Raw genomic sequence first — 72,089 nt, forward strand, 5'->3', positions numbered from 1 at the left:
TCCACTTTCTATTTTATTTATTTTTCAGACACTTAAAGCATTGATTTAGTGAACACACTATATTTACTTCTATATTTAATTACTTATATTTAAATTATTCCATGCAAAATGACAAAAAGAAGATAAGAGGAAAAAGCTATAAAATAAATAGGGACCCATCCCTATAAAAAAAAATAAACAAAACAAACACACACAAAAACTGCTCTCCAGTCACTCAGAAAGAAATTCTTAGAAGTGGAAACTACTGCAAACCCCTACCCCAACTCAATCAAAACATCCCATCCGGAAAAGAACGACTTGTTTCTTTTTTCTATTGGAAATGGGCGGTAAACTGAGTTCATTTTGGCCATGTTTTCTTAGCTGACTCTGGGCTACAATCAAGCCATTTTCGGACACATTCCCATGTAGGTACCAGGGGTGCTCTGGAGGAAGCTGTCGACGCCTGTTCAACTAATTTAGGTTTTCTTTGTCTAATTACTGTGGAGCTTAGGGAAAAGGAGCCCGGCTCAAGGCAGTAAACTGACACTCCGTCTCTGTGTGTGGTATCCAGGCAGGGTTTGATGGAAAAAGCCTGCTTCCACTCAACTTCAGGTCACTGTCTGGGGCCAGACCCAGCCCAACCCCCAGCCTCCCCCTCCCACCCTTCCCACTCTTCTTTTCTACAGCCCCACTGGCACACTCAGCCAGGAGCAGTCCCCCAGGCACTTTAGGGGCACAGATAGCTAATGCCAGCCCCAAGAGGCCTGGTTTGGTTCTGTTCCACCCAAGGCTCTTTGCTGCCCACCATTCACAGGATCTCAGCACAACTCCCCCTTCTCCTGACCCGACATCTCCCCAGGTTTCCCAGCACTCAGGTTTGCACCTTGGTCCTTTCAGAGTGGAGGCAGAGGTGTGCCCAGCCCTGCCTCCCATGTGGTCCTCTGCAGTATCCCCCCCTCCTGACCGCCCCGTCAGCCCTTGTGTGGCCGGCCAGCTCCCAGGCCCGCTGCTCTCCACCTCCTATGTCCAGTCCCTGTTCCCGGTCAGACTATATTTCCTTGCACGTGCAGTCCAATAACTAACTGTCCAGTCTCACTGGAAGTAATTCCTCCCAGGGCACAACTTCTCTCCCAGGCAGACTCTTACTCAGAGAGGAATTAGCCACACTGTGGTGGTGTATTCGCCCAGAAAACATACCTTCCCCATAATTGTGTTGGTGGACAGCTTGAGATTGAGGATGTAAATCTAGTTGCAGTAACACACCCCGTTCTGGACGGAATATAAATACATCTATCTCACTTATCTCACTCAGCACCAGCCTTCTTTTTGCATTTTTTACAAAGCATCAAGTGAAAAACACAAAGGAAGTGCAAACAAATGCAAAATAAGTCCTATTCGACCAGACTTCCAGCTTCTCTAAAGTTTTCTCTATCTAAACCCCTCTTCTCAAAGTTCAGCAAATGCTCATGATTGCCCCAAGCCATAACCCTGGGGTGCTAGGGCGCCCTGGCTCCTCCCCCCGTCCTCTACTAACAATTGTGGAGCCTGCAGGTCCTGTCTGAAAGAGAGAGGACTGGCACGTTACCTTTGGGCGTCTGGCACCCTGGCGTGCTGAGTGCTGCAATGTCTAAATGAAGTTGACAGATGGTGTCAGTGCGGGCACCGGAAGAAGACAGCTAAGAAGGCTCCCAGCGGCGGGCGGCGGCACCAGTGGCAGCACCACTCGGCCTGGGACAGGCAAGGAGGAAGAGGAGGAGGAGGAGCAGGAGGGGGGAGAGTAAGGAGAAAGGGGAGGGAAGATGGGGAGAAGGAGGAGAAGGGGGAGGAGGAAGGAGAGGAGCGATAGGTCCAATCCACTGAGGTCAGCTAGTGTCTGGGATAAGCGGCCAGGGTGCTGTAAGGGGCAAAAGGAATATTTCTTAAAGCCATAGGTGGTCGAGGTTTGCTTGGGGTGGGGGTCATCCTAGCAAAAAGGGGAATAGTCTATGATCGCCTCCTTTTAAGGAAGGTGGGTGGGGAGAGGGAAAGAGGCCCTGAGAGGAATTGAAAGACCGAGGGGGACCCTGTAGGACGAGGAAGGAGATAAGAGAGGAGCCCTGCCGCCAGGTTGGGAGTAGGGGGCAGGTTGAAGGCCCTGGAGGAGCGTGCCCTCCCCGAGGCGGCGGCGCGAGGAGGGGACAGGGCGGGGTAGGGGTGGAGGGAGGGAGGGAGGGAGGGAGGGAGGAAGGGCGGCCGTGGGGAGCGGCGGGAGGGAGGAAGTCTAAGAGACAGAGCGAGGAGCGCTCCTGAAGGGAGGCATCGGGCTCGTCCCCCAGGTCCCCGCCACAGTCCCTGCTCGCGGGCTCAGCTGTCCGGCGCCCGGCCACTTCGGCTCTGCAGCCCGGCTGGCCCTTGCTTAAGGCAGGAGCGCGAGGCTCGCGGGAGTGATGCGCCGGGCGTTGCCTCCAGCCCGCCGCCGCCGCCGCCGCTTCCAGAAGCCCCAGCTGAGCTGAGGGAGTCGACACCGAAGCGCTGGCTCGGAGCGGTCACGGCTACAGCCCGGGTGGCGGGCTAGGGCGCTCGCCGGGCTTCTGGGCCAACCCCGCTCCGGCGCCTCCGCTCCCGGCCCCGGGCCCGCCCTCGCGGCCCGGCCTCTCTCCGGGGTCCCAGATGACCACCGAGGGCGGGCCGCCGCCGCCCCCACCGCGCCCGCCGCCCGCTCCGCTCCGCCGCGCGTGCAGCCCGGCTCCCGGCGCGCTCCAGGCCGCCTTGATGAGCCCGCCGTCCGCAGCCGCCACCCCGGAGACCACCTCGACGTCGTCCTCCTCGTCCGCCTCCTGCTCCTCCTCCTCTTCTTCCTCCTCCTCCAACCGCGCCAGCGCCTCCGCGGTTGCCTGCAAGAGCGCGGGCGGCGGCGGCGGCGGCGGCGGTAGCGGCGGCGTGGGCGCCGGGAGCGGGGTCTCCAAGAAGGCGAGCTCCGGGCTGCGGCGGCCGGAGAAGCCGCCCTACTCGTACATAGCGCTCATCGTCATGGCCATCCAGAGCTCGCCCAGCAAGCGCCTGACGCTCAGCGAGATCTACCAGTTCCTGCAGGCGCGCTTCCCCTTCTTCCGCGGCGCCTACCAGGGCTGGAAGAACTCCGTGCGCCACAACCTCTCGCTCAACGAGTGCTTCATCAAGCTGCCCAAGGGCCTGGGGCGGCCCGGCAAGGGGCACTACTGGACCATCGACCCCGCCAGTGAGTTCATGTTCGAGGAGGGTTCGTTCCGCCGCCGGCCGCGCGGCTTCAGGAGGAAGTGCCAGGCGCTCAAGCCCATGTACCACCGCGTGGTGAGTGGCTTGGGCTTCGGGGCCTCGCTGCTGCCCCAGAGTTTCGACTTCCAGGCACCCCCGTCAGCGCCGCTCGGCTGCCACGGACAAGGCGGTTACGGCGGCCTTGACATGATGCCCGGGGGCTACGACGCTAGCGCGGGTGCGCCGGGCCACGCACACCCGCACCACCACCACCACCACCACGTCCCGCACATGTCACCCAACCCGGGCTCCACCTACATGGCCAGCTGCCCCGTGCCCGCCGGGCCTGGGGGTGTAGGCACGGCCGGGGGCAGCGGCGGCGGTGGGGACTACGGCCCGGACAGCAGCAGCAGCCCTGTGCCTTCGTCCCCTGCCCTGGCGAGCGCCATCGAGTGCCACTCGCCCTACACGAGCCCAGGGGCGCATTGGGGCTCTCCCGGCGCCTCGCCTTACCTCAAGCAGCCTGCCGCTCTGACGCCCAGCAGCAACCCCGCGGCCTCCGCAGGCTTGCACTCCAGCATGTCCTCCTACTCGCTGGAGCAGAGCTACCTGCACCAGAACGCCCGCGAAGAGCTGTCAGGTAACGGATTGCGCCCGTTGGGGGCGTCGCCTCTAGGCCTCCAGGCTCCAAGGCTACTGCAACTTGCAGCGGATCTCGGCAGCCTAGGGGGTCTGAAGGCGCTGGGAGAAGCTGATGCTGGGGGAAGCTGGCACTTTATTCATGGAGGGAAGAGGATTAGGTTCATACCGTCCTCCCCCATACCCTTAGCCCAGAGGTGGGCCTCTCGAATTTACATTCCTAGGAGGATGGTGCAAAGTCGCCAGCCTAGGGTCTCTGGTGACCTTATGGACTGCAGGTCTCAAGTCTCAAGCCTGACTTAGCTTAGAGAGAAAGCATGTGGTTTTGGGGGACTTTGGCCAAGGAGCTGTAGCTGCTTCCTCGTGTCATTTGTAAATTTTGTTTGGTTGTAATTTGCCCAAAAGAAAATATCAGAAGGACAGTTCTGTATTCTGAGGGTGTAGGTTGAGAGGAGCTGCACCTGAGAAGGTGTTGAGAGGAAGAGAAGGGCTGAGAGGAAAGCAGTGGGATGCCAGGATCTTTCACAGGCTGTTAAGTCTCCTGCCTCCCCACACAGATCTTGACCCACCTTCGTGACACTTAAGTCTGTCTTAGGTCAGCAGGACCTGAGGTCCACATTATGACTCCCTTGAGAAATGCCTGCCTCTTGGACAACACTTGTGTTGCTGGTGTAAATTGTGTTGGTCAAGGAATATGAAAATTTATTGACTTGCCAAAATGGTCAGTGGGAGGGGACAGATAGGATGGAGAAGAACTTTAAATATTTAGCCAGGTTTATCAAGAAAGTGGAGATGAACTCTCTCTTTTTTAAAAAAAAATATATATTATTGATTTTTTTACAGAGAGGAAGGGAGAGGGATAGAGAGCTAGAAACATCGATCAGCTGCCTCCTGCACACTCCCCACTGGGGATGTGCCCGCAACCAAGGCACATGCCCTTGACCGGAATCGAACCTGGGACCCTTCAGTCCGCAGGCCCACGCTCTATCCACTGAGCCAAACCGGTTATGCCGAACTCTCTTATATTAACCTCCTCTGGGGCACCCCAGCTGCAGATTAAAATCCGGCTGGGCTGCCCATCAACTGGTGCTCTGGCTTACATTTGCCTCCCCACCCCCAATTAGAAAATGGAAGGAAGGATAATGCATACATTATATGTTCGTGAATCGTGTGCCCTAAGAGCATGAGGGGAGAAGGGAAGCCCAGAAATGGGCAAAACATGTTGATTCCCTGAATGGTGAAATTTCCCAAATAGGCCTTTTAAATGCGGGTCTCAGAGGTTAACTAAACAAAGACAGTCTCGGCAGGACCACACCGGAGAGGATTTTAGCCTGACTTAACCCACTGAAAGCAGAGTCTTGTTCAATTTTATGGGAATTTCTGCAAGTAACCAATACAGACAACCCTCCCCTCTTATTTTTTTAATCCCCGAGGACTGGCTGTCAATCACCGCCCACCCCAGGCGGAGCCCAGTTGTCCACTGGAGTCCTGGCAGGGCCTGCCCAACGTGAACTCAGGCTCTGAGGCCTCGCAGCCGCGGTGAAGAAGTACCTTAAATATCAAAAACAAGAAAACACTCAGGAAAGAGACTTCTGATTCTTCTGAGTGGCCGTCCTCTCCCCACCCCACACTCAGGGGGCACGCAGACGCCCCCCAAAATGCGGGGGCCGGGAAACACAACTCTTTGTCTTGGAGAGAACGGAGCAAGCGGGCCTCGCCTCCCCGGGGAGCCTCGAATGACCTCTGGAAATGCCTAGGAGGCCATGGCTCGGCCCAAGCCAGAACGGGACTCTCTGCGCCTTCCTCCCGGGCCCTCTGGCTCCCGTACCTCTGAACTATTACCCGCTGCCCCAGTGCTTGTTGGCATCTCGCAGGCGGCGGTGCGCGTCGGCCTGCGGGTTGGGAATGTGCCGCCTTCCCGACCGGGGCCTACTGAGAGTCTGAAGCCCAAGCCAAGAGAGAAGCAGCGGGGAGGTCAAGAAGGGCTGAGGCTGTGGGACCCAGGCGCACCCCAACCCCAGCGATCGCGTGCGCGCGCGCGCGCGCACACACAGCATGATCTCTCCCCAGCACTCCCACGCGGTGCGCGCCTTCCCACTCGGGATAGGGCGGCCAAGGCCCTGGTGGTGCTCAGAGAGGCTCTGCACCCTTCGGTAAATCCTTTGAGCCTTTCAGAAAGGAGCCAGGGCTTTTATCATACTTCCCGTCACCTGAAAGCGCTGGCCGCGGTCTTTCGTGGAGGTGTGAGCGCTCGCTCAGGGGTCCAGCGACTTCGCCCTGGCGCTGCTCCGCGCTCTCACTTGCTGGGCGAGCGCACCTGTGTGCAGAGCCACGCGCGCACGTCGGGGACGCGTGGTTGCTGCTTTGAGAGCACTACAGCGCATGTTTGGCAACATTAGGTGTCACCCGGCAATAGCGTAGGCCGAGTGGCCAGCTATCTAGCAACCTGACTTCTCGATAGAGCTGGGATGCAGCCAGGCCCAGGCGATGCGAGCAGGGCACAAGCGCAGCAGCCGACAGTTCTGATTTTCACGCACTCAAAAACGGAATCAGGTCTGGCACCAATGTGCACCTTATGGTTCCCACACCGCACGGGTTACTAGAAAGACTCAGGCCAACAGGCTTAACCCAACCTGGCCCGGAGACAGGCTCTGTACGGGAGGAGCCCAGGTCCCAGCTCGAGACAGACACCCCTGGCCCATTGCGCCCAGGGCTCGCACACAAGGAGAAAGCAAAAGCAAAGGGCAGTGGCTGGTTGGCGCCCAGTGGCTCCGGTTCTTGGACGAGGAGCAGCCCCGGGGAAGAGGAGTGCGGGCCTTCTCCATTCTCTCTGAGGGCCTCCCTGCACTGCCAGACTCCCCGCGGGTAGCAGGATCTCCAGCTGAGCTCTTGTGGGAGGGCTTTATCTGCTCCGTCGAGTGTTGGCCTTCTAGAGGAAGTGTAAGGCATTCAGGACCTAGGAAGACGAAGATGTATGCTATCTTTCCCCAGCCTGTCTCTAGTGCTGGGGTTGTTTTCTGTCCCTCCTTAAGGCACAGGAAATATCCCTGCTGTGGCCTGCTTTTCTGACCCCGCCAGTTAGTTGGGAAACAAAATGTGAGGGGGACACTAGTGTTTCTGGTGTGGGGGGTTGGGTTCTGGAAGAAGCCCTGTGCTCAGAGACCTGGAACAAGAGACTGGGTGGGATTGTCCCAGTGTCCCTGCTCCTCTGTGAGGACTAATAGGGGAATTTAGGCACAGAACCTGTGTAGCCCTGGCCGGTGTGGCTCAGTTGTTTAGAGCACCCTCCCATGCACTGAAAGGTTGCCAGCACATACCGAGCTGTAGCTTGCAGTTGGACGCCCATACGGAGGCAACTGATGGATAGAGATGCCTCTCTCTCTCTCTCTCTCTCTCTCTCTCTCTCTCTCTCTCTCTCTCTCCCCCCATCCCCTCTCTCTAAAATCAGTAAAACATATCATCAGACGAGGATTTTTAAAAAAAGAGCCTGTTTTACAGGGGGAACAGGCACTCTGTGGCTCTGTATTTGTGGTTACATCAAAACAAAATTTAATGATTCCAGAATTGTCCTATGACCTATCGTTTAAAACTCTGAGAAACTGCCAGAGCTAGGTTTCCTCTACCAGGTTTATAGCAATAGACCTTAATAAGATTCCAGTTAAGTTACCAATTAAGTTAAAATTTGAAAGTTAACAGGCTCCATCCTCACCTGGGCAAATTTGTTTCTGAAGAGAGTTTTTATTTTCTTCCTTCTTTCAGTGGGACTGCCTCGGTACCAGCATCACTCTACCCCAGTGTGTGACAGAAAAGATTTCGTCCTCAACTTCAACGGCATTTCTTCTTTTCATCCCTCTGCTAGTGGGCCATACTATCACCACCACCATCACCAGAGCGTCTGTCAGGATATTAAACCCTGTGTCATGTGAATGGAGGGAGACAGGCTATGCCAAGGCCACTTTCTCCTTTGGGGGGAGGGAGGGCGTGAACTGAGGTGGACTCACATAAAGTGCACCCCATAGCTGTAAGTAGCACACCATTCACTTAGAATCCCCAGGCCTGTGTGTTCACTGACACTGATCTACCATTGGTAGAAGGACAAGCCCTGGCATGGTAATGTCCTAAATGTGTGCAGGCTCCACCGAGGGGAAGAGCTGAGAGCTCAACTTCTTAGCGAAGATGGTAAAAAGTTACCACATGAAAAACATAAGCATTTAACTCTGGGATCTTCGTTGCCTTCAGTAATCAGGGTCTGAAAAATGCAGACAAGTTGTCTGTGTGTTTTTCTTTGTCTATAAAAATGTATGTGCTTTTCAAAAAGGCAGTGCTAAACGCAAGATTTCAAGAAAGCTGCATCTCATTGCCTACCTAAGGAAGGAGTTCTGTTTTGCCAAACACTACCTTTGGATAGAAATGCCAAAGAACAGTATTAAGAAAGTATTTAGAAACAATGTGTGTAGTTTAAGAACAGGGTTTTCAGTATTGTGACAATACAACGTTTTTTACAAGGTTATTTTCTACCACGGTATTTTAAAGATATTTTTATCTCATGTATACTCACACTTGTATTTTAAAAGGAGGATATATTTGCACTTATGTATACTTTTACAGTTTTCCAAACTATTTTGATGTAAAATGTTTTCAATAAAATGTATGTAACAAATAGTTATTTTAGGGAACTATTTCCTCCGAGGCATCCTCAAATAGCCAGGTTGTCTCCACCAGCCAGCAATGCAACTCTACACTTCTCCCCCCAAGTTGTGTAATTGACATGGTGTGGGGTCTGCGCCTTGAGTAACACAGGCCAGATTCTGATTGTGGGTCTTCTCAGAAGAGAAGGAGAAGAAGGAACATTTTCTGTTCTTTCTTTCTTTCTTTCTTTCTTTCTTTCTTTCCTTCACCCTCGCTCTTTCTGACTAAACAAAAACCAGAAGTTGAAAGGAACTTAAAAGAAAACCAGGCAAGATAATGAAAGGCAAGAATTTGTTGGATTTGAAGCAATGAAGTGCCCTTTTTGTTCTCTTTGCTGTGCTCAGGGAGAGTTTGCCTTTTGCTCTTTCCTCTTACCTACTAGCATGGAGTGACAGGCCAGGCTGAGCAGCCAACAAGGATTAGGTGCCAAAAAACAGGACCTGCTTCCCCTTTGCAAGTCAAAGGTTGGAGTGGATGCGGATCCCATTTTGTTAGCAGTTGGTAGTCAGATCCTGAAGAGTCCAGAGGGGGAAGGCTGTGGGCAGAACCCAGCATCCTGGTTTCTTTTATTTCCTTGGAGAGGAACAGAACCCTCACAAGATGTTCTGTACCAGCTCTCTGTCTCCACCCTCTAATTCAGAGCCCTGCTCACCCTGCTTAGCTTTGGCACCCACTAACCTATGCACTTCTCTCCTTTGTGCCCTATACTGCCTCCTTCCTTTTCAGGAGGGATTTGATGTTTTCTCTTAGGGACCCCCTCACAGCCCTTGTTACTTTCTTACTCAGCCTCCCCGTGCTAGCGGCACGGCTGGTAAAGCTATGAATGACAAAGAGAGAAAACGGGTCCGCTCAGTAGGAGGACTTGTTCTTACCCAGCCCACCTCATCTGGTCTGACCAGCCCTTCAAATTCCGGGCCGTGGCGAGGGTAGATCTAAGAAGGGTAGAGATTCTCTCCCACAGTCACAGTCACGCTTTGGGTTTCCTCTCCTACTCGGGGCTGGGTTTTTGTTTTGTTTTTGCTTTCGTTTTTGAAAACTCTCCTTTGTCCCTGGTTCTCTAAAAGGTCTTTCTCCCAAACAATTACCAGGCATTTAATACCACTCAGTAGATATCTGCACACAGGTTTTTGTATTCCAAGTGAATTTCAGGCCAAGGAGTCTCCCTAGTCAAACTCTTGTCTTAAAAAGTCTTAACTACCTTCCTAATCCTTATGCTTTCTTTCTGTATTTCACAAAATTAAGCAGTGATTTAAGCTTTTTTTGTGTGTCTCCATTATCATATTTGCAGTTAAATAGGGCTTTTTTTTTTTCTTTTATACTGAGCTACTCAGGGCCTGCTATAAATTATGAAGTCAGTTTCAGAGTTTGCTCCGACCACAGTGCTGTGTTTACATTCCTTCCGAGGCTGCCGGCATGGTCGTAATTTATATCCTAAACACTTGAACGTAACTTGTTTATACAGAGAATGACAGGACCTCAAAGACAAAAACGCTGCGTCTCTCAGAGTGACCGCATTGGAAAGGCCAGCGCGCCCCCTAGTGGCGTTAAGAGACATACAGCTCCTTTCCCCCTTTTTCCCTGCTTCAGGGTTCTTTCAAGATGCCCCAGACCTATTTTGTGGTGCTTTTCCCATATCCCTATGATGTGGGGATGTTGATCCTACTTACAGATCTGCACTAGGTCGTGGCTATCAGGGGTTTCGGTTTGTTTCATATGGTTTTCCCAACATCACATATAAGAACTTTGCATCTGACATCGCAGGCATAAAGGAGGTCTTCACTCTAAATCAGGGGTTCTTAAACAGGATGTGCATCAGAATCACTTGCAGGGCTTGTTAAACACAGGATGCCGGGCCCACCCCTGTTTCCCATTCAGTCTGTATAGGACAGAGCTCGCGTTAGTATTCCTAATAAGCTCCAAGGGGACGCTGATGGTGGTCCAGGGACCACACTTTGAAAACCACAGGTCTAGAAAGGCAGTTTGAATTAAAAATATTTCCAGGTTCAAATGGGTGGGTGTTAAGGCTTATCTATTAATTAGTTAGGCAAAGATCTAAAAAGGTTTTTCTAAAATAGCTTACCCACCCAAATATCCCTGTGATTGATTATTGGCCCCTAGGGAAAAGCAAGGCCTAATTTTGAACCCTGAACCAGAAAACAGAACCTCTCTGTCTTTATTCAAATCAATGAAGCCTCTTATTTTATTCTAGTAAACTCTGCAAAGAAAAGTCAGATGGGCTCTAGCTGGTTTGGCTCATTGGTTGGCGCGTGGGCAAGGGCAGGTACCTCAGTTGCAGGCTCCATCCCTTGCCCTGGGTGCCTGCAGGAGGCAACCAATCGATGTGTCCCTCTCACATCCATGTTTCTCCCTCACTGTTTCTCCCCCTCACTCCCACTCTCTCTAAAAATCAATGGAAAAAATATCATTGGGTGAGGATTAAAAAACAAAAGGAAAGAAAAATCAGATGTAATCATTGAAGTCTGCCTGCCTCAGTTGAGCAGTAAGTCAAGGTACTTAGACCCAGCAATGTCAGAATCCTCCAGACAAAGGAGGTGGTGATTACAGCAGGCAGGAAGAGAAATTCCTTCATTGGTTATAAAATCTTTTGAGGGTAGAACAGAAAGAAGCCAAAGAAAGGGGGCTGCAGTCTCACAGTCTCAGTGTATACAGATAATGATCCTTAGATACAAATCGGTAAGGCAGAATCATGGTGGGTGGGGGAGAAAAGAGAGAAACAGAGGGAGAGATACGGATGGGGGGGCAGCAGGAGGAAAGAGGGAGAGAGAAGGACAGGTTAACAAAGAAAGATAAAGAAGAGGGAGGGAGGGAGGAACTAGGGGAGAAAGGGAAGGAGGAATGGAAGAGAGAGGAGAGCGGTAGGAAGAGAAGGGGAGGGAGTAAGGGACACAGGGAGACAGAGAGAGAGACCTAGAGGGGAGGAATCCAAACAGTATCTCGAGGGTTGTTGTCCCAACGTTAGCAAAGCAGCCTTCGAAGCTGGGCTGCTGTCCTCTGAGGCCACAGTTATCTCTCCGAGTCTCCAACGCCAGGCACTGGTTGAAAGGCGCACGTACTTTTGTTTTACTTGGCTTCTGCTTGGATTCTGGGGAAGTAAGAGGATTCTCTAGCTGTGCATGCTCAAAGTTTCTGAACTGCTGCAGCAACTTCTAGAAAATTTAGGGAGAATAAGAGTTAACATTTTAGAAAGTGGAAGTCTGATTTTGGGGGAAAATCTTCAGGCCCATAGTATATGCTACTGTGCTGTATAAACAGAATTAGTACTTTCTTCCTGTAAGACAAATTCTCTTCTTTATTCATTTATATCTAATTACTTTGTATCAAGGTGATTAATTCAAAACAGGCACCAACTTATTTAGAATGGAAATATATTTTAATATATTTTATCAGAACGGAAATACATTTTTCCAAACCTGCTTCTGTGAAACACTATCTGAGCAGGAAAAACACTGCAGACGTAGACACTGGGCCAGGGACAGCCACAGCATAGTTGTCTAGATCATCTGGGAAAAAGAAAAGTCCTGGAAGTCCTTTTGGAGTTCAGAGCGCCCCGAGTCCACAGCAATCCGACTAATAAATATTCAGCTTCCAGTTCCCAGGGGACCTGTCCATCCCAGGCCTGAGTCACCAGTCCTCTTGGCATAAGTTTGTGCAAGAGACCAGAGGATGTCTGAGGAGCAGCTGGGAGGCCAGTGCCCTCAACAGTGTTCCTTCCGGAAGGGCTCCATCCTGCCCGTACAGCCTGGGAGCGGCTGTCTCACAGATAAGAAGACACCCAAGGGGCCTTGGCCAGAGCCCAGCAGGGACTTCACTCCCCAGAAAGTGCACACCACCTCCCAGGACTTTGAATTTGACTGAGTGTGAGCCCCAGGACATGTGGAATGGAAGACCTTTTCCTCTCTCCCCTGGTGATCACTAGGGTACCCTTTCATCTCTTGCTCCCCAAAGCAAGCTCTCATCTACAGAGAAAGTTTAGTTTATCTCCCACTCCACCCTCTTATTTATACCCCCACCCCACACTGGGGTCTCTAGCCACTGTCATTTGCACTTTATCCAGGACCTCCCCACTCCCATTACTTAAGCCCTTCCCAAGTGTCCCTCCCGTGGCCTGTGAAGCCATTATTGTCATGCTTACATTGCTTCCTCATGGAGGAGATGGAGGTGAGGCCCAGGGAAAGCCCCCGGCAGAGGCCTGGTGAGGCAGTGGTGCATGTCCCCTTGCTCGAGTGGCTAGGTTTTGTTTCCTTCAGCTACAAAGACTCCAGAGCCGGCATGTGGGGAAGCCCCAGCTGCAGCCAGCCTGTGCTCTTCTGGGCAAAGCCTCTGAGGTGGCTCCCCAGTCCCCTGTGGGAGGCCATGTTGTTCCTGAAACTGATCAGACAACGCCCTGCACCCAGGATCACACCTCCTGGAGAGAAGTAAGATGGGGTGGGGGGGAAGCTATTTCCCTTTGGAGCTGGGGAAGACTGCGTGGTTCCCATAGTATTACGAACATTAAGAAGCAGCTGTGTGTGGTTCCCTGTGCATCAGGCACTCTGCTAACTTGCACGCAAGATCTGTCAGTTCTTCAAATAGTCTTATAAGGTTCACAGTGCTAACGCCACTTCCTAGATGAGCAAACTTGTTCACCCCTACACAGCCAGTAACGGAGAGGGTTGAAACCCTAACCCGAACCCACTGGACTTCACACATCTGAATGGAGTGGTCAGGAGAGGATGGGGTGGCAACTGGAGTGGGAAAGGCTTTGCTGAAAGGTTAGGCATGCCATGCCCAACGTGCCAGGGCATCCATGCCATCCACCCTGGCGATGCATGTGATGCACACAGCATGTATGAGGGCATCCACCCAGGGGCCCATAAATCACCCAAGGCCCAGTCTACACCACTGAAACCTCCCTGCAGGCCTGGAGGAGACAAGGTCTGCAGGCGCCTCAAGAGGGGCCAGTGCTTGCTAGGACTGCCGTTTTCCTGGATGTCCATGTGCCTCCGAAGCCAGGCCTTCTCCCAGGATGATGCTCCTGCTGATCTTGCAGGACTATTTCTCAGACCAGGCAGAGGCTGAGTCACTGGGGGATTTTTAATTTGGAAAACAAGATTACAAAAGAAAAAGAGAAACCACAATTCTATTAAAAATCACATGTAGAACAGGCTGCAGTTACAACTTTCATTTTCCTTCCCCACGTTCAGTGCTGACATTAGATGAGGCTTTGCAGAATTTCCGAGCAGGTTCTGCGGGCAGGAGTGGGAGGTTTGGTTCTGGGATTTCTATTTCCTGTACCAGCAAAGCCCAGGTGAAATGTTAAATCTGACTGAACCACTGGGGCAGGAAAGAGCATGAAGAGGCTTTTTAGAATAAATTAGGGTACAAGGATGCTCTCGAAGAAATGGGAATTAAATATCTAAGCAAGTGTGCCCCAGTGAAAAAGAACTGGTAAGAGAAATTGAAATTTTCAAGGCCACCCCAGCTTTTTTTTTTTTTTTTTTTACTGTGGAGAAAGGGTGGGAGACCTCAACCCTCTTTGGACTGTGGCTGGAAGCCCACCCTGCGTTCCTGCCCCTGCAGTTTTGAAACACAGCCTGCAGTCTCAGGGCAGATGCTCAGCAAGGGGCGGCGACGGCCTTTGTTGGCCTGTCTTCCTGCCAGTCCTCCTCCTAGCCCGCTGCCTCTGTCACTGCTTGTTTGATATTTTCAAATCCGGCTGAGGCAGATGATGGGGCCACAGGAGGAGAATCCTTCAGGGCGTCTTGTTTGGTTTGGAAATATTTAAATGTCTGCTGCATTTCCTCCGAGAGGGGAGAAGTCAGGGCCTGTGGGAGAGCCCTGCCCTCCAGCCACAGCCCTGCAGGGACCTGGCTCCTCTATCCCTGCACTAGGGCCCAATCCCCAAGGCTCCCCCCTCGGCACCATGAGAAACTCAAGACCAACCCAGACATTCCCCATGACCTGTTTACAGTCCAGTGACTCAGCTTGTCACTCTGTTTAAGCCACTGCAGCAATTGTCCATGATCACAGAAACCTGCTCAGCTCCTGGGAAGATCGTCAGGCATTATTAACCTCCACTGAGGGACCCGTGTTTTCCATGGATTTCAGTGCAAGTGGCCACCACAGACGAACACAGCCTTTAAGAATGAAGAGCGTGTCATTAGGACATTAACTCCTCTGCTTTGTGATATATGAAGCAGCAAATGGCTACACAGATTGATTAAATTCTTCAGCTTCCCTTTGGCACATAAGCACCCCCTAAAGCTCTTGAACCTCCCTGCACTCTCCAGGCAGCTGTGACCCTCACCACGCTACAGCCTGTGACCAGGTGGACTTACAGCAAAATGCACACCTCCCCTTGGGGTCCCAGGCACCTGATGTTGGCAGATCTGTATACTCACACCCACCTTCAGAGCGCAGCCAGACTGACAGAGGAACGTGGGAAAGTGGGATATGATACTGATTAACTGATACGGAGTGGGCTTTGCTAAGTCAAAATATTGATTGATGTGAGAGCTTGTGGTCCAAGGAGATTTGACTCTGTAAACACATGGCTCACCATCGTAGCTTCCTGCATCAGGCATAGCCCTGCCTCTTCTGAGAAAAAGCCTGGCTTTACAGGTTGTCAGGAGTTTTCTGAGGCCTGCCCTGGACAGGTGAGAAAATGGAACACTTTTCCCTTCATGCCTCTCTATATGAGAGAAAAACTCACCATGTTATAATTCTCTGTGCAGACAGCTGACACAGGCTGTGGCTGATCATCCAAGTGTATGGAATTGCCCCTTATGAACAAGTCAGGGTCACTACACTGAGGTTTTTGCCAGAGATTATAACCTTAATCTCTATTGTTCAAATCTTAGCAAAAGCTATTTTGTTTTCTTTTTAAAGATTTTAAATTGATTTTTAGAGAGAGAGAAAGGGAGAGGGGGAGATAGAGAAACATTGATGAAAGAGATACATCAATCAATTGCCTCCTGCATGGCCCCTACCAGGGATCAAGCCTGCAACTCATGCATGTGCCCTGACTAGGAATAGAACTGGCAACTTCTCAGTGCACAGGATGACACTCAGCACAACTGAGCTGCACCAATCAGGGCAGCAAAAGCTAGTTTAAAAACATAACATTTATAAGAGATTACCCAGCAACATGCAGTCCATCCATTCTACATTCCATCCTTAGCTCACCAGCCCATCAGCCCACCAGAAAGCTAAGAACTTGGGAAAGAATTTTTCACACATACAGAGTTGTCCCTCTGTGTCATATTTGGGCATTAGCCTGAAGCCCACACTGAGGGACCTTACAGGGAACAGCTATTCCATTCTCACTAGCATGTTTACTGGAGAAGGGTTGTTAACAATATGTCCTGCTCCATCGTGGCATCCTATAAGTACCAATTTAAGCACCGGTTCTAACCAAGGGCTCTGAGTCACATAAGTGATGGTCACGGCTCACTCTTAGCTTTGGCCACAGGAAAGTTTCCGAACTCAAGCCCACCCTCACTCCTCCATAACCATAGAGCTCTGTTTGGTGTTACTTTTGCATTCTGGCTCTACCCTTCTTTCCTCACCCGGCTTCTTCTCTGCAGTTAAATGCAGGGTGGGGGCAAAAAAAGGTTTACAGTTGTGAGTACATGAATCACAGTTTATTCTTATATTATTATTTATTAAATATTGTGTTATTTTCCATATAAACAACTATAAACCCCCACCCTGAATATGTTTGCAAGCTGCCTCGTCCTTTCTTTTTCCCCCTCCTTATCTTAGAAAGCTTATGTTTTAATTTTTAGTTTTCTAATTTGCTATTTTGTTTTAAATTTTGTTACATTTTCATGAACACACGCACATCAGAGATGTGCAGCAGGTCCACTAGTGCAGAGGTTGAAAACTGAGCCCCCTGCACAGTCTCCCCTCAAAAGCGACCGCTGCCTTCCTTCTCTCGTCTCTCAGGGACAGCCGACACACACAGGCCTCTAGTCTTTATTATAATTTTGATATGTACTAAGACCAAGTAAAGATTTCCCAGTTGATTGTTTCCTTTTTATTCTTCTGTACTTACTTATGAGGTCTTAGAGGTCTTGCTGAAGAGAGCTATGGATTTTCTTAAAAACACACATATTCACATGGAAATTGTGTTTTTTAGTATGTAGAAATTGATCAAAAATTTTCTTCTGCCTGAACTGCTACTCAAACAAGATAAAAAATCTGGAAAGAAAAAGAGGAGCCTGAAGCAAAGGAATTCAAACAGTCCTTGTAGCCTACTGCAATGGAAGGCAGATCTGCCCGTCTAAAAGCAATCCCATCCACTGCTGAAAAGTTGGAGAGGTTTCCAGCACCAGCGAAGGAAGGATAAGGATGTCTGTAGCCTGATGTGTTCCTTTGGGCTGCAGGCCTCAGCCTGGGGACTCAGTAGAACACATCAGTGATCTGGGCAGCCTCTTGTCTGTGTGTTCGAGGGGAATGCATTACCGGAGGGAAACTGCAAGTCATTGATTTGGGGCTTCAAACATGATCTTGTGGCTTTGGGATTTTTTACAAGAATCATAAAAATAAATACACTTTCTTTATCTATAGAGTCAGAAACCATTGAATTGTATTATACAACTAGAGGCCTGGTGCACAAATTCGTGCATGGGTGGTTGGCCAATTAGGGTGTCGGGGGGACCAATTGAGGGCAGGGCCAGCAGGGGAAGGGGCCGTGGGCAGTTGGCTAGCCAGCCCTGCCCCCTGGTCGAACTCCCAGTTGAACTCCCGGTCGAGGGGACAATTTGCATATTAGCCTTTTATTATATAGGATGGAAATCTCAGGAGCAGAGCATGTGGGTGGGTGCTAAGACAAGCCTGGGCCTGGGCTGATGACAGGTGCTGGGCCTGGCCTCTGAGTCCTCACATTACCATTCAGGTGAGGTCAGTCCTCACTCTCTGAGTTTATAACAAATCTGCCCAGTTCTGAGGAGAGAGGAGTTTCAGGTGTCCTTGTCTGGATAGCCCAGTAGCCAAGGTTGACTGCTTACAGGTGGAGACAGGACACTGTTGTTCCACTGTTGTGCTTGAACCCCAAACAGATCCTTCTGTGTAGGAGCTAACAGGCGTGCCCAGAGGGCAGTTATGAGAAGAACCCAAGCACTAAGATATAGCAGCCAGTTCACACATATTATCTCACTTAGTCCTCAGTGAGCCTTAGGAGTTAGGTCTTCTATTATTTTAATAAAAGGGAAAGAGGCTAGGACTGAAGCAGTGATTCAACCCGAGGCAATAGGGCAGCTTAACAAAGACACAGGAGAGGAAGCAGGCTCTCGGCTTTGATTTTGAAAGTGTGGCCATTGCCCTTCAGAGGTCCAATGAGGAAACACAGTTTTGCGATCTTGGAAGACAAAATCTGAACCATTCTGGTAAAATAACAAGACCTTAAAGCATGGGCAGCAGTAGTTCTCAACCAGGGACAATTTTGCCCCCGGGGACAGAGGGCAATCTTTGAAGACAGTTTTGCTTGTCACACTGCAGGGCAGGATGCTCACTATGGCAGCTAGTGGATAGGCTTCAGGTTCCGGGAAACGTCCCACAGTGTGCAGGCAGCCCCATAGCAAGGACTTACTTACCCAGGATTTCATACAGTTGACAGAGATTAAGAAACTCTGGTCTATTGGCATAAAAATGTCAAACTTTATAACGGTTTCAACACTTTTTAAGAAGTCTTATAAATCATTAAAAAGAGCATGCTTCTCTCTACAGTCACCTTGTATTCGCCAAGTTAAACTTTCTGTGTCTTTTGGTGACTAGTGTACTCCTGTTAGCTGCTATCATGGGAGATCATATTACCCAAGTAAGAGTATTCACAATACAATCTACCTGAAGAAATATTCCTTGTTTTGCCACAGATCTACACTCCAAGATGAAGGAGAAGCTTCGAATGAATATGGATAACTCCAGGCCGGGTCTGTACTGCACAGGAAGAGAGAGGATGGGATACCTATCAAGGCAGCAGGGCACTTCTTGTGCACAAAGCATATTGACTTTGAAAACATCTAATAAATGATAGCAATTGTTAGGGACTCTTAATAAAATGATTCTCCCAGAGTTCCCTGGATTTATCACGGATTTTAACATCACTTCTTGATGGCAGCTACTTTATCATAATTCCACACCTCTCAGACGCAGATGTAGTTTGGGCTGAACAAACCCCAGGGGACTCACGAGGGGTCCCAGCACAGTGATGGCTCATCCTCCCCCAGATGAAGAAGGAGATGTGTGTAACAGGGCTGCCCGCTTCTTTACTCCAGAGCATTCTTACATCTGGCAATACTAGAAACCACAAGTCAAACACAGAATAACTCAACTAGCTAACAAAGGAATGAGCAAGAGAGTCTCTGGCAATCTAAATTGTTATCATTTCATTTCTCTTCTTATTTTCCATTTTCCATTTGAAAGTTTTCACTAATTCTGGAAGTACCATTTGACTAAGAAGAATATGCACAGATTAATTATGAAACATATAACAAGTTCCTCAAAAGCTATTGCTTTTATTCATTGTTATAAAAATATTTTTGAAATAACATTAATTAAAATTTGCAAAAAAGAAAACAAATCACTTATAATACAACACTTTCAGGAATTTAAACAATAAACACAAAAGAAGTGAGAAGGGCAGAGTGAGTCTGCACCTGGAGTAGGCATGGCCTATGGACGCCCTTAGCTGCAGGCAGTGTGGACCCATAGGATATGTTGATTTTCCCAAACCCAGATTATTATGTAAAATCTCCCAATTTTTAAATATTGTCTCATACTTTTTAAGGTACTATGATGGCTAAATAAAACACATCTATAGGTTAAATCCAAATGACAGCCAACCAGTTAGAAAACTTTGGTATATAAATTTGCATCCAAATATGAGTGAAGAGAAGACATTGGTATGAGTTTATATATTTTTATAATTTTATAATCAGAACACATTGGAAGAAATAGTTGCAATAATATTAATGGGTTTTAGGCCTCTGAACTTATTAAAATGCTATTGAAATAATAATGTAGTTAAAGAAAATATATTGGTTGAACTCATTATACATTTGATCAGAAAAACATGTCTTAAACATAGTTGCATGCATGTAATTCAGAATTCTTCTTTACCAAGAGAAATCTATGGATAACATAAGTGCAAATCAACTGAGGGTGAAATTGAGAAGATTCTTGGACAATCAGTGAAGTCACTGACAGCAGACACAACTGCAAGGACCATTTTTGAAGGATAATTATATTCTTAAGAATAAGAAAAATGTGCCTTTTCAATGCTAAAACTAAAGGAATTAAGTTGTGACTCATATCATAAGTGAAAATAACTGTGGAGTGTTGTACGCCCACTTCTGCAAAGAGATTTCCACCTTTACAGTAAGAGGAAAGGTTGACCATTTCAAGCACAGATATCAGAGCATATATGCCATAACTTGGAGTTATGAGTTTATTTATTCATAACTCAAGGGCTAATGTCTATCCATTCATTACTCTTTGAGCATCCTAGACCTTAGGAATATAGAGGTCAACAAAACTAACATAGGCCCCACCCTCATAGAGTACATGGCCTGGTGGAGGATACATAACATAAATACAAGTATCCAACTCTATAGATATAAAAAGCCAGCAACCAGAACACCATAACGACCAGAACAACTGGTCACTATAACACCCACTGTGGCCAGTGAACCGGCCTGATGGGGGACGGGGGGGGCAGCTGCTGGCCAACCTCCTACAGCCAATCCCTCAGGCCAGCCCCACCCTGTTGGGTCCCCACCCTGATCAGCTCGCAGCCCCCTACCCCCAGCCCACCCCACCCCTGGTTGCCCCCCTACCACAATAGGGGATAGGGCAGCTGGCTAACCTCCTGCAGCCCCTCCCTGCACCTGGCCCCACCCAAAATTGCCACCCCCCACCTTGATCAGGGACAGGGCCGGCAGGCCAACCACTTGCAGCCTCTCCCCCGAGCCAGCCTCATCCTTGATGGGCTCTCACCACCCAATTGGCAGACAGCCCCTCCCCCTAGCAAGCTCCACCCCTGATCAGCCACCCCACTCTGATCAGGGACAGGGCTGGCCAGCCAACCACTCATGGCCCCTCCCCCAGACCCCTGACCTCCGATTGCCACCCCCATTGTGGAGGCAGGGTTGTAGGCCAATTGCCCGTGGCCCCTCCCCCCAGTCGGCCCAGCCCCAATCGGGGTGGGTCAGCAGGTCAACCTCCCATTTCCTCTTCCCGACAGGCCCAGCCCCGATCCACCTGATTGGGGCCAGGCCCGACAGATTCCCCCACCCATGCACGAATTCGTGCACTGGGCCTCCAGTGTCTATATAATTGTAAAAAAGTGATAAGCACAATGAAGATGTTAATTGGCCTATGAAAATACTGTGGGTTCTGTCTGCCATAAGCAATTTGAAAATACGTGGGGGAAAATCAAGACAACTGACTATTGGGCTATGATTAGCATCCAATTCATGGCCCAGATTCTTGCCTGAAGCAGTTAAAGGCATACTAGGTGTACCAGTTAATGCGGATTTTATAATCAAAGAAAACATGATAATTTCAAGAGAAACATTAAAAGTGCTTTATTCAAAGTAATGTCCATCGCTAGCTACACATTTCCCCCATCTTTCAGGTAATTTGTGGATATTGTCCCACTAGAACTTTTTCTTGTTTTGAGGCAAAATATTCGGAGACCCAACTTTCCACTTCTTTGTACCTTTTGAAGTGCTGTTCAGAAAGTGCGTATGTCATCCATCGATCAGAACAAGTGCTAATCTGAAGGAGTAAGGTCTGGTGAATACAGCGGGTGGGTTCATACTTCCCAGGCAAGATCTTTTAACGTGTCCTTAACTGGCTTTGAAGTGTGTGATGGTGCATTATCATGAAGCAAAATTACTTTGCTGTGTCTTCTGGCCCATTCTGGTCATTTCACGATCAAAGCGTGGTTCAAATTGATTATTTGTTGTCAGTAGTGATCAGTATTAATGGTTTCACCTGGTTTTAGAAGCTCATAATACACCACACCTTCCTGATCCCACCAAATGCAGAGCATTGTCTTCTTTCCGAAGCGATTTGGCTTTGCAGTCGATGTTCATGGTTGACCTGGATCAACCCATGATTTTGTGCATTTGGGATTCTCAAAATAAATCCACTTTTAAGCACCAGTCACAACTCAATGCAAAAAATGACTTTCTTTCATGCCGTTGAAGCAACATTTTACTGATGAGTTTTCAGTTTTCCATTTGTTTTTCGTTCAGTTGATGTGGCACCCACTTTCCTTCCTTTAAAATCTTTCCCATTGCCTGTAAATGATCAGAAATTGTTTTCTGAGCAACACTTAATCTTTCTGCAAGTTGTTTTTGAGTTTGATATGCATCTTCATCCAATAATGCTTGTAATTGTTGGTCTTCAAACTTTTTTAGTTGACCTGGATGTTCTTTGTCTTTCACATCAAAATCATCACTTTTAAAGTGTTTAAACCAGCATTCACAAGTATCTTGAGATGGAGCATGTTCACCATTAGCTTCCCAAAGTATATGATAACTTTTTCTTCAAAATAAAGTAATGAATTAAAACTTCCCACAAATGATTTTTTTTTGGCATGAAATTTGACATTTTTTAAGCATAAAAATCTCTATGATGTTAACACCTTCAGAAAATTTGACATATGAAGTTCTGAAGCTTGTTGTCAATACAACAAAATAGCATACATACCAAATCGCATATATATCAACATATGTGTAACTCCATCTATTGAAAAAACCCCACATTATTAACTGGTACACCTAGTAAATGTTCTTTAGGAGGAAAACCTTGACAGTATAAAGGTGAAAGTATTATAGGAATATTTAGATGCTGTAATTAAAAGCAAGTATACAGTTTGAAAGGAGTAACTCATTACCACATTAAGACACAGTTAAGATGCCCTAATCCAGCAGTTCTCAACCTGTGGGTCGCGACCCCTTAGGCGGTCAAATGACCCTTTCACAGGGGTCGCCTAAGACCATCCTGCATATTAGATATTTACATAACGATTCATAACAGTAGCAACATTACAGTTATGAAGTAGCAATGAAAATAATTTTATGGTTGGGCCACAACATGAGGAACTGTATTTAAAGGGCCAGAAGGTTGAGAACCACTGAATCAGACCATATCAGGGACAGTCATTTCTCATAGCAGTGACCTTGCACATCAAGGGTGAGGAGGCAGAGCCATGGTAAACCCAAACATAGACTAGTATTTCATAATAGACTGCTAGTTCCTGAGGGAGACTGTGAGATCATCCCCCACCCTCAATCTGAGAAGACCTCCATCAACCCCTAGACGATTTATTAAGTACCTGCTCTTCCGAGGCAATTTTAGCTTGAGCTTATGATCTACCATCACCACAAATGATTTGCTATTGAGAACACATAGACAAGCTTAACTGTAAGACAGGAGCATCAGCAAATGGAGGTTTATTTTTTCTGCTGTGCAAGCTTTGAATAAGGACTTGTCAGTGAGGGGCTATCAGTGTCCTATGGCTAACTCCTATTGTGTTGGAGAACTGAATGCCAAGTTTTCTCTGTCATTTTTTTTTCCATCTTCTTTATGAACAGAGAGGAGTGAACAGAAATGAGAATCAGGCTGTGTGGTTTTCACAGGCAACACCAGTCTTTTTTATTTTATTTTATTTTATTTTATTTTATTATTTTATTTTATTCTATTCTATTCTATTCTATTCTATTCTATTCTATTCATAAAGTCATTATATTTCATTTCCAAAGCAGAGATAAGAGGTGACCACAAGTTAATCCACTCATGAGCTGGAACCCCAAATCTCTAGCTCCAGCCAGCGGGGCAGCAGACAGGGCTGGGGACCCGGACCAGCACGAGTGGGGCCCCTCCTCTCTGAGATGGTCTGGCATCAGGATGTGCCTGAGAGCCTGCACAGTCTGGGCCTTGAGAGATGTGGGGGTCATGGGGCCAGGACTCATAGTTGCTGGGTTCATCCTCATCGTCCTCAAAGCAGCTGTTGGCTTCCACCTCGATCTCATCATCCTCCTTGTGGTTTGAAGTCTGAGCCCAGCTGGGCGGGGCCATGGTCTCCAGGAAGCACTCTGCCAGGGTGGGCACCTGCGTGCGGACAATGTGCGCTCCCGGCCCAGCCTTTGCTCTTTCCACTTCTTGTAATCAGGGAGGCGTCCACTGTCACTCATCTTAAACAGTGTTTCCTCCTTAGCTGTTGTACTGCCAATCACAGCAAGGCCCTGGCAAGGCTGCCAGAAAGTGTGCAAATAACACGTCTTGAGACAGACAATCCAACCCACGGAGCAGAGAGGAATGTGAAGCACGGTCAGCTGCTGTCACAGATTCTCACACAGGTTGTAAACGTCCGCAGTGTGCAGGTCCCTTCCATACAGCTGGGGAGAGGTGATATGCGGTGGTGGCAAAACGGGTGAGTTGAAGACCAAAGACTTGAGCGTATCTATTTGTTCATCAGTAAAAATGGGAATGAAACAGGCTGTTGTGAAGATTAAATAAGAGAATTTGATAAAAGTTCATTTACTCTGTTAATTCAGATAATTCGTAGTAAATGCTCAATACATTTAAGTCATGATTATGATTTCCTGTTCACCTTCACTGGCTACTTCTGTCTGGGTCTGTCATTGAAAGCAAAGGAGAGAGTGGGCCACGTCGTCTCACAACTTCTTCCTGGCCCTGAACCTCTGTAACCAGAGGACAAAAACCCATTTCAGGGGCTTTCAGAACAGAAATCTCCTCTGAAATTAGCGGGCCCAACTAAGGATCTCAAGTAACAGAACAGAATGGGGGAGTGTTTCAAACTGTGTTTGATGCCAAGGTTTGGTACAACTCCCAGATTCACGGGATCACAAGTGTTTTGGCTGATGCAAGTGACAGAAAACGTCTACTTTCACCTGGCAAGAAAAATGAGTAATTCACAAGTTGTTACATTTATATATATAATTTTATGTTTATACTAATCACCATTATTGAATACTTATATGTGCTAGATATCATAGTAGGTGTTTTTATATACATTTAAAAAAATTCTTTTTCCAAATAAATCGGTCAGGTAGATTTTTATGGATAAGGAAAAACAAGGCTCAGAATGGGCAAGTAATTTGCCCAAGGACACAGAGCTCTTATTTCCATGCTCATTGGTGCAGCCTGGAATTGCACCCAAGCTTATGAGGCTCAAAACCCACTCTCTTTTCATCATGCTAAGTATTCCAAGTATCTGTTGATTGTTTTTACAGGAGGAACTTTTAATAATGTGCATAAAACAACAACACCCTGACTGACCACTTTCATCAGCCCATACCAGGGAGTCCATGTGAGTGAGGGGTCAGGCACTGCATGAGCTACCCAGTCTGCTCAGACCAGGCACAGAGAGGCAGCCAGGGGTCAGCAGGGACACCCCGTGTTTCGGGGAGTCACTGTCCATAGTGGTAAACAGGAAGGCAGTTGATGCTGATTGTACAGTGAAGAAAAGCCACTCTCAAATTTCTACCGCATGTGGCTTCTCATAGCTGGAAAAACCAAGCCTGCCAGTGTCATCTACCACCAAAGAGAAAGGAGCCCCGAGGCCCTGGAAGATGGACCACCCATGAGAAGTCTAATCAGGATCAGGCTTCCCAGCACTGGAGAGGACAGGGTGCACCAAGATGAGACAGTCATCACCGTGAAATGCCTCCCAAGCCTCCCCTCTAAGCAGAAGTCCAAGTCAATCGCTCTAGCGGGGAGAGGGCTATAGGGTCATTTGACCAGGTCCTACCGCTGCAGCCTTCAGGGAACCTCTATGCGAGGCACGGAGCATGGTGTCTTTCTCCTCTTTACTCAAAATCCAGCTTTCCTTCCAAAATGCCCAGCCTACAGCTCTGCACTGTAACTTATCCTCCCAGCCCAGAGTCATATACGAACAGCTAAACAACCCTTACAGAGCAGCTGTTCCATAGCTGGCATGGCTGCCACCCAGAGGTGGGTGTGATCAGCTGGTTTTTACAGATGAACTAAGTGAGGTTCAGAGCAGTAGCTAAGCTGCCATGGCCACAGAGCAAGTAAGTGCTGGAACTGGGCTTCCAGGCTGTGACTGTGGGGCACACCTTGCTGTCTCACCTTTACACCAAGAGAGAATAGATGCAGACAAAAGCTAAACAATAACAAAGGACAATTCAAAAGCAAAGACATGCCCAGGGCTTGGCCCAGTGCTTCTCTGAAATTTCTGTGGTTCTGGGCTTCCAGCACCAGCTGATGGCACTTGGGGAACCCATTTCAAGGGTTTGTTTTGCAGAAAAGGAACATTCCTGTTGCTCTTTCTTATCTCCATTGATACTGCGGACAGCCTTCTGGGGTTTCCTCTACTATTGCCCACCCTGTCAGTATCCAAGCAACATCCTCAGGTGCCCTAGGTCCTCTGCACCAGGCCTCTAGTATTGAATAAGAGCAGGGAAAGTGAACATCCTTTCTTGTTCCCAATCTTAAGAGAAATGCTTTTACTAGTAGTTTTTGTCCACTGAGTATGATGTTGGTTGTGGGTTTGTCCTATATGCCCTTTATTACATTGAGGTATGTTCCCTCTATTCCCACTTTGCTGAGAGTCTTTATCATAAATGAATGCTGGATTTTATAAAATGTTTTTTTCAGCATTTATTGATATGACCATGTGATGTTTATCCTTCATTTTGTATAGGTGCTATATCACACTTACTGATTTGTGGATAATGTAACAACCTTGCATCCCCATAATAAATTCCACTTGATCCTGCTATATGATCTTTTTAATGTATTGCCAGATGCAATTTTCTAATATTTTCTTGAGGATTTTAGCATCTATGCTCATCAGGGATATTGGCCTACATTTAGGTTCTTTTTAGTGTCTTTATCTGGTTTTGGAATAAGGATAATGCTGGCCTACTAAAATGACAGTGGGCATCTTCTCTCCTCTTGAATTTTTTGGAATAGTTTAATAAGGATAGGTGTTAGTTCTTCCTTGATTGGTAAAACTCACCTGGAAGCCATCTGGTCCAGGACTTTTGTTTGTTGGGAGTTTTTTAAATTACTGCTTCAGTTTCATCTTTTGCAGTCTGTTTATTCAGTTTCTGGTTCTTCTTGATTCAGTTTTGAAAGATCGTATGTTTCTAGGAATGCATCCATTTCATTCATATTATAAAATTTGTTGGCATATAGTTGTTTGTAATATTTTGTTACAATCCTTTGTATTTCTTTGGTGTCACTTCTCTTTTATTTCTGATTTAATTTATTTGGGTTTTCTCTTTTATTTTCTTGAGGAATCTGGTTTAAGTTTTTTCAGTGTTGTTTATCTTTTCAAGTAATCAGCTCGTCAACCAAAGGACTTGTATGCATGCATATTAGCATAACCAATGGACACAGACACTGGGGCCATGGGGGCTTGCCAGGGGTGGGAATGACCGGGAAAATGGAGACATATGTAAACTTTAGACAATAAAGAAAGAAGAATCAGCTTGTGATTTCATTGATTCTTTTTCTTTTTAAATCTTATTGGTCTACACATTGCATTTGGGAGATATATCTCTTTTTTTTAACATATTTTATTGATTTTTTACAGAGAGGAAGAGAGAGAGATAGAGAGTTAGAAACATCGATGAGAGAGAAACATCGATCAGCTGCCTCCTGCACATCCCCCACTGGGGAAGTGCCCACAACCCAGGTACATGCCTTTGACCAGAATCGAACCCAGGACCTTTCAGTTTGCAGGCCGACGCTCTATCCACTGAGCCAAACCGGTTTCGGCATGGGAGATATATCTCTTTTTTAAAATATAATTTTATTGATTTCAGAGAGAAGAATAAGAAAGCAATAGAGATAGAAACATCAGTGATGAAAAATAATAATTGATCGGCTGCCTCGGAGAGGAAGGCAGAGGGAGTGAAAGATAGAAGCATCAATGATGAGAGAGAATCATTGATCGGCTGCCTTCTGCATGCCCCACACTGGGGATTAAGCCCACAATTCGAGCATGTGCCCTGACCGGGGACTGAACCATGACCTCCTGGTTCATAGGTCAACACTCAACCACTGAGCCATGCTGGCCAGGCTGATTTACAGTTTTATATATATGGTCAGAGAAGATGCTTAATATGATTTCAATCTTCTTAAATTTATTGAGACTTGTTTTGTGTTTAACATATAGCCTATCCTAGAAAATGTTCCATGCACACTTGAAAAGAATGTATATTCTGCTGATTTGGGGTGAAATACTCTGTCAGTTGAATCCATCTGATCTAGTCTATCATTTAAGGCCACTGTTTCCTTGTTGATTTTCTGCCTGCAAGATTTATCCATAGATATCAGTGGGGTCTTAAAATCCCCTACTATGAAAGTTTTACTGTTGATCTCTCTCTTTATGTCCATCAATATTTGCTTTATATATTTAGGTGCCCCTATGTAGAGTGCACAAATATTTACAAGGGTTATATCCTCACGTTGGATTGCTCCCTATATTATTATGTATTGTTCTTCTTTGTCCCTTATTATAGTCTTTGTTTTAAAGTCTATTTTGTCTGATACAAGTATTGCTACTCCAGCTTTTTTATTTTTTCATTTCTATTTTCATGAAATATCTTTTCCCATCCCTTTACTTTCAGTCTGTGTGTATTCTCATTCTGAGGTGGGTCTCTTATATACAGCATATATGTGAGTCTTGTGTTTTTATCTATTTAGCTATTCTATGTCTTTTGATTGGAGTATTTAAGTCATATAATTTAAAGTGATTATTGCAAGAGACAGATTCTTTATTCTATGTTCTATTTTTCTTTTCTCTTTCTTAAAAATGACATCGTTTCTTCTTCTTTTAAAAAAAATCCTCACATGAAGATATGTTTTCATTGATTTGAGAGAGAAAGGAAAGGATGGGCGGGGGGGGGGGGAGAGAGAGAGAGAGAGAGAGAGAGAGAGAGAGAGAGAGAGAGAGAGACTGATTGAGGAAAACATTAATCAGTTGCCTCCTGCATGCACCCTGACTAGGAATCAAACCCACAACTTTTTAGTGTATTGGATGATGCTCCAACCAACTAAACCACATTGGTGGCCAGGGCCTTAAAAAAGACCTTCAACATTTCTTCTAAAACTAGTTTAATGGTAATGAGCTCCTTTAGCTTTTTCTTGTCTGGGAAGCTTTTTATTTCTCCTTCAATTTTAAATTATAGCCCTGCTGGGAAAAATACTCTTGGTTTTAGATCATTGCTTTTCATCACTTTGAATATTTCATGCCAATCCCTCCTGGCATGAAGTGTTTTTGTTGAGAAATCAGCTGACAGTCTTATGGGCACTCCCTTGTAGGCAACTAACTGTCTTTCTCTTGGTGCTTTTAAGAGTCTCTCTTTGTCTTTAACCTTTGTTGATTTAATTATGAGGTGTCTTGGTGTGGGTCTCTTTGGATTCATTTTTTGGGGGACTCTCTGTACTTCCTGGACAGTGTGTATTTTTTCACCAGGATAGGGAAGTTTTCAGTCATTATTTCTTCAAATAGGTTTTAAAACCTTTGCTGTTTCTTTTATCTTTTTGGTACCCCTATGATGTGGAGTATATTATGCTTCATGATATCCCAAAGATCCTTTAAACCAGTGGTTCTCAACCTGTGGGTCGCGACCCCTTTGGGGGTCGAACGACCCTTTCACAGGGGTCGCCTAAGACCATCGGAAAACACATATTTAATTACATATTGTTTTTATGATTAATCACTATGCTTTAATTATGTTCAATTTGTAACAATGAAATTGGGGCTCACCACAACATGAGGAACTGTATTAAAGGGTCACAGCATTAAGAACGTTGAGAAACACTGTTTTAAACTATTCTCATTAAAAAAAAAAATTCTTTCTCCTGTTTGCTTCTATTATTGGGTATTTTCTTTACTTGTCTTCCAACTTGCTGATTTGATCCTCTGCCTCATCCAACATACTGTTTATTCCTTCCAGTGTATTCTTCATTTAAGATATGACTGGTTATTTTTTATGGTTTCTATGTTGGTTTTCATTCTGTTACAGGTCTCACTAAATTCCTTAAGCATCCTTATAGCCTATTTTTTTGAATTCTGTATCTGATAAATTGCATATCTACATTTTATTTAGCTCTTTTTCTGGAGATTTCTTTTATTCTTTCATTTGCTGGCAAGTTTCTTTGTCTCCCCATCAGGCTGCATCTTTGTGTTTGTGTCTATGTATTTGGTAGATATGCTATGACTCCCAGTTTTGGTTGAGTGGTTTTATGTAGTAGGTGTTCTGTGAGACCCAGTGGCACAGCTTCCTTGATCATCCAGTGGGGTGCTCTTGGTATTTCCCTTGTATGGGATACATGGGCCCTCCAGTTGTAGTTGAGTCTCGATCGCTATTGGCTCATTTGCGGGCTGACCCTCAGGTTGGCTGACAGTGAGGATCAACCTTAACCACAGTGCAGATGCTGACTATACTAAATAGAATTCACTTCAGCAATGTCTGGTTCCTGCTAAGACCTTCCTATGAATATGCTGCTTGTGAAGCTAACTGGATCCTGCTTTGTTGTTGTCCCAAGCTGGCCACTGAATGTGTTAGTTCTGGGATCTCTTGGGAGGGACTCTGGTGCAGGCCAATGTCAGACATTGCCTATTACTGGCCCTGGGCAACTTGTATGGAGCTACAAGGCAATCCACAGTTTGTGGCTACTTCTGCTGGGCTCTGAGCTGGAAGGACAAACCTGCACACTAGGGCTGGCTTTTACCAGCACCAAGCCCAGGGGCAAGTCAGCAAAAGTTCCACGTCATACCAAGATCTGCCTTCACCTACCTTCACCTGCTAGCTGACTGTTAGGCTCAGGCACTAAAAGAGCCTCAGTCACTGAAAGGTGGTACTCAAGTTGCATGAAGTAGGTTGTTAGTGAGTCACCAGGTAGGGGAGATTAGTGTTCACCAAATTAACACACACTCAAACTCTGTGCCAGTACTAGGTATGTAGTCACTAAGCAAAAGTCCCAAGGTATACCAAGTCTAGCTGAACCCCTCTATGTGCCCCCTCTATGTGCCTACAGGTGGGGCAGGGTCTCATAGAGTCATCAGAGTGAGCCCAGCAGAGTTTATTAGGCCCAAACCGACCAAGATTTGGCCATATGAAGGGGAGGGAGGTTCAGCACTGGCTGGACAAACGAGGGTAAATGGCCCCTGTGCTAGAACCACACACCTCAGTCTGTCCAAGATTCTGACATGAAGCTGGGGCTAGTGGATCACCCATGAGAGAGAGGTGCTGGTCAGGCTTGGGAAAAGGTGAAAAGAGTGTCCCCTCTAGAACCGCACTAAGTCTATTCCAAATTCTGCACAGACCTCTGCAGGATGGAGCCACCAGGAGTCAGTAGGGTGGAGCCTGGAGAATAGGGCCAGCAGATCTCCTGTGAGGGGGAGGTGTCAGTCAGATTCATGGAAAAGTGAATGAATGGCTCCCAACACAAAGGTACACAACTCAGTCACCAAACCCCCTGAATCTGCCCAGACCTCTACACCTTAGCCTAGGCAGCTGACTCCTTAGCAAGGCTCAATCTCCACAGGGTGGGGTGAAAGTGAGCCTAGAAGGTGAAGCTATTGCATTCCCCCAGGCTGGTGCCATATGGAGGGCAGTGTGCCACCCAAGAAAGACATGTGGCATGAGAGAGGGACTCACCATCAATATCCTGGGTATTGTCCCTTCAGGTTTGTCCCCAGAACCACAACCCCAGTCTCTCCTTATGTGATTCTAGCCCATTCTGCCCTCCCTTTTCTTGATCCCAGGGTGAGTGGTTATGAATGATATTTTGTGCATTGGGCCTTTAATGGTGCCTCAAGCTGACTCCCATTTCTCTGTGGTAAACAGAATCTGTGTTGATTTTCATAGCCATATTTTATGTGGGTATCTCTTCCCAGTTCTGGTACTCTTAGCTGGGGAGTCTAGCTTGAGGTTGAGACCCCACACTTCTCAGAGGGAACCGCCACAGCTGAGATATCCCTCTAGACTAGAGCCTCAGCTGTTACCCATGGGAGTGCAGCAGCCCTTTTTTTGGTCTCTGCCTTGTTTACCAGTCTCGGTGTGGCTTCTTCTTTAAATCCTTGGTTATAAGACTTCTCTTAAGCTGGTCTTCAATTGTTTATTATGGTTGCTTGTTCTATATTTTAGTTGTAATTCTAGGTTTGTCCTCACCATTCCACCCCAATAGCCCCAACCCAACCTTAGGCAACCACTAATATGCTTTTTGTCTGTATGGATCTATCTGTTCTGGACCATCTCATGTAAATGGGATCATACACTATATGGGGTGTTGATTTTTGGGGGTGGTGTAGGGAGCGGCTATAGGGTTAAGCCTCAGACTGACCTGTTGGCAAAGCCACAAACAAGTCCCAACTTAGAGGGCACAGACCTCTTAGCATAATTAAGCTTAACCTTATGAAGCACCCTAGATCTTACCTGGGTAGCTAATGGGCTATGGGAGGTGCAGCAAGCTCTGCCAAAACAAGTGAAACTCACAAGAACATTGTAACTATGGTGAGCACTACCTTGTTTACCTCTGGTTATAAAATAAAGGCTCAGCTTGCCATCTGGATCTCTCTCTGTGGCCTCAGCCAGGCACAGGAATATCCACCTAGACCCAGCTTATTCTCTTTGTCTGTCTTTTCTACATCCTTCCCCGCACCCCCCCGCACCCCGCCTCCCCGTCCCGCCCCCCCCCAGTCTCAGGCTTACCAAACCCTTGGCAGAGCTGGCCCGGCACACGTGGCACCCAACGCAGAGCCTGAGTTCGGGGGAACTGCAGTTGTCAGGTGAAAGGATGCTCCAGTGAAGTATGTGCAGAAAGTAAAAAGGAAGGTAAGGAGCAAAGTTTAGTAATAACTAGGTGTTAAATATGGGAAATTCAGGATTGCAGGAAAAGAATTATACGTATCTATGCTTAAGGCTATGCTCCAAGCACGGGGCTGTTCTGTGAGGTATCAACAGCTTTTTGATGTGTTGGATTTTGTAAGTAAAACCTGCTCATGGTTTCCTGAGGAAGAAAAGGTAAATGCAGAGGCATGGGAGAAGGTAGGAAAACAACTTAGAGATCGTTATGTAGTTGAAAGTCCAGGGAAAATTCCTCTCTCTACTTTCAGTCTGTGGTCCCTGATTCGGGACTGCCTAGAGCCCACTCCTGAAAGGGAATGAATTAATGTGGCAGGGGAACTAAGATGGATAGTGGAAGGTTACCAGAGGCTTATTATTGTCACAAAGGTTTGTCTCTCACCTGAAGACTACTTATTATGGAAGTATTATATGCTTGTTTGTGCTGACATTGGACCAGCCTATGTTCAAGGAGCAGTATTAGCTGCCCCATTAAAGGAGAGGTTACTCGCTGGTCAGAGAAAAAGGAAGGGGACTGCTTTAACTGTGGCCAACTAGGGCATTTTGCTATAATCCATTGCCCCTTAGGCAGGGAAACTTCAAGCAGGGGCCAGCCCCAGCCCTACCAAACAGTAGGGGCCTTATCCTTAACCTCACTGCAGCCTTTCCAACTGGCTCAGTAAACCTTCATCATGCCACCTTGGGAAGCGCAGGATTGGCAAGTTCTTCCTGAGGTGATAGATCAGGACTCAGGCAATAGTGGAAAGCACCAATCCTACTTAAAATGCAACTATAACATCAAAAAAAGGAGGGAAAAGGATTTTATGTGTTAAATTTTTTTGAATTACGATGCAGAGGGTTGTACAGTGGCCGAAAGGCATTGGGCTTCCTGTACAATAGCCTCTGCTGGGTTAGCCCAGTGGAAGGATGCACAAACCAGACAAGAGTTTTACCAGATTTAGTAATGATATGGGGAAGAGGTTGTGTTTTGTATCTTTCCAGAAGGAGCAGTGCGGCGAATTTGGGTACCAGAGAGTTACATGCGTCACCACAATGGACCCAGAGAAGCTCCTTGTCCCTTCGTTCAAAAGACTGAGAGTTGCCCCAATAACAGCAATATAATGAAGGCTATGCAAGAGATTGTGGTGCCAACGTGGGGTCATCTGAAGAAGTTAACGACTGAAGAAAAGCAAGATGTGGAAGCTACTCCCTCAATCATGTATCTGGCTATGCTAGCATTGGTTAGCTGCCAGTCTTCTGCAAAGTCTTGCACAGCCAGGTCTGAGGACTTTGAGTAAATCAGCAAAAGAAACTCATTTAGTAGAAAAATGTTACTGTGATTTGATTTCTTTCTTACTGCTGTGTTGCATTGGCACTGTTTTGTTATTCTTACTAGTTTTAAAATGTAAACATATTGGTATTGTTTTGTTTTAATAGCCAGAGTTTTGTTCTTTATCTTCAAGTTTTAAAATAACATGTCTGTAGTTTGGGTTTTGCATTGGCATTGTTTTGTTATTGTTTTAATAGCCAGAGTTTTGTTCTTGATGCTTAAGTTTTACTTTCATTATAGTAGCTTAAAAATAAAAAAGGGTGAGATGTAGGGAGAAGCTATAGGGTTAAGCCTCAGACTGACCTGTTGGCAAAGCCACAAACAAGTCCCAGCTTAGAGGGCACGGCCCTCTTAGCATAATTAGACTTGACCTTATGAAGCTCCCTAGATCTTATCTGGGTAGCTAATGGGCTGTGGGAGGTGCAGCAAGCTCTTCCAAAACAAGTGAAACTCACAAGAACATTGTAACTATGGTGACCACTACCTTGTTTACCTCTGGCTATAAAATAAAGGCTCAGCTTGCCATCTGGATCTCTCTCTGTGGCCTCAGCCAGGCACAGGAATATCCACCTAGACCCAGCTTATTCTCTTTGTCTGTCTTTTCTACATCCTTCACTGCCCCCCGCTCAGGCTCACCGAACCCTTGTCTGAGCTGGCCTGGCACAGGATGGGTTTTTTTTTTTTTTGGCGGGGGGGGGGGAGGAGGTTTATCTTAGAATTTATTAAGAAAGTTGTCAACATGAAAAGGAGGGAGCCCTTGTTTTAAAAAATAACGTCTACAGGAAAACAGCCAACAAGACACAGAGTGATGTTATGCTTCCCTACATCAGAAAGCAGCTGGAAAGGCAGCCTGTGAGATTCATGCTAACCAGGAAAGCTCTACACCTCCTCTGAATTCCTGAATTCTACACTTCATTATACAAAAGGTCACTTGGAATGTGTATCAAAATCCTCCATCAAAAACATTTTTTTTCAAACCTGAGGCCCCTTAAAGAGGTGCATTTTGATGGCCTCATAGTGTAGAATCTGTGCCAACCATGGTTCCTCCAGGAGGAAAGCAGCGTCCAACTACATGGGGTGTCCACACTCAGGCCATAAATCATAGAAGCCACCCCTGTGAAAGCTGTAGGAGTGGACTGAGCCAGAGGGGGCACTGAGCAATGGCAAAAAGGCATAAGGTTCCAAGGCAATCATTTGAATTTCGGTTAATTTAGTGTTTTCCTTTACGTGTGAAATCAAGGACAATTGATTGAACTTATCTTAGAATGAACATTCTGGAATAAGAATGGAAGACTCATATCACAGAACTGCTGTTTTCATGTTTAGTAACTTAAAAACATCAGCAGCTTATATAAGCATCTCTTCCAGTAGATCACTGAGTCTATAACAACTGGGAATTCACCAAGAAGGAAGGGCTGCATAGACTAGAAACCTCAGTGAGACTCACTACAGAGTTTAGCTGCTTCTTTTTGCGGTCAGCTAATAATACTGTTCTAGTTCATGAAATTAGCATCTCATGATAAGTATTTTTACTGTGAAGACTACATGTTTACAGACACAAAGGCATTTTCAAATCCAGTAAGTGGTGATTGCAGGATGTAAACAGAGTTACGAGCTAGAAGTTTCTCAAGACTCCTCCTCCCATCCTCTTTTATTTCAGAGATTCTATCTATAGATTTAAGGATTTCAGCAACAAGGTTGAACGTTTGGGCTCCAGAAACCAGCTGCTTGATGGAGGAGTGCCTGTTGTTCATGAACATGCTCAGGTTCTGCAAGGCCAAGTCCCTGTTCTGCTTCACCACCATCATGCTGGTGCCCTGGCCCAAGCAGGGCTGTTCTTGGGCTTGAAGTTTCAGACCTGTGCCAGGAGCGAGCTTATGTTTTGTTTGTTTCATGACATGACTTTCTACCTTTACTGCACATTTGGTTATCAGCTCCAGGTTCTGCTCCACCTGCTGAACCACGGATTCCAGGTTGTGATAGTCACTCTCCTCCTTGATCATTTTTGCTTCTAATTTCCACTAAAACATCCTTACCATTTAGGTTTGCATCTCAGAGGAGCTCTGTACCTCCATCAACTTTCTTCTAAGTTTCAAATTCTCATCTTTCAGTGCTTACTAACTTATCTGCAGCATCCAAAGGTGCCTGTCCCCCAAAAAACTATCTATGGACTGCAAAGTCTACGCTGGCGCTCGCCACTGGAGAGACTCCAGAATCAGTCACTCAGTGTCCATGGGAGCAGGGCTCGGCCTGCCAACTCTGATGGGCTGGAGAAGAAGGAGATGTATGTGCTGTAGGGCAACACACTGGCTGAGACCCTTAAGGAATGGGTCTGCTCCACAGCATGTAGGCCCTATCCCACCCATCCTCATCCTCGTGCTCGTCCTCCTCCAGGAGGTCTCTAGCCCCTACTGGGTCTTCCAAAAATGACTGCTGGTATTCCAGGCTGAAGCCCAAGGGTGTGAGGTCAGGGAGCTACAGTTGAGGCCCAGTGAGTGCCTTGTGGCTTCCTTTGAATGAAGTCTGCTGTGTTGGCCATGTCTTCTTTCCTTTTTTTAAAAAAAATAATTTTAATGTTTTTCTTTAACTCCTATATCCAAAATATTGGCATTTCAAAATGTAACCAATGTAAAAATTATCAATGAGATATTTTACAATTTTGCACTAAATTTTTTAAAATTCTTCATTGTTTAAAGTATTACATAAGTCTTCTTTTTCCCACATTGACCTCTCCCCAGCTGCTCCCACTCCCAGCACATGCTCTCACCCCCTTACTGTCTATGTCCATTGATTATGCTCATATGCATGCATACAAGTCCTCTAGTTGATCTCTTACCCCCTCACTCCCCACCTTCCTTAATATGTTGGACAGTCTGTTCGATGCTTCTATGACTCTGGTTCTATTTTTGTTCATCAGTTTATGTTGTTCATTATGGTCCACAAATGAGTGAGATCAAATGATATTTATCTTTCACTGATTGATTTATTTTGCTTATCAAAATGCTCTCCAGTTCCATCCATGCTGTTGCAAATGGTAAGAATTCCTTCTTTTTTACAACAGTGCAGTATTCCATTGTGTGCTGTACCACAGTTTTCTAATCCACTCATCTGCTGATGGGCACTTCTGCTGTTTCCAAATCTTAGCTATGGTAAATTGTGCTCCTATGAACAAAGGGGTGCATATATGCTTTATGATTGGTGTTTCAGTTTTCTAGGGATATATTCCTAAAAGTGGGATTACTGGGTCAAATGAAAGTTCCATTTTTAATTTTCTGAGGAAACGCCATAATGTTTTTCACAGTGGCTGTACCAGTCTGCATTCCCACCAGCAGTGCAAGAGGGTTCTTTTTTTGGCGCATCCTCTTCAGCACTTGCCCTTTGTTGATTTGTTGATGATAGCCATTCTGACAGGTGTGAGATGATACCTCATTTTTTTTTGATTTGCATCTCTAGGATGATTAGTGACTTTGAGTATGTTTTCATATGTCTCTTGGCCTTCTGTATGTCCACTTTCAAAAAGTGTCTGTTTAGGTCCTTTGACCATTTTTTCATTGGATTGTTTATCTTCCTTTTGTGAAGTTGTATGAGTTCCCTATAAATTTTGGAGATTAAATCCTTATCAGAGATAACATTGGCAAATACGTTCTCTCATGCAGTGGGCTTCCTTATTGTTTCGTTGCTGGTTTCTTTTGCTGTGCAGAAGATTTTATTTTGATGTAGTCCCCTTTGTTTATTTTCTGCTTAGTTTCCATTGCCTCAGGAGCTGTATTAGTAAAGACATTGCTATGACAAATGTCTGATATTTTGCTGCCTATGGAGTCTTGTAGGATTTTTATGGTTTCCTGTCTTACATTTAAGACCTTTATCCATTTTGAGTTTATTTTTGTGTATGGTGTAAGTTGGTGGTGTAGTTTCATTTTTTTTTTTCATGTACCTGTCCAATTTTCCCAGCACCATTTATTGAAGAGGCTGTCTTGACTCCATTGTATGCTCTTGCCTCTTTTGTCAAATATTAATTGAGCATAATGGCTTGGGTCGATTTCTGGGTTCTCTGTTCTGTTCCATTGGTCTATATTTCTGTTCTTGTGCCACTACCAGGCAGTTTTGAGAACAGTGGCTTTGTAGTATAGCTTGGTATCTGGTATTGTGATCCCTCCAACTTTGTTCGTCTTTCTCAAGATTGCTGCAGCTATTCAGAGTCTTCTTTTTTATTTATTCCAGATGAATTTTTGGAGAGTTTGTTCTAGGTCTTTGAAATATGCTGTTGGTATTTTAATGGGGATTGCATTGAATCTATAGATTGCTTTGGGTAGTACTGACATTTTAAGGATGTTGATTCTACCAATCCATGAACACGGTATAATCTTCCATTTTTTTAAGTCTTCCTCTATCTCTTTTTTCAGAGTCCTATAATTTCTGAGTACAGGTCCTTTACCTCCTTGGTTAAATTTATTCCTAGGTATCTTTTTTTTTTTTTAATATATTTTATTGATTTTTTACAGAGAGGAAGGGAGAGAGATAGAGAGTTAGAAACATCGATGAGAGAGAAACATCGATCAGCCGCCTCCTGCACATCTCCTACTGGGGATGTGCCCGCAACCCAGGTACATGCCCTTGACCGGAATCGAACCTGGGACCCTTCGGTCCGCAGGCCGATGCTCTATCCACTGAGCCAAACCGGTTTTGGCTATTCCTAGGTATCTTAATTTCTTTGTTGCAATGGCAAGTGGGATTTTTGTTGTTGTTGTTGTTGTTTTTGTTTTAGTTTCTCTTTCTGTGAGTTCATTATTGGTGTATAAAAAAGCCATACATTTCTGGGTGTTAATTTTGTATCCTGTTACATTATAGAATTCATCTACTAATTCTAGTAATTTTTTGATGGAGTATTTAGGATTTTCTATGTACAATATTATGTCATCTGCGAATAATGACAATTTTCTTCTTCTTTACCAATGTGTATGCCTTTTATTTCTTCTTCTTGTATGATCACTATGGCTAGCACTTTTAGGACTATGTCCAAAAGGAGTGGTGAGAGTGGGCATCCCTGTTTTGTTCCTGTTCTTAGGGAAAATGGTTTTAGTTTTTGCCCACTGAGTATGATGTTGGCTGTAGGTTTGTCATATAAGGCTTTTATTATGTTGAGGTATGGTCCCTGTATTCCCACTTTGCAGAGAGTTTTTATCAGGAAAGAGTGTTAGATTTTGTCAAATGCCTTTTCTGCATCAATTGATATGATTATGTGATTTTTGTCTCTCAGTTTGTTTATGTGATGTATCTCATTTATTGACTTATGAATATTGAACCAGCCTTGCATCCATGGAATAAATCCCACCTGGTCATGGTGTATGATCTTTCTAATGTAATGCTGGATCCGATTTGCTAGGCTTCTGTTGAGAATTTTAGCATCTATGTTCATTAGGGATATTGGCCTGTAATTCTCTTTCTTTGTGGTGTCTTTATCTAGCTTTGGGATTAGGGTAATGCTGGCTTCATAGAAAGAGCTTGTAAGTGTGTTTTCCTCTTGAATTTTTTGGAATATTCTGAGAAGGATAGGTTTTAGTTCTTCTTTGAATGTTTGGTAAAACTCCCCTGTGAAGCCAACTGGTCCAGGGCTTTTGTTTGCTGGAAGTTTTTTGATTACTGTTTCAATTTCATCAGTAGTTATCAGCCTATTCAGGTTTTTTTATTCTTCCTGATTGAGTTTTGGAAGCTTGCATTTTTCTAAGAATATGTCCATTTTGTCTAGGTTGTCCAGTTTGTTGGAGTAGAGTTGTTCATAGAATTTTTATTTTTATTTTTATTTTTTACAATCCTTGGTATGTCTGTGGGGTCGGTTGTTACTTCAAGTCTTTCATTTCTGGTTTTGTTTATTTGGGTCCTCTCTATTTGTTTCTTGGTGAGCCTGGCTAGAGGTTCATCAATCTTGTTTACTTTTTCAAAGAACAAGCTCTTGGTTTCATTGATCTTTTGTATTGTTTTTTTGGTCTCTATGTCATTTATTTCCACTCTGATCTTTATTATTTCCTTCCTTCTGCTTACTCTGGGCTTTTCTTGTTGCTCTCTTTCTAACTCTTTAAATTGCAGAGTTAGATAATTTATTACCATTTTTTTCTTTGTTTTATGAGGTAGGCCTGTAGGGCTATGAACTTCCTTCTCAAGACTGCTTTCATTGTGTCTCATAGATTTTGGATTATTATGTTTTCATTGTCATTTGTTTTCAGAATGCTTTTAGTTTCTTCTTTGATCTCTTTGGTAACTCAATCATTGTTTAATAGCATGCTATCCCTCCAAGTGCTTGATTTTTTAATTGTTTTGATTGTAGTTGATTTCTAATATTATGCCCTTGTGGTCTGAGAAGATGCTTGATATGATTTCAATCTTCTTGAATTTGGAGAGACTTTGCTTATGATCCAAATATCTGGTCTATTTTTTAAAATGTCCCATGTGCACTTAAGAAGAATGTATATTTTATAGCTTTGGGGTAAAATGTTCTGAATATGTCAATTAAGTCCACCTGATCTAGGATTGCTATTTCTCTATTGATTTTTTGTCCAGAAGATTTATCCAGTAATGTCAGTGGTGTATTAAATTCCCCTAATATGATTATATTGTTGTCAGTCTCTCCCTTGATTTCTTCCAGAAGTTTTTTTATAGATTTGGGTGTCCTTGTTTGGGGTGCATATATGTTTACCAGAGTTATATCTTCTTGTTGTATTGATACCTTTAGTATTATGAAGTCACCTTCTTTATCTCTTGTTATGGCCTTCACTTTGAGCTCCATTTTGTCTGATATAAATATTGCTACCCCAGCTTTTTTTTTTTTTTTCCATTTGCCTGAAAGATATTTTTCCAGCCCTTCACTCTCAGTCTGTGACCCACTTTTGTTCTTAGGTGGGTCTCCTACAGATAGCATATATACACTGAGTGGCCAGATTATTAGGACTACCTGACGTTTGTAGGCAAATTAGCTATAATTTCGCGCTGAAGTTGCTAGAGCGACAGACCATTATAAATAGGGAAGCAGCTTGTTTACCATGATAGTAGAAGTGATTTTTTTCTGAAGATATGGGTAAACAATTTTATTTAACAGCATTTGAACATGGGATATATATATATTGAGTGGCCAGATTATTATGACCATCTGACGTTTGTAGGCAAATTAGCTGTACACTGCATCGTATGGGATATGGAAGCCAAAGGCCTGTTCGAACACCTTTGCTGTCTGCAGTTACCAAGATAAAACATCTCCAATTTGCACAGGAATAAAAGGATTAGATAGTCAAGCATTGGAAAAAGGTCATGGGGTCCGATGAATCACGTTTCCAGTTGCATCATGCAGATGGCGGAGTGAGAATTTCGTGGAAACAGCATGAAAGCATGCACCCCACATGCATGAGTATAACTCTTCAAGCTGGTGGGGGCAGTGTTATGGTTTAGGGCATGCTTTCCTGGCATGGTTTGGGCCCTTTAATTCATGTGGAACAACGTCTGAAAGCACAACATACCTAAGTATCATTGCTGATAAAATTCTTCCTATCATGTTGATGGCATATCCCAATGGAGATGGCTTCTTCCAACAAGACAATGCACCATACCACGGAGATCATATTGTGCAGGAGTGGTTTCAAGAACATGAGGGAGACTTTACCTTGCTTAGGTGGCCCCCACAATCACCAGATCTCAATCCAATTGAGCATGTGTGAGACGAAGTTAAAAGAGCCATCAGGCAGCTGGTTCCACAACCATCAAATCTCACAGAATTGGACAGTGCTATTCAACAGGCATGGTGTCAGATTCCTTGCATAACCTTTCAACATCTCATGGAGTCAATGCCAAGAATTGCCACAGTATTGAAGGGAAAAGGTGGCCCAACGAAGTACTGATGGGGTGGTCATAATAATCGGACCTGTCTGCTAATTAACTAATTCAGTATTCTGCTTCTTCTAGTCAACTGTTGAAACCTTCCATATTGTGTTTTTTTTTTAATTATAGCTATATCACTCTATATTTCCTCTTGATGCTTATATAAGTTGTTGATTGTCTCATCTATCCAGTTTATGAACTGTGTGACCCTTATTCTGGATTCTTTTTCTGACAAATAGCATGCCTCCATTTCATTTAGTTCCTTTTCTGGAGATTTCTCCTTTTCTTTTCTTTGGGGGTTGTTTCTTTGTGTCTCCATTTTTTATTTTCACTGAAGGATCTAGGTGTTGAGTCATACTGGTCCTGTGACTGCAGATGTGAGCTTGGCGGCCAGTCACACGGTCAACAGGTCCGGTGTAGATGTGTCAGGCTTGGAGGCAATTTGTGTGGTCGAGACACCTGGAGTTGCTGCGGGAGGTACCTGGGGTTGCTGTGTGGGGCTCAGTTGCTCATGTTCGGTTGCAGCATCAAGGGTTGTTGTGTCAGGCTTAGTGGTGGCTAGAATGGTTGTGGCATCTGGGGTTGCTGCATAAGGCTTGGCTCCCAGGGATGATGCTGGCTGTTCATGTGTGGATGCAGCACCTTGAGTTATTGTGTAAGGCTTGGCTGTTCTCTTGCATGGTCTCAGAGCCCATTGTTGCTATGTAAGGTTTGGCTGTTCATGAGGTCACAGTTACCAGGGATAAAGCATCTTGCTGGCGGGAGGGGAGTGCACTCCAGAACTCACAGGAGCCTGAAGCTGGGGAGGCTGGAGTCTCCACGTACGTAGGTCCACAGCCAAGGCAGCAGGTCCCTGACTGGAGGAGCTGTAGGGTCCTGGGTGGTGTCCGAGGGCACCCTAGGTGGAGGTGAGGCTGGGCTCCCAGTCATAACAGTTCTCCCCTTCAAGATGGCGTGGCCTCTGCGGCAGAACTGGCCATCCCTGGAGAGATTGCAGTGGTAGCAGAGGCTGCCTGGCTAGGGGAGCCTGGTCCAGTAGCCCCCAAAAGTTATGCAGAATCTAACAATCACACACACACACACACACACACACACACACACACACACCACAACCACACAGTCTCTTTTTGCTCCCTCACTCACTCACTCACACTCTCTTCCTCACTGCCATCCTACCAGCCATGATCTTCCTTCTCTCTCAGTGTCCTCTTTCAACAGGCTGAGGTTCTTGGTTTTCAGAAACTCTTTAAAGGAGAGTGGATTTGCCTCTTCGAGATCAGCAAGTTTATCATTTCCAAAATGTGTCTCCTAGGCTCCTGATGAACCTTGCTTAGTACACTTCCCCTTTCCTTAGACAAAATTGTTCAGAATGAGGAGGCTGTGGGCCTGGGACAGGGAGGAGATGCCAGGCAGTGTACATATAGCTCGACAGACATCCAGGCTGGCCTTGCGAAGCACCGGTCCTCCCTAGCCTGGCAGCAGTGGCTCCAGAGCTCCTGCTCAGCCCTGGCTGCAGTCCAGCTCACCACCCCCATCCTATATGAGCTTTTATGTTTATACTAGAGGCCTGGTGCATGAAATTCATGCACAGGTAGGGTCCTTAGGCCTGGCTGGCAATCAGGACTAATCTGTGGGGCAACTGGTGAAGTGATCAGGGGAGCCCCCACTGGCACTCACTTTGGGAAGCCTGGCCCCACCCCCCGCCACCGCCACTGGTTGCCTCTCTCTGTGGAGCGACTGGCTGGGTGATCAGGGGGGTCCCTGCTGGTACCCACTTTGGCTGGCCTGGGGTGTCTGGGCTGGGGGAAGCTCTTGCATTGAGGGTATGCCCCCTGGTGGTCAGTGCACATAAAAGTAACTGGTAGTTCTGCTGTTCTGTCAATTTGCATATTAAGCTTTTGTTATATAGGATTCTTTCTTTCAGGATGCACGCATGTTGCAGTGCATTTAAGTTCTTTATTTCATTACTAGAGGCCCGGCACATGAAATTCATGTGTTGGTACAGTCCCTAGGTCTGGCCTGTGATCAGAACCATCTTCCCCAGCTGCCTGCAGCTGGCCCCACTCCCCCCTGCCACCCACCTCTGGTTCCCTGTTCACCATTGGGTGATCAGTGCCTGACGGCCAGAGGAAGGGACTGAGATGTCAACTGTTCCCGCCTGCTCGCAAGCCCCATCCCTGCCGTGGGTGGCCATCAGGCAATCAGAGCCTGCTGGCCAGGGAAAGGGACCAAGAGGTGGTCAGTGTGCCTCATAGTGACTGGTCCAGCAGTTGTTCCGGTCGTTCTGCTGTTAGGGTCAATTTGCATATTATCCTTTTGTTATATAGGATAGAGGCCTGGTTCATGGGAGGGGGTTGGCTGGCCTGCCCTGAAGGGGGCCCCAGATCAGGGTGGAGGGTCCCCACTGGGGGGAGGGGCTGGGGGCAGTGTGCAGGCTGGCCATGCCCCCAATCAGGGTGGAGGTGCCTGCTAGTGGGCAGGGCTGGCCCGGGCAAGGGGCCTCCAGGGATTTGCAGGCCAGCCATGCTGGGGGCAGTTTGCAGGCTGGCCATGCCCCCAATCAGGGTAGGGGGTTACCACTTGGGGGCTGGGCCAGCCTGGGCGAGGGGCCATGGTTGGTTTGCAGGCCAACCACACCCCCAGCATTGTCAGGAAGATCATCTGGAATGACGTCCGGAAGACATCTGGTTTATCTGATTTAATTAGCATATTATCCTTTTATTAGTATAGACTGGCTAATATTGTATTGCATGAATATGTTGTATTTTACTTATCCATTCATCAGCTATTGGACATTTGGGTTATTTCCACTTATTGGATATTATGAACAATGCTTCTATGAATATTTGTGTGACCATATCTCTTTATTTCTCTTGGGTAAATGCCTAACAGAGGAATTGCTGGGTCATATTGTATTCTATGTTTAATCTTTTGAGGAACTGCCAAAAGTTTTCAAATGAGGCCTCCCCATTTTACATTCCCACCAGTAAGTCATGAGAGTTCTGATCTCTCCACCTCTTTGTCAACACTTGTTATCATTTATCATTTATCTATTTATTTAGATATATTCTACTGGGTCTGGAGTGGTATCTTATTGTGCTTTTTATTTGCATTTCCTTAATGGTTAATGATGTTGAGCACCTTTGCATGTGCTTATTGGAGATATATATATATATATATATATATATATATATATATATATATATTATATAGGATATAGGATATATCGTACATATCCTATATAATAAAAGGGTAGTATGAAAATTGCCCCCTCAACCAGGATTCTTCAAGGAGTTTGACCAGGAGGCAGGCTGGCTGGCTGGCTGGGGAAAGAAAGGGAGGCCATGACTTGCAGCTGCTAGGGACCCTACCAGTGCATAAATTTCAACCCATGGGCCTCTAGTATATATATCTTCTTTGAATAAATGTCTACTCAGATCCTTTGTCCATTTTTAATTGGGTTATCCTTTAATTACATTGTTGTGGTTCTTTATATATTCTGGCTATTAGATACATGGTTTGAAAATATGTTATCCTGTTCTGTGGATTGTCTTTTCACTTTCTTCAAGGTATTATTCTCAGGACAAAAGTCTTTCATTTTAATAAAGTCCAATTCATCTATTATATTTTTTTCTCACTTGAGCTTTTAGCATCATGTCTAAGAGGGGTTTCTTTAACCCCCAAATCTCAAGATCTATAGCTACATTATTTTCTAATGGTTTTATAGTTTTAGTCTTACATTTATGTTTTTTATTTATTTTCAATGCATTTTTATGTGATGTAAAATAGGGGATACAACATTATTCTTTTACACCATTCAATGAAAAGGCTATTCCCTCATTGAATTTCCCTTGTTGACAATCATTTGGCCATGATTACAGGTTCTCAACTCTTTCTGTGGTCCAGATGTTTGTCCTATGTCTTGATTATTGTATATTTGAAGTACAGTTTTAAATCAGGAAGTATAAATTCTCCAACTTTGTTTTTTCCCCAAGAATATTTGACTACTCTGAGTCAATCCTTGCATTTCCATAGGAATTTTAGGATCACCTTGTCAATTTCTGAAAAAAATCCAGTTGTAATTTTTATAGGGATTGCATTTAAGCTGTAGATCAATTTGGAAAGTATCAGCATTTTAACAATACTAAGTCTTCTGGTCCATGAACATGGGCTATCTTTCCATTGGTTTAGGTCTTCTTTACTTTCTTTCCACAATGTATTGTAGTTTTCAGAGTACAGGTATTGCACTTATTTTGCTAAATTCATTTCTAAGTATTTTATATTTTTAATGCTCTTTTAAATAAAAATGTTTTATTAATCTCATTTTCAGACTGTTAATTGCTAATATATAGAAATATAATTGATTTGTGTATATTGCTCTTTTACACTAAAATCTTGCCTGAATTTCAAGTAAAAAAAAAAAAGACAAAATGAAAGTAGACTGTAATATGAGGAGGCTGAAGAGCAATTTTGGGTTTTTTTTGTTTTTGTTTTTTTAAATATTTTTTATTGATTTTTTACAGAGAGGAAGGGAGAGGGGTTGAGAGTTAGAAACATCGATGAGAGAGAAACATTAATCAGCTTCCTCCTGCACACCCCCTACTGGGGATATGCCCGCAACCAAGGTACATGCCCTTGATCGGAATCAAACCTAGGACCCTTGAGTCTGCAGGCTGACGCTCTATCCACTGAGCCAAACTGGTTAGGGCAGCAATTTTGTTTTTATAGATGAAGAAAGAAGGACTATTGGGAAGAATCACTCAGCAGCAACTGAGACAGCCCTGCTACAGCAGAACAGAAAATTCATTTATTTATTTGTTATTCATTAAACATGTATTTATTATGTACCTACTATGAGCAAGTTTGTCTGGACTTAAATACTAGTTCTGCCACTAAACAGAATTGTTAACCCTGCCTGTGACTCAATTTCCCTCATCTATTCAGTGGGAGAATAGTGCTTACCTCCTAAGTTTTTGTGAGGAGTAAATGAGGCCCTTAAATAGTACCTGGCTGAGGATAAGTGCTTTGCCGGTCTTAGCTATTGTTCTTTATTATTGCTAGACGCTGCACACAAAAGCAAGCAAAGACAAAAATTCACGAAGCTTGCATTTTAATGGCGGGGAAGGGTGACTAGGAGGGGAGACAAATAAAGAAGTAAAGCAATGAAGATGTCAAGTAGTGATAAATACTATGAAAAAAATAAAGCAGGGGAGAGTGGGGCCAAGCATTTCAGGTGGAGCCAGGTCTTTCCAGTGAGGGCAGGTTAGGTTTCTCAGGAAAAGTGACATAAGAGCAGGGCCTGGAAAGGGTGAGGGAGCCATCCCAGGAACAGGGCATTTCAGAGAAAGGAGCAGCCACTGCAGAGCCCTTGAGCAGGAGCATGCTTGTCATGGAGGGGATGAGGGACAGAATTAAGGCCAGGGGAACTAGAGCTGAGTGAAGCCAGAAGGGTGAGGGAGTGAGGCAAAGAAAGGGCCCAAATTAATGTCCTGCTGGGCCTGGGGGGGATGGGCAGGGAAAAAAGCTTTTATATACACCAGACTTCCTTACTAGGGAGGTCATCTGTTATCTCACTAGATAACAAACCACACCAAAACAAAGTGGCTTACACCAACAATATTGTATTTTCCACAGTTCTGAAGGCTGCCTGCCTCACTGGGTAGGCTGCACTCAGCTGGTGGCTGGGTCAGGACCAAACAGCCTCGTGCATTGGTCTGGTACCTTGTGCAAGGGAGTTCTCATGACTCAGTTTGTCTAAACCAGTGTTTCCTTCCAGGGCAGCAGGAACATTCCAGAAGCGTAAGCTTTAAAATTCAAACATCACTTATGCTACAACCCATCATCAAAGCAAGCTGCAGGGCCAGCCCAGATCCAGGAGGTGGAAGAGCAGACCTGCTGCAACGCTCTGCACCCCATCTTCCATCTGCCATGGGTAACTGTCAGACTTGTGAGTGGCTGGTTCAAAGTCTGTTCTAGGGAGTGGTATGAGCAGCCCTCAACCTCCTTGGAGTTAGGTTAGATGTAACTTGAAAGTCAAGCCATCTTTTCACCTAGACATCGTCTGTGGCAAATTCTGCCCAGGACATATTTTCAGCCTTTCATGGATCAAAGTGGCACTCTCTGCCTGGGGCTCCTTGAAGAACCACTATTTTCCTAAAACTACTCTTTCCTTTTGAGTAGGTAATGAGGATTCTATTTTGCTTTTCCCCTGGAGCATAGTGGTCTACACTGTGCAATGGAAGTGATTCTGAATGTTTGGATTGGAAGTCTGGAGAAATCCTCACTGCTAAGACAGACATAGGAGCTGTGTGATTTCTGGAAGGGCCTTGTGCTGCTTCCTAACCTGAGGACTCCCTGAGATTTCTGTTTGGTCTGCTTCAGTGCAGCCAGGGTGGGAGGAAAACAGATCTGGTGTCTTGACTGCCATCTAGTGGTAGTGCCCTTAGGTGATCAGATTAAATTTAGGTTGGTATAATCCAAATTAGAATATAGAAATTAATTGTTTCCGTGCCTTAGTTATTGTGAATAATATTGAAATCTATATATTTTTACAGGTAAGTATTTTCAAAAATATTTGGTAGATACCCAGAAGAGGGATTGCTGGTAGCTCTATTCTTAATTTTTTGAGAATATTTCATACTGGCTGAATTAATTTATCTTCTCACCAGCTATGTATGACAGTTCCCTTTTCTTCCCACATCCTTTCCAACACTTGCCATTACTTGTCTTATTGATAAAAGCCATTCTAACAGGTATGAGATTGAAACAGCCTAAGTGTCCTTCAGTAGATGATTGGATAAAAAAAATGTAGTATATACGCAATGGAATACTATTCAGCCATAAAGAAAAATGAAATATTGCCACTTGTGACAACATGGATAGACTTTGATAATATCATGTTATGGAAAAGGACAAGAACCATATGGTTACACTCATATGTGAAATATAAAACAGACAGCAAAAAATGAACAAACAAAACTAACAAACTCATAGACACAGACAGTATGGTGGTTACCAGAGGGGAGGGGAGTTTTGGAGGAAAAAGAGAGTAAAGGGGGTTAAATAAGGTGACTAGGCTTTGGGAGTGATTACATAATACAATATGCAGATGATGTATTATAGAATTGTACACTTAAAACTTATATAATGTTATTAACCAATGTCATCCCAATAAATTGTGTGTTTATAGTTTTCAAAAGCCCTTTTACCCACATTATCACTGCCAGCGATGAGGAGGAAAAGGAGAAGAGGTTTTCAATGAAGGCAGATCTGAGGTGAAGAGATATCTATTTCCTGGGTGTCTTCCTTCCCTGTAGGATTGCTGTGTGTGAGCTGATATATTTGACAGTTACCCTGAGAGCAAGGGTGTACCGCATTGTTAGAGATCCTGTGGCCATGAACCTGTGTTTTCAGGGAAGATGAGCTGAATCCTTGGAACTAAACAGAGTTGACATCTGTTAACCCTTGATTCCCCCAATCCTCATTACCTGCTTGAATGTCTACTTTTTATAAACAAACAAAAAACCCCACAATTGTAATCATTTATGAGTTGCTGTTGCTGTTACTGCTTTTAGGACTACATGTTTTCAAAGGGAAATAGATATAAGACAGGTTTTTCTCTTTGGGGCCAGATTACTAGTTTTGCTACACAATTAAAGCAAAATCGAGTATTTTAATATAGGAATAAGGTAACTCCACTGTGTTTCTATAGGCCAACTTCACTCTTTAGAACACCTTCATCTCATGTACTTGGCCATCTCTGATTTAATTGTTTCATCTGTCTTACATTTTAAATGCCTACTGAATAAATCTGTGGGGAAAAAACGGCCTGAATCACTCATGCCTACGTCTGCTAGGGATTATCATAATGAAGTGTTGTTCTCTGTCCACTTGGCCAAAAACAAAAGGCTCTTGCTTACATCAGTCTCAATACCCAATAGGCTATTGTTCTTTGCATGGAACCTACTCCCAAATGAAGTCATTCTGGTGGGACAGTGAGGAGAATGCCTCAGGCCGTGACCTATTTTCAAGGAACAGCCCATGACAACTCTCCAGGGAGGACCCCTTTGAAAACTGCTAAGTTTAGGGAGACAAGAGAATCTATCCATTTCTTCAAGTACACTTTGGAAATTAGGAATTAATGATTATGTTCCCTAATCACACTACAACTATTGCCCACTCTCTCAAGATCATAACACTACCTGTCCTCCAGGTAGAATACTAAGTACATTGTATCATCAAAGACTTTGCAAACATTATTTCATGTTATCTTCCTTTCACATCTTTTGGCTTAGAGCCCAGAGAGTTTAGACAAATCTAAAGTTTCACAGTTGGTGAGTGGAAGGAGTAGAATTCCAAGCTCTTCAGGCATTTAGGAAAAGTCTCTGTAGAAAACTGTAGAAAAAAAGCAGCTCAGACATTGGCCTGTTGTGTGAAAACATTCCCTCCTCCTTCATGTGTTACTTACCAAGTGCAGAGAATGCTCACACGCCCATTGGCCTCGCCTTTCTCAGCCTGTCCGTACCAGGGCACATATCCTGATTTTGAACACACAGCATTTTAGGAGTGAGAAACAAGGAAACTGAAGACCAGAACTACCTATCAGAACAAAAACTCCCCAGTAACCTCTGCACAGTGACACACAATCTCCTGAAACATCTTTTACATATGTTGCACAGATAAGAGAAGATGTTCTTTAAAATTACATGTTCTAACTGAGGACTATTAAAAATTGTGCTATGCCCTAGCCTGTTTGGCTCAGTGTATAGACGCAGGGGTGGGCAAACTTTTTGACTCGAGGGCCACAATGGGTTCTTAAACTGGACCGGAGGGCCGGAACAAAAGCATGGATGGAATGTTTGTGTGAACTAATATAAATTCCAAGTAAACATCATTACATAAAAGGGTACGGTCTTTTTTTTTTTTTAGTTTTATTCATTTCAAACGGGCCGGATCCAGCCAGCGGGCCGTAGTTTGCCCATGGCTGGTATAGAGTATCGGCCTGTGGACTGAAGGGTCTTGGGTTCAGTTCAGAGTCAGGGCACGTGCCCAGGTTACAGGCTCTATCCCCAGTAGGGGGTGAACAGAAGGCAGCCTATCAATGATTCTCTTTCATCATTGATGTTTCTACCTCTCTCTCTCCTTCTCCCTTCCTCTCTGAAATCAATTATATATATAATAAGTGTGCTATAATATCAGGACTCTATTCTTATACACAAAACAAGCAAAGTTTTTGCCAGCACACATCTTATTTTGGAATAATGTACCCCTTGATGCCATATCTGGGTGCTCATTTATAGACAATCAGTGGCCTGGAGAGAGTCCCCAAGAGCAAGTGGCTGCCTTGAGCAGATGCACAGGAAGGCAGGCTGGCCATGTATGCAAGCTGAGGACACGCAGTCACCCACGGGGAAGGGGCTTCAAAATCTTAACTCTACAGTTGACTGTAGCAAAGATCATTATTTCAGTAGGAAATGATATTTCCCCTCCATAGGATTCTTGTAATGAGGGAAAAGAACAAAACTAAAAGTAAAACTCAGAGCCTAGATTTTTTGGTAATGTAGATGAAACACTATCTGTATGAATTTTCCATGATTCATACCATAGTATTGTGGACTTACTAAAATTTAAGAAATAGGAGTTTAGGATAACTGTCTACATCCTAGAGGTCAATCCAGGAATACTGGGCCGGAGCCTTGGAGTCAGCCAGCTTGAGTTCAACCCCGCTCTGCGGCCTCGAGCTCTGAGACCACGTGCCTTCGCCTCTCTGGACTGCCTCCTCCTCAGTAGAGAAATTGGAGCTATGATACTCACCTCACCATTTGGCCCGAGAATCAATAAAATATCATTTGAAGTTATTCCTTTCATACACATCATCTGCTTTCAACTATAAATCCACAGAACTCTATAACATATTCCTGACAAGAAAAAGGTTAGTGCAGTTTTATTTAAAATGACCATCTTGGAAAGAGGGAGGTAGAGGAATTGATGAAAAGAAATAATTTGCTAAGCATCTGGAAAATATAAGACAGGTATCCTGTTAAGAAATACATATCACCATAAAAAAATATACATCCTCACAAGAAAAATGTCATAACTGCTAGGTGTGGTGATGGATGTTAACTAGACCCCTTATGGGATCATTTTGAAACATATACAAATAATTAATCATGTTATACACTCAAAGCTAGTGTAATGCTATATGTCAATTATATCACAATTTTTAAAAAAGAGAAATACTCATCAATAGTTCTGAGTGAGGAACTGCTGAGAAATTAATTTTCCCATATTAGTTTAGGTGTGCATGACCAGCAGTGCTCAAAAGAATGATCTGAGCCTGGCCAGTATGGCTCAGTGGTTGAGCATCAACCTACCAGTATGAACCAGGAAGTCACAGGTCACAGGCTCAATCCCCAGTAAGGGGCATGCAGGAGGCAGCTGATCGATGATTCTTTCTCATCACTGATATTTCTCTCTCTCCCCCTCTCCCTTCCTCTCTGAAATCAATAAAAATATGCTTTTTAAAAAAAGAATGATCTGAGCCAGTGGTTCTCAACCTTCCTAATGCCGCGACCCTTTAATACAGTTCCTCAAGTTGTGGTGACCCCCAATCATAAAATTATTTTCGTTGCTACTTCATAACTGTAATTTTGCTACTGTTCTGAATTGTAATGTAAAAGATGTATTTTTATTGTTCGCGACCCACAGGTTGAGAACCGCTGATGGATGCAAAGAAACCGAAGCGATTGTATAATGAATGCTTCAGGGAAGGTACAATGGTGCATCTGCTGAAGAAAACTGCATGATGATTACTTCTAAAATTAGAAAAAGTTACCATATAATCCAGCAATTTTATTTCTGGGTATTGTTAACTGATGGTCATTGGTGCCAATTCAATGCCAATAGGAATTCCCAAGTTGGGGTGAGGTGAAAAAGGAAACTTTATTCAGTGCAAACAGCTCAGTTATGATATAGCACTGCTGTGAGGACAGCTCACTAGTGTTACAGCTCAGTTATGAAGCAGCACAGCTGTGGGACAGCAAGGCTGGGAGGTGGCCCTGGGGCGAGGCATCCCTTGGGTGAGGCGGCTGTGCTGTCCTCTGCTCTGCTCTGTCCTACTCTGCCCTACTCTATTCCACACCACTGATCTGGTGAGACTTAGGTATTCAAGCTCCAGCTCCAGCTGAGGAAACCCAGTTTTCTGCCTTTAGTGAAAAGGGAAAGTGCTCTCTGAGCCAGAGGGGAGCTGACTTATAAAGACAGAAGTCCCTACTCCTGGTCCTTGATTGGCCTGACCTCATGCAAATGAAGACTCCAAATCCCCACAGTTTGATTTATCCATAAAGCACTGCCCTGATTGGTTGGAATGGAGCCACTCGGGTCAGTAAAGTTGCTGATGAGGATATAGCTATGCAGCTCTGATTGAATAGAGATGTGACTGGTTGAAATATGTGTTCTATTAGTTGAAATATGACTCCAGAAATTCTTTTATATGGGCTGGCTGTGATAGCAGAAACACAGTGCAGGCAGGCAGTTCAGCGTAGGAGACAGGCAGTCCAATGTGGGCAGTAGGCAGTTTAGTGCAGGCTTCTCCATAAAGCATGGCTTGTGTGAGAAGTTCCTGTGTAGAAATGGCTGCTAGGCTCTGTTTTTTAAATTTGAGCCCAGTTAGCCACCAGGAGCCTTTCTTGGAAAGTATCTTCTTTCTCAGAGTCCACAGTATATACCCAAAAGAATTAAAAGCAGGATCTAAAGGAGATATTTGTACACCCATGTTTGTAGCAACATTATTCACAATAGCCCAACGGTGAAAACATCTTGAGTCTATCAACAGATGAATGAATAAACAAAAGTTGGTATATACATACAGTGGAATATTATTCAGCTTTAAAGAGAAAAGAAGTTCTGACATACTATATAATAAAAGCCTAATATGCAAATTGTTCCCTTGGGCTGTCCATCATTCAACTGGTAGTTCGACCACTCGCTATGATATGCGCTGACACCAGGGGGTGGCGTGGAACATGGTGGTGCTGGCAGTGGGCGGCAGTGGAGGTGTTGCCAGCCCCAATGGACCCCGATGAGAGTGGGACCATGGCAGGATGGTAGAGCAGGTGGTGCCAGGCCAAGGCAGGTGCAAGAGGAGCCCAATTGCCCTGCCAATTGCCCAGCAGACGGCAACCAGCGATGGCAGTGGGGGGTCCAATAACTCAGGTGGAGGGGGGTATGAGGGGGTCTGGGGGCCCAGGTGCTGCCCAGGGCCCAGAGGTCATCTGGGACCTGCCTTTCCACGCCAGACGCACACTGTTCGATCGCCAACCAGGCCTAGGGACTGCACCCATGCATAAATTTCTTCCACTGGGCCTCTAGTATTTTATAATGGATGAACTTTGAAAATATTATGCCAAGTAAAATAAACTAGTCACCAAAAAAACATATATTGTATTATTTCACTTACACAAAGGTTCAAGAGCAGTCAAATTCATAGAGACAGAACGTAGCATGGTGGATGCCAGGGGCTGGGGGAGGAGGTATGAGGCGTTAGCGGTCAATGGGCACAGAGTTTATATTTGGGATGGAGGTAATGGTAGCACAGTTTGAATGTACTTAATTCCATAGCACTGTGTACTTGCTACAATTTAGTTAAGATGATAAATTTAAGTTGTTTGCCACAATAAAAGACCATGATCTATTGCGCAGGAGAGGGAATGCCCACTTCTCAGAGCCCTGCCATGAAGAGGCCATTCTTCTTGGCTCTGCTTTTCCCTGGGACCCCTTGGCCAGGTGGGCACTGTGGGGCAGTGGAAGTCTAAAGCTCTGGATAGCACAGTAGAGCCCGCCATGCCCTGCACACCACCCCAGGATCATTTTTATGAGGGCAGATAGCCAAGATTAACCTCAGAAATAAAACAGGAGCAGATAAGACATTGAGAAAATGATAGGAACACACACTTTGCAAACAACTGGATTCAAGAGAACGTGTGCAGTATAAACATTGGAAGGAAGCCATCTGTCTGCTCCAAGCATGAGGTTGGAAGAGGGGGAAATACTCTCCTGGTTTTCTGGGAAAACTTGACTGCGTGGCATGGGGAGAACGGTCTCCTTTCCTTCCAGCTGTATTGAGGTATAATTGGCATGTAGCACTTTGTAAATTTAAGGTGTACCAAGCACCACAATAGCGTTAGTAAGTACCTCCATCACCTCGTATGACTGTTCCTTTTTTGTGGTGAGAATATTTAGGATCTACTTTATTAGCAACTTACAATCATATAATACAGCATTATTATCTATAATCGCCCTGCTGATGTACAACATGAAGCCCCAGAAATTATTCGTCCTATAACTGGTATCTTTAAAATTGGGTTTTCAGAGCAATAGTAAAAGTGAAGTTTTCTTTTGTAGCACAACATCGCCATCTCATGGACAAAACTTATATGATGCAAAGTTTCTCTAAACTGAACACCCCCTAAAAGCCTCTGCCAGGAGCTTTTTGCTTCCACCAGAGCAGTCCAACTCTGTACCTTAATGTCCAATATTCTCAGAGGTGGTCCAGAGAGAACTGTTTCATTGTTAAGGCAAATATTTAAGGCAAAGATCTGAATTTCATGATGTCTCCACTTTGTTCTTAAGATTAAAACATCAGTTTTGGAATTTGAATTTCAGATGAAGGTCTGATCACTAGCATTAGTTTTACATTGAAAACTCCCACGAAAGTAGACTCCACAGAAACATTTGATCCTGCCTAGAGGAAAAGGTGAAAGTAAACGGCACCACAGCCAGCCAGATGAAACAGTCTGCAAAGAAAAATACCCCTTCCAAGTCAAATTGGAGCTCTCTCATTTCCTACTTTTAAATTTTCTTAGAATGGCTCCAGTAGTCTCTGGTGTGTCTCCATGCTGTTATCCAGCGCTCTTAGTTTAAAATAACTGTGTAAAAATTTACTTTGCAAGTATGGGATATCTTGGATGTTTATCCAAATCAAGGCTTAAATGGGGAAAGTATTTTTTTAATTGTATATATTTAAGGGGCACAATGGCTACAATCAAGTTAATTAACATAAATGTCCCCTCACAGTGATCTTTGTGTGTCATTGTGTGGTGTGAGCACCTGAAATCTCTCTTGGTAAATTTCCAGAGTCAGTACAGTGGTACTAACTACAGTCGTCACAGTGTATGTTAAATCTCTGGACTTGTTTGTCCTACACGACTGCCACTCTGTACTCTTAACCACCATCTCCCATTTCCCCACCTCTCTGCCCCTGCTGACCACTGTTTCACCCTCTGCTTTTTTGAGTCTGACTATGTTAAATTTCACACATAAGTGAGATCATGCAGTTTTTTATGTCTGTGTCTATTTACCATAATTTCCTCCAAGTTCAACCATGTTGTTGCAAATAGCAGGACTTCTCTCTTTTTTAAAACTTAGTATTTGTATTTTTAATTATTCATTCATCTACAGACACCGTTTTCATGCTGTGGCTGTTGTTAATGATGTTGCAACAAACATGGGAGTGCAGATATGTCTTCAAGGTACTGATTTCATTTCCTTGGGATATATACCCAGAAGTGGATTGTTTCTGAACTCAAGGGGTTTGCCACTGGGGTTACTCTATTAAAAAATGAGACGTGGTTGTTGCAAGGTAGTTTTACTTACTTGCAGCAAGTAAAGGAGACAAGGGGTTTATATCCAAAGCTCCGTCTCCTTGAAGGGAGGCTTAGCCATGGCTTATATACATATTTGGTCAATTATATGTTGATTTCTTCTTTGCAGTTGACTACTTTTATTCGTTGAGTTCTTTACAGCTGCATTTGCAAAATAATGTGCTACATTTAAACATTTAGCAAGAAATAGCACTTAGCACTTCCCAGACCTTGAGACCCTTGTCTTTTCTAACAGGCTGCTGGGTCAGAAGGTAATTCTATTTTTAATTTTTTGAAGTTTCCCAGAATGGCTGTTTCCCACCAAAAGTGCATCAGGGTTCCCCTTTCTCTACATCCTCGCCAACAGTTGCTCTCTTTTATTTTTTTGATAACCATTCTGGCAGTTTGGGTTTGCATTGGGGAAAATGACTTTTTAAAGGGAGTCTTAGCGTTCATTAGCACACATTGCTTTCTACAGCTACCCTGCAAGCTCCTAGAGATACAACTCTAACTGGAAACAAAGACCTGGCTGCCCCCTTGTGAAGGAGATGGGGAGGATTCGTCCTTCAGTCTGCTTCCCTCTGCAGGCTAGATCTGGACTGAATAATTTTCTCCTTGATTGCAAGAAACAGCCCAGGAGGGTGGGGGACCTGTAGTGCCTTGTGAAGGCCTGGCCTTTTAGGACCTCAGAAATGGGGTTCCGGGGAGACAGGAACAACATTTCCGAAGATATTAGAGGGTCATCTGTGCCCTTGAATTACTTCAGTGATTCTCTTGTTCTAGCTGGTTTTGTACCCAGTATCTCTTTCCCTGGCTTCTTGAGTCAGGAGCAGTGAGTTCAGGTGGGACAGAATCTTCTGGCTTCTGCCTCTCTGGCTGCTGAAACAGTAAAAGCTCTGGGTGTCCCACAGCAGGACTCCCTGTAGCATCATCAGCCTTCCCTCTTTGTGGGATCATTTCCATCAACAGACAAACATGCTATCCTTTCTCCCATTTTCTTATCACCTGCCCCAATGGTCTGCTCCTCTCTGCAGCAGAATGTGAAGCACAGCTGTTTGTAATCTCTGTACTCACTTTCTGTTTAGAACTCCCTCCTCCACCACCACTAAGGTCCCGTGCCTTCTCAGCAGCTCCTGACACAGCCAACAAGGCCACTCCCTTCTAGAAACCTTTCCTCACCAGCCTCTAGGACGCCACCTCTCCTGCTTTTCCTCCCACCTCACTCACTCCTCCTTTGGGATCTCCTTTTATCTTCCTAACCAATAAGTATTGGAGAGCATCCTGAATCAGGCCTCTACCCATCTCACCCAGGCCCAGGCCTTGAATACAATCTAGATGCTAATGACACCCGAACACCTCTCTCCTAAACACCTACTGCCTCCCTGCACCTCTGCTGGTCTGCCTAAAGACAACCCCAAATATAGATTGCCCCAATCCAAACCCTTGACCTCTCTTACAAAGCCTGTTCCTACTCAGAACAGCACCTGCTCACTCCCACCGGCCCAGGCCTAAATCCTCAGAGTCAGCTTCAACGTCTCGCTTTTTCTCACACATCACATCTAATTCATCAAAACATTCTTTTGACTTTATTTTCAAAACAAACCTGAATCCAACTGCTTTCACTATCACCACCCTAGCCAAGGGACATGATCTCTCACCTGGATTATCACCAAGGCTCTCCTCCTGGTCTCTTGACTCCTTTGCAATGTATTCTCAACATGGGAGCCAGATCATATCATTGCCCTGTTCAAACCCTCCAGCAGCTTATCCTCTCATGCAGGACAATCCAGAGCCTTTGCTTTACCTACAAAGTCCAACATGAAATGCTCCTGAACACCGCCTCTTAGCTCTCCCTGTGTTACCTCTCTGCCCTCATCCCCCTCCGTTCATCCACTGGCCCCCCAGCCACATTTGCCTCTGTGCTATTCCTCCACACGTCTTGGCCAACCTCCAGCCAGAGCACACTTGTCTTCATGTGTGCCCAGCTCATGCTCTCACTAACTCCAGGCCCTCGCAGAGCTTTCCCTGACCACCTACTTCCCACCCCTTCTCTGCTAGGCCCTTTTCCCCAGCAGGTGTTCCATGCTGGGTTTCTATTTAGTTCTCTCCTATTGGGATGCAATGTGCTCTATCAAGGAAGACATCTATGTTTCTCTTCACTGCTGCCTCCCAGTGATGGGGAGGGTTCATGGCTCCTGGTAGAAGTTTGATCAACATCTGCTGACAAAGCAATGGGTGCAACATGGGTAATGGGAAGCACGTGGCCTTCAGATCCAAGGTACAGGTTTGAGCCCTGGATTTGACTTTTATTAGTTAAAGATTTCTAAGACACAACACCAAAAAACACAATCTATAAAAAAGCAAATTAATAAATTTGATTTTATCAAAAGTTAAAAAACATCTGCTCTTAAAAAAAGACTATTATCATTCATTTATAATTAAAACACTCAATAAAATGAGTACAGAAGGAAAGTACCTTGACATAATAAAGGCCAAATATAACAAACCCTCAGCTAATGTCATACTCAATGATGAAAACCAAAAGCTTTTTCTCAAAGATCAGAAGCAAGACAAGGGTGACAACTCTCACTAATTATTCAACATGGTACTGGAGGTCCAAGCCAGAGCAGTCAGGCAAGAGAAAGATAAGACACCCAAATTTCAAATAATTAAGAAAAATTGTCAGTTTTTGCAGGTGATGTGATTTTTATATAGAAAACCATGAAGACTCCACCAACAAACTATTAAAAACAATACACAAATACAATAAAATTACAGGATACAAAAATCAATGCATAAAAATCCATTGCATTCCTACATACTAACAATGAAATTTCAGAAAGAGAAAAAAAAATAATTTGAAATTGCAATGAAAAGAATTACATAGCTAAAAATAAACTTAACAAGGGATTTGAAGGACTTGTACACTGAAAACTACAAGATATTATTGAAAGAAATTGAAGATAACACAAAGAAATGGAAACATACTCTGTCCATGGATTGGAAAAATCAACTTACTTAAAATGGCCATGTTATCTAAAGCAATATACAGATTTAATGCAATCCTCATCAAAATCTCAATGGCATTTTTCAAAGAAATAGAACAAAAATTCATCAAATTTGTATGGAACTACAAAAGACCCTGAACCAAAGAAATCCTAAAGAAAAGGAACAAGCCAGAGGTGTCATGTTCTCTGACATAAAATTATACTAAAAAGTTACAATAAAAAACAATATAATATTGGCAGAAAAACAGACACACATACCAATGGAACAGAATTGAGAGCCCAGAAATTAATCCACATGTATATGGGCAACTAATTTTTCAACAAAAAAGACAAAAACATACAACAGAAAAATGAAAGTCTTTTTAATAAATGGTGTTGGAAAAATTGGAAAGCCCCATACGAAAGAATGAAACTAGACTGCTATTTGACACCACATGCACAAATTAACACAAAATGGATCAAAAAGCTAAATATAAGACCTAAAACAATACAATACATAGAAGAAAACATAGGTATTAAATGTACAGACCTAGGTCTCAGAGAGAATTTTATGAAATTGACCCCAAAGGTAAAAGCAAAAATAAATGAATGGGACTATGTCAAACTAAAACGCTTCTGCACAGCAATAGAAACCATTAACCAAACAAACAAAAATGCAAGCAGCCAAATGGGAGAAGATATTTGTAAATAATACATCTGATAAGGGGCTAGTATCCAAAATATATAATGAGCACATACAGGTCAATAACAAAGCAATCCGATCTACAAAAATGGGCAGAGGACTTGAAAAGACACTTTTCCCAAGAAGTCAGACAGATGGCTAACATATATATGAAAGATGTTCCTCTTCACTAGTTATAAGGGAAATTCAAATCAAAACCACAAAGAGATATCACCTCATATTTGTGAGAATGGCTATCATCAATAAGTCAAGAAATAACAAGTGTTGGAGAGGATGTGGAGAAAACAGAAACCATCATATATTGCTGGTGGCAATGTAATTGGTACAACCACTATAGAAAACAGTAGGGAGGTTTCTCAGAAGTTAAGAATAGAGCTACCGCCCTAACCGGTTTTGCTCAGTGGATAGAGCGACGGCCTGTGGACTGAAGGGTCCTGGGTTCGATTCCGGTCAAGGGCATGTACCTTGCTTGCGGGCACATCCCCAGTAGGGGCTGTGCAGGAGGCAGCTGATCGATGTTTCTCTCTCTTTGATATTTCTAACTCTCTATCCCTCTCCCTTCCTCTCTGTAAAAAAACAATAAAATATATTAAAAAAAAAAAGAATAGAGCTACCATATGACCATCAATGCCTCTTCTGGATATCTACCCAAAAAACCCAAAAACATTTATTTGCAAACACATATGTAGTCCTATATTCATTGCAGCATTATTCATAGTGGCAAGACATGGAAACAAGCATGATGGATGATTGGATAAAGAAGAAATGGGGGACATCTGTAATAGTGTCAACAATAAAAAAACAAACATGTGGCACATTTATAAAATGGAATATGACTTAGCCATTAGAAAAGATGAAATACTGTTATTTGTGACAATCTGGATGGATCCTGAGAATATCATGCTAAGTGAAATAAGTCAGACAGAAAAGGTCAAGAACCATATGATTTCACTCATATGTGGAATGTAAAATAGAAAGCAACAAATAAAAAACTCATAGACACCTACAATAGTAGTTTCATTACCATAAAAGAAGAGGGGGTGAAGAAGGTAAAGGATGTCAAATATATGGTGATGGAAAGAGACTAAACTATGAGTGGTGAGTACACAATGCAATATACCGATGATGTATGATAGAATTACTAGAGGCCCAGTCCATGAAATCCATGCATGGGTAGGGTCTCTAGTGGCTGCCGGCTGCTGGCCAGGGCTTTCCTTCATTCTGCGCCACCCCCTGGTGGTCAGCGCACGTCAGAGCGAGTGATCGAACTCCCGGTCTCCCAGTCGAACTCCCGAAGGGACACTTTGCATATTAGGCTTTTATACGTATAGATACACTTGAAACATATATGTCACTCCAATCAATTTAATTTTTAAGAAAGACTTATGAAAATGACAATACAAGCCACAGACTGGGAGAAAATATTTGCAAATTATATATGTGCTAAAGGACATGTTTCTACCACATATATCAAAAGTCCCAAAACTCAAAAATAATAAACAGAAAACCTAATTTATGAAAATGGACAAAATATCTAAACAGACTTTTCACCCAAGAAGATATAAGTATGGTGATATGCAATGAAAAGATTTTCAACAGCATTAACTACTTGAGAAGTGCAAATCAAAACCACAGTAAAGAAGTACTACATATGTGTTAACTAAATAGACTGACCACAGCCAGTGTTGACAAAGAACAAGAGGAGCTGCAACTCTCATACTGCAAAGGGAGATAAAAAATGGTGCTGTCACTTTGGAAAAGGGTTGATAATTTTAAAAAACTGTTTAACTTTTCTTTTTTTTTCTTTATTGATTAAGGTATTACATATGTGTCCTTAACCCTGATTGCCCCCCTACAGCCCCCCGCTTGTGCCCTCACCCCCCTACTGTCTGCGTCCATTGATTATGCTTATATGCATGCATACAAGTCCTTTGATTTCTCTCCCTTACCCCCACCCTCCCCTGCCTTCCCTCTGAGGTTTGACGGTCTGATCAATGCTTCTTTGCCCTGGATCTGTTTTTGCTCATCAGTTTGTTATTCATTATATTCCACAAATGAGAAGGGAGTCACATGAAGTATACAAAGTAAAGAAAAGCAAGGCACTGAACCCAAGACTACTCCATCCAGAAAGGCTATCATTCAAAATTGAAGGTGAAATTAGGAGCTTTGCAAACAACAACAATAAAAAAGGCTAAAGGAATTCATTACCACTAAACCAGCAATGTAAGAAATGCTAAGGGGACTGTTGTTAAAAGAATAAACGTAACCAAGGAGGTAAAAGACTTGTACTCAGTAAACTACAAGACATTGAAAAAAGAGATAGAGGAAGATATACACAAGTGGAAGAATATACTGTATTCATGGATTGGTAGAATCAATATCATTGAAATGTCCATACTACCCAAAGCAATCTATAGATTTAATGCAATCCCTATTAAATTACCAACAGCATATTTCACAGATCTAGAACAAATACTCCAAAAATTTATATGGAACCAAAAAAGACCCTGAATAGCTGCAGCTAATCTTGAGAAAGAAGAACAAAGTTGGAGGGATTACAATGCCAGATATCAAGTTGTACTAGAAAGCCAATGTACTCAAAATAGCCTGGTACAGGCACAAGAACAGGCATATCGATCAATGGAATAGAACAAAGACCCCAGAAATCTATCCAAACCATTTCGCTCAATTAATATTTGACAAAGGATGTAAGAGCATATGCAAGAATATGCAATGGAGTTAAGACAGTCTTTTCAATAAATGGTGTTGGGAAAATTTGACAGATACATGCAAAAAAAAAAAATAAAGAAAAAGAAACTAGACCACCAATTTACACCACACACAAGAATAAACTCAAAAGGGATAAGACTTAAATGTAAGTTGTGAAACCATAAAAATCTTAGAATAAATCTTAGGTAGCAAAATCTCAGACATCTCTTATAGCAGCAATATGTTTGTGGATACATCTTCTAGGACAATGGAAACTAAGGAGAAAACCAAAGGGACCACATCAAAATAAAAAGCTTCTGCACAGCAAAAGAAACGATCAACAAAATAACAAGAGAGCCCACTGCATGGGAGAACATATTTGCCAATGATACATCTGATAAGGGGTTTATATCCGAAATATATCGGGAACTCATATAACTTAACAAAAGGAAGACAGACAATTCAATTAAAAAATGGGCAAAGGACCTAAATAGACACTTCTCCAAAATGGACATAGAGAAGGCTAAGAGGCATATGAAAAAATGCTCAAAGTCACTAATCATCAAGAGATGCAAATCAAAAGGACAATGTGTTATCACCTCAAACCTGTCAGAATGGCTATCATCAAGAAATCAACAAAGGACTAGTGCTGGCAAGGATGTGGAGAAAGGGGAACCCTAGTACACTGCTGGTGGGAATGCAGATTGACACAACCACTGTGGAAAACAGTATGAAGTTTCCTTAAAAAATTAAAAATGGACCTGCCATTTGACCCAGTGATCCCACTTCTAGGAATATATACTAAGAATTCAGAAACACCAATCAGAAAGAATATATGCACCCCTATGTTGACAGCACAATTTACAATAGCTAAGAATTGGAAACAGCCCAAGTGCCCATCAGCAGACAAGTGGATAAAATCTGTGGTATATTTACACAATGGAATACTACTCTAGTGCGAAAAAGAAAGAACTCTTACAGTTTCAAGAGTATGGATGGACCTGGAGAGTATTATGCTAAGGGAAATAAGCCAGTCAGAGAAAAATAAGTATCACATGATCTCATTCATACATGGAATCCAATGAACAAAATAAATTGACAAATAAAATAGATCCAGAGACAGAGAAGCATGGAACAGACTGTCGAACTTTGGTGGGAAGGTGAGGGAGGGAGTGTGGGTGGGTGGGAAGAGATCAACCAAAGAACTTGTATGCATATCCTATATTAAAAGGGTAATATGCAAATTGACCCTAACAGCAGGAAGACTGGGAATGACTGGTCACTATGACACACACTGACCACCAGGGGGCAGACGCTCAATGCAGGAGCTGCCCTCTGGTGGTCAGTGTGCTCCCACATGGGGAAGCTCTGCTCAGCCACAAGCCAGGCTGATGGCTGCCAGTACAGCGGTGGTGGTGGGAGCCTCTCCTGCCTCCTCAGCAGCGCTAAGGATGTCCGACTACAGCTTAGGTCTGCTCCCTGCTGGCAAGGGGACATCCCCTGAGGGCTGCCGGGCTGCCAGAGGAATGTCTGATTGCCATCTTAGGCCCAATCCCCCGAGGAGCAGGCCTAAGCCAGCAGGTGGTCATCCCCCAAGGGTTCCCAGACTGTGAGAGGGCACAGGCCGGGCTGAGGGACCCCGCCCCCCCCCCCCCCGAGTGCACAAATTTTTGTGCACCGGGCCTCTAGTCTATATATATATAAAACCCTAATATGCAAATAGACTGAACAGCAAAACAACCCAACAACTGGTCACTATGACATGCACTGACCACCAGGGGGCGCCTGTGGAACATGGCAGGCGTCAGCTGCGGTGAGAATGGTGGAGCAGGTGAGCGTGGTCGTCAGACCAAGGCAAGGTGCCAGTCATCAGGGCGAGCCTCTGGTGGTTACTGAAAATTCTTTGCTCCCATGCACCACAGTCCCACCAGTGCTTGCACCTGCTGCCGGCGCCAGCCCTGCTCACACCAGCTGGTGGCAACGGCCCCACTTGCCCTACAGCTGGCACCAGAGCCGCTGCTCGCACCTGCTGCTGGTCCTGATAGCTTGGCGCTGTCAGCACATGCAAGCGGCTGCCAGCCCCAATCGCCCCTAAGGGCTTCTCCACTGCCCCCTGCTCCTAAGTGGTGATCGGGGCAGCAGCCACCACTCACACCCTCTTACAGCGCTGACCATGCTCGCATCCACTGCTGGCGCCAGCCCTAATGGCTCTGCACTATCAGTGGTTGCTAGCGGGGCCTGTGCTGTCAGCGTGTGGGAATGGTGGTGGTGGAGCAGGGCTACTAGCAGACAGGGGACCGGGGGCCATGGGAGGAGCTGGGGGGGAGCACAGAGGATGGGCCCAGACCCACCCCTGTGCCCACTGCAGCCTCGTGGTCCACACTTCCTTTCAAGGTGCACAAATTCGTTCACTGGGCCCCTAGTATTTTATAACCCATGGGCACAGAAAGTAGGGTGATGAAAACCTGGAGTGGGGGTTGGGGCAGGCTGGAAGATATCAATGGGGGAAAAAGGGGTACATTGTAATACTTCCAACCATAAAATTTTTAAAAAAGAAATGGGGAAATAAATAAATAAAATTAAATTTAAAAAATTTCCTTAGGAGGAAATCGCCCTTTAGAAAAGGTATGAGAATTTATACTTCCACAGATTGTTCATGAGAGTTCCAGTACCTAAATCATTCTGTAGTAGATGTTATTAGTCCCTTTTCTCCTTGTTGGTCTGATATACAAAACAAAACTGTTTTTATTTTTTTCTTTGTTCATTAAGGAGGTTGGAAACCTTTTCTTATGTTCATTGGTTACTTTGTAAGCTTCCTTTTCACATTCTCTCCAAATTTTTATTTGGGTTTCTTTTTTTTAAGTTTTTTTTTGGTCAATAAGAAATGCAATCCGTTACCATGTGGCTTGTAAATATCTTCACAATTTAGTTTCAACATGCTTATTTTATTTGGCTAGCCAGTAGTTTTAAGTTTGTACATCTTCAAATACATTGGGCATTTCTGACATAGTTATTTGAAGGACTTTCCCCAACTAATATTATAAAAATATAACCCATGTTTTCTTAAAATATTTTATAATTTCTATATTTACAATTAAATCCTCAATCTCTCTGGACTTTATTTTCATGTGAAAACTTAGGGAAGGCTCTACTTCTATTTTGTCTAAATCACTAGTCTGTTATCACACCCCATATATTAAATAATTAATTTTTTATTCAAAGATGACAAGTCTTCAAATATTTATTTTATATTGCACTTTCAGTAACATTCGCTTTTGGTGTGTGGTTGCGGGATCTTTGACAAATGTGTAGTTGTGTAACCACCATCACAAACAAGATACAGAACAGTTATCACCCCCTCAAATCCCTCACACTGGCCCTTTATTCAGACCCCACCCATCCCTAACTGTGGCAACCACTGATCTTTTCTCAGTCCCTGTAGCAGTGCCTTTTCTAGGGTGTCATCTAGATAGGACACCACAGTGCGCCTCTGAGTATGGTTTCTTTACTTAGCAGAACATATTTGAGCTCCGTTTGTTGTCGTGTGTGTGTGTGTGTGTGTGTGTGTGTGTGTGTGTGTGAATAGTTTATTGTTTTTACTGTTGAGCAGTATTCCATTGTACCAGTTTGTTTCCATTAACTAGTTGAGGAGCATGTGAAATGTTTTCTGGTTTTTATGATTATAAAGTTGTTGTATGAACTGTGTGTTTGTGTCCCTCCAAAATGCCGATGTCTAACCCCCAATGTGATGGTACTAGGAGGCAGAGCCTTTGGGAGGTGATTAGGTCATGAGGATGGAACCCTCATCCGTGTGATTAGTAAACTCATAAAAGAGGCCCCAGGGAGCTCTCTCACGCTTCCCCCTGGAAGGACACAGAGAGAAGGTGGCTGTCTATGAGGTACCAGACACTGAGTCTGCCAACATTTTGATCTTGGACTGCCCAGCCTCCAGAACTGTGAGAAATTAGTGTCTGTTGTCCTCTGGTCTGTGGTGCTCTGGTATTGCAACCTGAAGGGACTAGGACGCCTGCCTACACTGTTTTGTGAGAACATCTGTTTTTATTTCTTTGGGGTAAACACCGAGGAGTGGGCTTCCTGGGTCACATGGAGCACTTCCTAACCTCACAGGAGGCTGTCTGCTGTTTCCACAGTGGCTGCACCAGTCTGTGTTCCCACCAGCAGTGAGGCAGCTCCTGCTGCTCCCCACTCTTACCAGCGCTGCGCATTGTCAGGTGTTGTTGTTGTTTTTAATCCATTCCGAGACCTGGTAATGGTACTCTCATTGTGACTTTAACTTACATTTCTCTAGTGGCTAATGATGTTGAGCATCTTTTTTCATGTGCTTATTAAGCATTCCTATATCTTCTTTGGTGAAGTGCCTTTTCAAATCTTGTGTTAGTTTTATTAGGTTGTTTGTTTTCTTATTTTTGAGTTGACCTGGTAACTTACTTATACACTACATTTTCATATTTCATATTTCTGGATCCTCTGTTTCAGTCCATTAATCTACCTGTCTATTCCTGGCCAGAACCACACTGTTTGTATTACTCTGTTTTATTACAGTAAGAATGTATTTCATTCATATAAGACAAGTCCTCCTTTATTATTTTTCAAAATATTCTGTTATTTTCAAATATTTATTACCAGGTTTACTTTAGAATAATTTTTTGCATGTTCTCCCCAAATTCTGTTTATATGTTTACCTGAAATGATAATGAGTTAAATAAAATGATTTAGGAAAAATGATCCTTTTTACTACTGTCTTCCAATTCAAGAAAAAACAGATTTCCCCCTTTATTAAATTCTTTATTTGTGTCTTCTGGATTGATATTTTTTTTCAGATATTTGTTTTTAGTCTGTTTTCATAGTCAGCACACAGCAGTATCAGAGAAAAAATCAGAAATGAAAACAGGACACAGGACATGTGGGGCAGAGCTCTGGTTCAGTCCCAAACTGGACAGACTTGGAACTGACCCATGACAATGATGTTCTTTACATCTGTCCTATGTTAGGTATTTGTAAAACGTACAACATTAAATTTGAGGATTAGAAAGCAAACAGCCCCAGTTACAGTTAAGACTCCACCTCCTTGTGCAGCTCATAACTCTTTACAGTGAATGAAAACTCTTTCAGTTCTTTTTTCACCCAAGGGAGAGCTGACCTGTTACAGAGGCATTCTAAAGGAATCTACATGGCCACTGTGGACTGCAGCCATCATCTGTAGGTACACATTTATGACACATTAAAAATGCCACTTTCTTCATTTTTAGAATAAACATAAGCCCATGTGAGCACTTTTGAAAAGAGCTATTTAGCTTGACATACAAAAGAATTTTTGTGAATAAGAATGCAATTCATCAGCCCACCTGCCAAGCTGTCTGAACTCTCCTTCTTAGTGACCAGTTGATCAAAGTGATCAGTTCTATTTCCAGGTTTCTCTTCTGGACATTACCAAGCCTAAGTTTTGCTTCATTTTCAAGACACTGGTTTCTATAATCAACAATTTTGAAGGAAGAAAGGGGATCTTAATATCTGACTTAAAATCTTTTGAACTTTTAATAAGTGTGCTCCCAGCTTCTATGAAGAAGCTGGATCCTACCCTGGCTGGTTGGCTCAGTTGCTTAGAGCATCTGCCCATCCACCAAAAGGTTATGAATTTGATTCCCAGTCAGGCCACGCACCTAGGTTGTGGGTTCAATCTTTGATCAGGGCCTCATGGGGTGGGGGACAACTGATCAAAGTTTCTCTCTCACATAGATATTTCTCTCCACCTCTCTCTAAAACTATCCTCAGGTAAGGATTAAAGAGAAAAGAAAAAGCTTGCCTGGCTCAGTGGTTGAGCATTGACTTATGAACCAGGAAGTCACAGTTTGATTCCAGGCCAGGGCACATGCCTGGGTTGCAGGCTCAATCCCCAGTGTGGAGTGTGCAGGAGGCAGCCAACCAATGGTTCTCTCTCATCATTTGTGTTTCTATCTCTCTTTTCCTCTCCCTTTCTCTCTCTGAAATATATATGTATATATGTATCTATATTAATTAAAGGTTAATATGCTAATTAGACCAGGAGCCCTTCCAGACAAAGCCATGATTGTGGGGCCAAGGCAGAGGTGGTTAGGGATGATCAGGCAGTTGGGGCGAGCAGGCTGGCAGAGGGGGGGGGCAGTTGGAGGCAACCAGGCCAGAAGGGGGGGCAGTTGGGGGTGATCAGGCCGGCAAGGGTGGGGGCAGTTGGGGGCAAGCAGGTTGGCATGCAGAGTGGTTAGGGGCAATCAGGCAGGCAGGCAGGTTAGCAGTTAGGAGCCAGCAGTCCTGAATTGTGAGAAGGATGTCTGACTACCTGCAGTCGGATATCCCCTGAGGGGTCCCAGATTGGAGAGTGTGCAGGCTGGGCTGAGGGACACCCCCCATGCATGAATTTGATGCACTGGGCCACTAGTATAATAATAAAAGTGTAATATGCAAATTGACCAAAAGGCTGAACAGTGGAACAACCATTGGACAACCTTTCAGAGGAAGCTGGGGCTGCGAAGGCCTACTCTTGAACAAATTCCATGTATCAGGTCTCCAATATATATATTAGAGGCCCGGTGCAAGAAATTTGTGCACTGGGGGGGGGGGCTGTCCCTCAGCCCAGCCTGCCCCCTCTCACATACTGGGAGCCCTCAGGGGATGTCCTACTGCTGGCTTAGGCCTGCTCCCTTCTCCCCTTGGAGAGCCGGCCTAAGCCACAGTCTGGCCTCTCTTTGTGGGAGGTGACTGGGCTGATCAGGGGAAGGCACCAGTCCCATAACCCCACTGCTGCAGCCACTGCCAGTCACCGCAGCCACCAAGGTGTTTTCATCATCACGGACTCCAGTCCCTTCACCATGAAAAAATGACAACTTTCTTTAGGTATTTTTAAGATGTGTCTTTCATAGGATATGACATTTCTTTCTTTATTTTTTTTCTTTATCCTCACCTGAGGATATGTTTCCATTGATTTTTAGAGAATGTGGAAGAGAAAGGGAAAGACAGAGAGAAACATCAAAGTGAGAGGAACACTTTGATTGGTTGCCTCCTGCATGAGCCCTGACCTGGGCCCAGGCCAAGGAGGAGCCTGCAACCTAGGTACATGCCCTTGGTCAGAATTGAACCCAGACCCTGTGGTCAGCAGGCCAAGGCATTATCTACTAAGTCAAACCAGCTAAGGCAGGATATGACATTTCTTAGTCCTCCAGCAGTGGACCTTCCTTTTTTTCTCCAGGAGTGTGGTGGAAAAACTCTAGATCACCATTTGGATTCTTATTACCCAGGTTACTAAGAATATTACCAGTGGCATACAGGGAGCTTAGCCAATGAGCGGTCAGAAAAGGTGTTGCTTCTGTAGTTCACTCCAATCGCCAGCTCTGCCTCTGCCCAGGCCCCTCCAATTGCTATTTCTGCCCCTGCCCCTGTGATTGCCGGCTCTGCCCCTGCCCAGGCCCCTGCGATCGCAGGCTCCTCCACTGCCCAGGCCTGAGGCCTCTGGCCCAGGCCTTATGCCTGGGTAGGGGACCCCAGCCCCCTCCAATTGCTGGCTCCGCCCCTGCCCCCTCTGACTGCCTGCTCCGCCCCTCAGCTCCCCCCACCTCCTCTGCCACCTGCCTGACCAACAGCCCTGGACACTTCAGCGGCGGGGCTGAGGGAACTGGGCGCTGCCATCTTGTGGCTATGGTCATGGCCCTCTTTGTGATGGAGTGATGACTAATTTGCATATTAATCTTTTATTAGATAGGATATATCTACACTAATAAAAGAAAAGATGCTAATTGACTGTACCTTTGCTACGCCCAAGCCACGCCCACCAGCCAATTAGAGAGACTATATGCAAATTAATCCAACCAAGATGGCAGCCAGCAACCACAGAGCTGGAGCAACCAGGAGGCTTGGTTGCCCTGGCAATGGAGGAAGCCAAGCTTCCCCCCTGCTCTGGCCGGCTGTAGCCTCCACAAAAGGCAACAAAGTTTCAATTATAGAAGCTAAATAAATCCCAGATACCTGCTTCCACTCAGCCTCCACTGGGAGCTTGGCTGGCTGGGGGCTGTGGCCAGCCTGCAAACATCATCAGCCCCTCACCCAGGATGGCCACACCCTCATGGGGTGAGGGTTCCTGCTGGGGGACTTGGCCAGACTGCAAACAACCATCAGCCCTCACCCAGGCTGGCCAGACACCCCAGCAGGACCCTCTACCCTGAAAGGGCTGTGGCCAGCCTGCAAACAGCCATCAGCCCCTCACCCAGGCTGCCCAGGCACCCCAGCAGGACCCCCCTCCTTGAAGGGGGTGTGGCCAGCCTGAAAATGGCCCTCAGCCCCTCACCCATGCTGGCCAGGCACCCTAGCAGGAACCCCCACCCTGAAGGGGGTGTGGCCAGTCTGAAAATGCCCCTCAGCCCCTCACCCAGGCTGGCCAAGCACTCCAGAGGGACACCCACCCTGATCCAGGACACCCTTCAGGGCAAACCAGCTGGCCCCCACCCATGCACCAGGCCTCTATCCTATATAATAAAAGGGTAATATGCAAATTGACCCTAACAGCAGAGTGACTGGGAATCATTGGTCACTATGACACACACTGACCACCAGAGGGCAGGAGCTCAATGTAGGAGCTGCCCCCTGGTGGTCAGTGTGCTCCCACAGCGGGAGCTCTGCTCAGCCACAAGCCAGGTTGATGGCTGCCAGTACAGTGGTGGTGGTGGGAGCCTCTCCTGCCTCCTCAGCAGCACTAAGGATGTCCAACTGCAGCTAGGCCTGGTCCCCGCTGGCAAGTGGACATTCCTCGAGGGCTCCCGGGCTGCCAGAGGGATGTCTGACTGACAGCTTAGGCCTAATCCCCCGGGGAGCGGGCCTAAGCCAGCAGGTGGTCATTCCTCAAGGGGTCCCAGACTGCGAGAGGGCACAGTCTGTTTTTTGTGCACCGGGCCTCTAGTATATAAAGGAGCTTGGTCCCATTAATTTTGCTTCCTGGAGCTTTTCCATACTACAGAATTCAAGTAAACATTTTAGTCATGATATAAGTTCAGCTTCCTTACAGGAGACTCCAAATCACAGTGGCGTAGGTGAGAAAGAAGTGTATTCTCTCTTCTGGAGAAGTATGATCTGGCATGACAGTTCAGCTCCGTGGAGTGGTCTGATACCCAGGCCCCTACCTTGCTGCTCTGTCACCTTGTGGTGTGCCTCTTCCATGCATGGTCCAGTGGGATTACAAGCAACCTCCAGTCCTGAACGTCCAGTGGCGGAGGAGGGAGGCCACGCCCCTTCCTTTAAAGGCATGAGTCAGTACTGGACATGATACTTCCATGCATGTCCCAAAATGCCTCCAGAACTTAGCCATTTAAAACAACAAATATGTATTATTTCACAATCCATTGGGGTCAGGAATCTGCATATGGCTCAGCTGGGTGCTTGTAGCCTGAGGTCTCTTAGGGAGTTGCCGTTGAACTATCAGCTGGACTGCAGTTT

General features: G+C 44.7%; 1 protein-coding gene and 1 pseudogene across 2 annotated transcripts; one reads left to right on the forward strand and one right to left on the reverse strand.

The window, feature by feature from the left end:
• Nucleotides 1-2,628: 2,628 nt before the first annotated feature.
• On the forward strand, nt 2,629-8,485 carry FOXF2 (forkhead box F2; the record flags this gene model as incomplete). Its single annotated transcript, XM_081087607.1, has 2 exons — nt 2,629-3,832; nt 7,591-8,485. The coding sequence occupies 2 exons, from the start codon at nt 2,629-2,631 to the stop codon at nt 7,755-7,757; spliced, it is 1,371 nt and encodes a 456-aa protein (XP_080943733.1). The 3' UTR covers nt 7,758-8,485.
• Nucleotides 8,486-35,252: 26,767 nt separating this feature from the next.
• LOC308515470 (endosome-associated-trafficking regulator 1-like) lies at nt 35,253-42,269 on the reverse strand (annotated as a pseudogene). The gene is made up of 2 exons: nt 42,217-42,269; nt 35,253-36,157 (listed from the first exon to the last, which is right to left on the reverse strand). The product of its transcript is annotated as an endosome-associated-trafficking regulator 1-like (transcript).
• Between the last annotated feature and the right edge of the window lie 29,820 nt (nt 42,270-72,089).

The sequence above is a fragment of the Myotis nattereri genome, assembly GCF_964212035.1.
Source record: "Myotis nattereri genome assembly, chromosome: 3".
NCBI classification, from domain to species: Eukaryota; Metazoa; Chordata; class Mammalia; order Chiroptera; family Vespertilionidae; genus Myotis; species Myotis nattereri.